The 72089-nt window shown below is 42.2% G+C and overlaps 3 protein-coding genes across 4 annotated transcripts; 2 read left to right on the top strand and 1 right to left on the bottom strand.

Moving 5' to 3' along the window:
- Window positions 1–7220: 7220 nt before the first annotated feature.
- On the bottom strand, window positions 7221–12761 carry LOC147856844 (thioredoxin reductase NTRC-like). The gene is made up of 10 exons (XM_087328491.1): window positions 12343–12761; window positions 10068–10281; window positions 9876–9981; window positions 9530–9795; window positions 9131–9410; window positions 8632–8739; window positions 8423–8509; window positions 8206–8310; window positions 7719–7849; window positions 7221–7561 (listed from the first exon to the last, which is right to left on the bottom strand). Exons 1-10 carry the CDS (start codon window positions 12641–12643, stop codon window positions 7501–7503), a joined length of 1659 nt encoding a protein of 552 aa, XP_087184617.1. The 5' UTR covers window positions 12644–12761; the 3' UTR covers window positions 7221–7500.
- A 5032-nt stretch (window positions 12762–17793) lies between these two features.
- LOC147856845 (SNARE-like superfamily protein) lies at window positions 17794–22009 on the top strand. 2 transcript variants are annotated; one of them, XM_087328880.1, is made up of 6 exons: window positions 17794–17943; window positions 18662–18775; window positions 18963–19042; window positions 19643–19767; window positions 19851–19924; window positions 21712–22009. In XM_087328880.1, exons 1-5 carry the CDS (start codon window positions 17891–17893, stop codon window positions 19920–19922), a joined length of 444 nt encoding a protein of 147 aa, XP_087185006.1. In that variant the 5' UTR covers window positions 17794–17890; the 3' UTR covers window positions 19923–19924; window positions 21712–22009. The 2 variants fall into 2 exon arrangements, with proteins under 2 accessions (XP_087185006.1, XP_087185008.1); XM_087328882.1 differs by lacking the exon at window positions 21712–22009 and adding an exon at window positions 20227–20581.
- Window positions 22010–25687: 3678 nt separating this feature from the next.
- On the top strand, window positions 25688–29564 carry LOC147856846 (uncharacterized). The gene is made up of 5 exons (XM_087328630.1): window positions 25688–26054; window positions 26775–27047; window positions 27362–27596; window positions 27781–28596; window positions 29147–29564. Exons 1-5 carry the CDS (start codon window positions 25739–25741, stop codon window positions 29223–29225), a joined length of 1719 nt encoding a protein of 572 aa, XP_087184756.1. The 5' UTR covers window positions 25688–25738; the 3' UTR covers window positions 29226–29564.
- Window positions 29565–72089: the final 42525 nt, after the last annotated feature.

Genomic DNA, 72089 nt, shown 5'->3' on the forward strand with positions numbered 1-72089 from the left:
TATTCGATGGGACGTTGGGCAGTCCCATAGAGTGTGTCATATTGATTCTACTGCATTTGGGCACTCTACACAATTAGGAGAGCTTAGGTTCCCACATTGCCATGCTCCCACCGGTAGTGACTTATGTATTAATAGCCATTGGAACGTGGTAATTCGCCTCACATGTTTTTGTTTCCAGATTTTCTGCCAAAACTTGGTGATAATTGTGTGAGAAACTTGAAATGTGTGCCAGACCTTTGCAGTAGCCGGCTCTCAGGCAGTTTGAGCTACTAGAATGTGGCGACCCAATCTAGTTGTGAATTGAAAGAAAGGGATGGGTTTGCTTCCTTGCCCCGCGTAAGGATCACGCCATGTCCATTGCAAAGGGTCCCAACTAACCTTACGTAGCCATGTGTTTTCATGAGTACATATGTGCCAATCGGGTTGTACTTTGATCGGATTAGGATCTACAATCCATTTATGACCAATATACGCGAGTACTCGAATTGTGTTATTTTGTGTTGGTGTCTCAGTGTCTCGAAATTCAGAGCCTTCAATCCTGTCTGGTGTTCCCCTACCTCTCGGGATCAAAGATCCCTCCTCCTCGTAGCCTATCCATTTCTCCATTGTCGTCCTTTGAGTAGCAACTTCCCTAATCAGTAGAGTGTTAATGATTTCCGATCTCATAGTCCATCCGCCCATGATTCCATGGAGTATGTTGGCTTGATCTTGTAGTGGTAGTGACATAAACCATCTCCAACATTCTATACTTTTTCCTAGACCTTTTGCAATGTATCCCCATGACAAAACCTTACGTGATCCTAGTAGTTGATTAGATTCATCCTTGATACATGGGTTCCATAGGATACGTTGACTGAGCCAGGCAGGTTCAGATCTCGGTTGATCGCATTTGAGCCCTCGTCTAATGTCACACCATGCCTTCCACATGGATGCACTAAATCTATCCTCCAATTGGCGGGAGAAATTAGGTTTGAGATCCATGTTTAGAATCCATCCCATTTGTGGGGCTCAATTGACCCCTTTTCGTGGCCTAAAGTAAGCGAAACGTAACCACAGTAGCATTTTCCAACAATCATTTCCTGGTTGGAGTCCTCGCACCTCAAATTTGTCAAGTAAGGCTTTTGATTGTGAAAGGGGATCAATAAGACTCAATCCCCCTCTCAACTTAGGTAATGTGAGTATAGGCCACGCCACCTTGGCACGAGTTACATGATCTTCCTTACCAGACTAAATGTAGTTGTGTACCAGTCGTTGAATCTGATGTATACTTTCCTTGGAGATTGTCCAACATGATAGACTGTACCATGTTGTTGCGAGTAGTACCTAGTTTGCCACTATGATGCGACCCGCTAGCGATAGTTTTTTCGAACTCCAATGTATCAATTTTTGTCGAATGGAATGGATAATGGGTGCAATCATAGTCTCCGACGGTATGTTGAAACCAATTTGGAAACCCAAATATTTGGTGCTCGCTCCTTGATTGATCCATTTGAAAGCGGGATGTGGGTGCCATGCAGGATATGTTTCATGAGAAAGCCATATTGCACAGGATTTGTGCCAATTGATCATGGCATTGGATCTCTTGCAAAATATGGCTAACCCACTTTCTAGCTTTTTGAGGTTTTCGAAGTCCCCTTGCAGATAGACCGTTGTGTCATCTACAAGTTCTATATCCATGATGCTTTGGTGAGAATGAGGTAGGGAAGACCACGTAGGTTGAGATGCCGCGAGTTGAGAAAGCAAGAGAGTTCTTCGGCGTATAATAGAAATAAGGATGGAGCTAGTGGGCATCCCTGTCGTACAGATCGGGATATTCGGAAAAAGGGGCCCCTTTCACCTACTAGTGAGATGCAACTACTGACGTTCCTATAAAGTCCTGCAATGCCTTTGATCCATGTCTCTTGAAAGAGAGTTTCCCCATCACACTTTCTAGAAAGTTCCAACATACCTGTCATATGCTTTCTCAAAATCTAGTAGCACCACCGCTATCTTGTTATTGGTACACTTGGCAAGGGGTATTGCTTCCCAGAATGAGAAGAGGTTGTCTAGGATGCTTCGATTTCTAACGAAACCTGTCTGGGACGGATGAATGAGTTGAGGGAGAAGTGGTGTTAAACGGCGTGCCACGATTTTTACGAGCAACTTATAGACAATATTGAGAAGAGTTATGGGCCGCCACTTGCTAATGTCGTTGGCACTCCCACCACTTTTAGGAATGAGATGTATCATCCCCTATCCAAATTCCTCCGGCATGTTTCCAGAGGTGATGATCTCCTCATATGCATGGAGGAGGTCTTCTTTAATAGTGTCCCAAAGGCATGTGAAAAAGTGAGGGGTGAGGCCGTCGATTCCAGGGCAACTATCTGCATCCAAATAAGAGAGGGCCTCCCATATCTCGATGATTGATAGGGGACGCACGAGCCATATATTCATTTTCGTTGTGACTTTCTCGGGTATGCTTTGGAGGATAATGTTTTCTCTTATGTCTTCCCTTGTGGCCATAGTATCTTCGGTAAGTAGGCGTTTATAGTAACTTGTGGCAATATTCCTCATTTCATTGCCATCCTCAGTGGTCGTTCCATCCTCTTGGTTGAGGTTGCGTATCATTATTCTAGCGTGCCTCGGGCCTTTGGAGCGGCAGAATTCCTTCGGGGTTTTGTCCCCTACTCGAATCCATCACGCCATGCTTCCATGAAACTCCATGTCATATATTTCCTTTTCCACCATGTTGAGTTCATGTTTGGCCATGGCAACTTGTCCTGCGATCCAACTGCATGACGGGTATCTCTGTTGGAGTCATTGTAAGGCTATTAGTCCTCGTTTTGTCCTCTATCTCTTTTCCTTAGGCTCCTTGCTTCTAGTCTTGACAATCTCATGTAGGAGAGTTGAGGCTCTTGTTAATTTAGTTAGAAGTTTGTTAGATGATGATGAGTCATTGACTGGTAATGACCATTGGTTGGAGAGTTGTTCCTTCACCTCTATAACTGTGTAAATAGTGTGTGGGACGTGAGGTTGGAATGGGCCTCATTTTTTGTGCAATTGAAAATGACCAACTACCGGGTAATGGCCAGAGAAAGTCGTGCCTAGAGTTATGCGACACCACCCTCCCTTCGCTTCTAGAGCCTCGCCCACATAAATGCGGTCAATGCGAGATAGGGTGGGTCCACTATTCCGCTCGTTTGATCAGGAGGATAAGAGAGAATCCCTTTTTCGTTGGAAGTTGTCAGAATGCCAGATGTCTCGTAGGTTAAGGTGTACACATAACTTCTCCCATTGTTTACGTTCCCTTCCTTGTAGAACTATGGGGTTGTTGTTGGAGCTATCGTGAATGGATTCGATCATATTAAAATCCCCTCCAATGCACCACTCTTCCGCACCCGCTACTTGTAGGCGGATGCGTTCCCAGAATGTTGCCCTTTCTGTTCTGCTATTTGGAGCATAAACATTCATGAAATTCTAGCATTGCCCTTGGATGGTCAACATGCAAAAATGTTCCCTACCAGGTATAAGTGATTCCTGGTGTATTAAGCCTTGGGCTAGATGTTCCCGAATCAAAGTGCAAATACCACCATGATTTCCATCCTCCCCTATTGTTGGCTCCCAAATTGCTCGTCATGATCCTGGTAGAAGGTCTCCGACTTCCTTTGATTGCGTGCTATCTAGTGGTGTTCCTGCAACATGATGATGTCAACAACACTCCCTAATAAATATTCCTCAAGATCCCTTCTCAAGATCCATTTGTTTTGCTGGTCTAGTCGACTTCTGAGCCCTTGCACGTTCCATGTTAAAATCTTCATACTCATGGAATGGGGTGGGAGATTGCCAGTTGTTCCTGGTACTTTGCACAACAGGTCGTGAGTGGGGAGCACTCACCATTTAGACATCAAGTCATTTCCAGGCATGGAATGCTGGTCCAAATCACCAAGAGTGGAGTTTGTGGGCCATCCGGTGAGCTTCAATCGTCTCTTCCTGCTTCTCATAGAAATAGAAGAAGCCTGGAGTTAGTTGGGTGTCTATGATAGTTCGCAGGTGGATGTGGCAGAGATGAGGTTCCTCTTCATCCATGGTGCACCAGAATTATGTGTTATTCCAATGCTTCTTTAGTTCATTCATGAGGGTTTCATCTCTTATTTTTGTGACAAAACAGGTTTCTTGACTGCATAGGGTATCTTTGATCTTCGACTTGGACCAGTCCTCTTGTGCCGCAAGCAAGAGTGGAAAAGAAATCGAGGTCGTCGATAATCCATTCTTGTGTATCGCTGATACATGTACCCTTATTTTGTCCACTGTTGTATGCCCTATACCTAGCCATTTCAGGGCATTTTGCGGGTGTGGTTCAAGGTCCTGGCTAGATGTATCACACTCATGTATGGCTAGGAAGGCTATGATCTGAGGCGTGATATTCAAACTATTGCCTTGGTTTGTTGTTTCTCCATTGGGTGTAGTTCCGTTTAAAGCTCCGCATTAGGGTCTTAACATGACTTATCCTTCGCCACTCCCCTGTTTTGTAAGCGTTAACGAGGATTTTCTCTTGTGTCTTTGGAGTCACCTTGGGCCTTTCCTTGGGGCTTAAGAAAGCACTAGGGGAGTGTTCATATGTGGGGGGGAGCTCTTGTAGTAGATCAAAACGATTGGAGCTCACTGGCGATGAAGGATTTTGTGACTGTGGAGTTTTACGTAGGACATGGGATTTCCCCACCACTCGACATTCCATCACAACCTTATCGGGGCGTGGTGGGGGAAGTTTCTGATTTCCTATGGTGTCCCGACCTTCCAAGGTCTCCATGGTGGGATCCTTAATGCGTACCGTGGGGTAGTTCTTTTTTAAATGACCAAGCTTTTTGCATGCAAAACATTGTCCCAGTGCGCCGATCACTTAATATCAATCTCTTTTAGTCGCTAAATTTTGTGTTTGTCATGGGCCCACCTAAAACCACTACCATGCTCTCTTCTTATGTTTTCTCGAAAACACTTCATACATTTTTACTTGATTTTGGCTAGGCATTCCTTCACATCCTTATTTAAATTGTGTCATGTATCCGAACGTTCTTCGTTATACCAACTTTTTTAATTGTTATGCATGACTTTTTATTATGGAAAGTATATGTGTTGGAGTGTGTATTGCCTTGCTACATTCATCTATTAGCATATCCATTTGTATATCTACTAATTCATCACATAGTATAGTCTCATTTTTGTCTCAACTCTACTCCACACAATCAAACATGGCTATAAGGGTACGCTCAAGCGTGCGTCATTCATTGTCACAAATGTTATTATGAACCACTGGAAGGCAAAGTGAGCTACTACTTGATCCTCTCATAAGATATCATACCAATTCTAGCCGTTGAGCTAGTTTGTGAAGCCATGTACACATCCAAGCATAAACAAAACTACACGGCCAAGCATCCAAGCCATTGCGACTCTAAATCAAGGGTTGACCTTGTGGACCCCATGTCATGTATTAATTATTCGCAAACTAGTTCAATGTTAATTTCATGGAATGTTGATTGTTTAAATAGAGAGATGTTATGAATATGATATGAGTTAAACAATCTTATAATGTTTGTAGAAAATTCCATATTCAAGTCTACACAAAAATTATTGTTAAGCATCCATTGAACATCTAATATTTGACATTATGGATGTCTTATAGTTTAAATAATTTTATCATGTTAAATAGAAGATTCCATATTCAAGACTATGGTAACTGGTTATGTTGATTCAAGGTGTACACACTAAGCTTACGTATTTGTATTGGCAAAGTTATGCCTCCATGCTAATATCGTTAGTTGGAGAGTCTGGACCCTACACATATATGACGCAAATGGGACTAGTTGTAGAGACCCTAGATTACCTTTGTCACCATTCCACCACCTTGCTTGAACCACTACCTAGGTAGTTTACCTTTGGTTCCTTAGGCCAAATTTGGCCTACTCGTGAATGATAAAAATTCTATTATACGAGGACAAAGCTAATGACCAATTGCTCTTTTCCCAACTCGTACCACAAACGCTCGCAATCTACACTCTCCCAACCTTTTCCTTGTTCCCCAAATTTGGCCCGGCTTGACTTCTAGAAAACTTGAGAGAAGTGTGCCTTACTTCTATTTAATTGGTTGGCCTTCCAAACAACCTCACCTCCATTATTTACTTTGGTACAAGTATCAATCGTTCACATTATCTTATGTACATCTCATCTCTAATGCCACGGTCTAGGGAACATGCTAAAGATTCCTTGTAGAAGTAGGGTAATAGAGAGAGGAACATTGTGATGGGTTGTAAAGTTAATATATATGAGCCTTTATGCAGATGTAACATAGTTAAATCAAGGAGAACTATAAAGTTGAAACTATAAGGGTTCTTCCTCATTTAACATTCCCTAGAGCAAAAATTTAAGCATTTTGCTCTCATTAATCACTTTCTTAATCTCAAACCATAAGTATAATTATTGTATCTAACTTCAAGTTTTACTTAGTAGTAGGCACACTAATGAAAGCTTGATCATGTTGGTAATTTCTTTCACTTTGCCTTTTTTCTATTGAGCACATGGAAACGTGGCAAAGTCTCTTTATGATTTAATGGTGATCTGATCCTTGTGAATGGTGCTTAGGTCGTATAGTAGAGTAGAGTTTGTCTTAGTAGTTAACCTATGTATTAGTGGCTTGGGAGATGATTAAGACACATTTTCCCCATGAAAGGGTAGATTATGGCATGTTCTCGCACACCACAAAAAACCCTAATGTGTATACACTCTTGTGTTTGCCTACCTCAAGGTTGGTTGTACATGAAAAATGTACATATAAGTAATTACCCCAATTTTTTATCAAGGTTCAATTCTAAGTATCTGCTTAAATAAATACTTCAATGTAGAGTAAAACCACTCCACTTTGTCAAAAATCTGGCTATAAAATAGTCCTTTGCCCAAAATGGCATGAAAATCCAATCAATGCTCGTTGCGTATTACCTTTCACATTATCCAGAGAACCTCAGATTATGCACAATCTTTATCCAAAACGCAGTACTTACTTTCCTACATCGCTACTTCTAGACCAGCACATTACCCATGCAAGTAATGCTACAAAGCAATAAATTGGAAACTCGAACGAAAACCCATTCAGAAGACTGTGCTAACACATCATTGTGAAAGTCCACAATCCTATAGACAATGATAAGCTCCAATAGTGGGAAAAATGAGAGCATAAGAGGTGCCTGAATGAATGCCTTATAAATTTGTGGATTCAAATTTCCCAATGATTAATGTAGTACATATATATATATATGTCTTTATAAATAAAGAGATAGATTGCCTTTCTGAGGTTTACAAACTGGTTATTGATGATGAGTAAATCCTTGGGAGTCAAAGGGATATGCTGAAAAAACCCCTACTAAGTCTCAAATTTTGCAACTCAAAGCAAAGTGGATGTTATGAAGCAGCTCATACACCAGGGCTTCTTTTATGAGAACAATTTAATAGAAAGGCAAGAAAAAAAATAGAGAATCACTTGTGGGATTCAATGATTTCACGATATTCCTTCTTCATCTTCACTCCAGATATCGACCTAGCCCAAAATCAATTTTCAAAAATAAATGTTTTGAACTGTTTGAACACTTGAAAATAGTGGTTGACAAGTATAAAAATAAAAAAAGGGAATTCACAACTGCACTCTTCATGGTTTCTCACCACATAAGGGTTAAAAGTAAATCAACATAACTTACTTGATCTGTTCTTTCATCTTGAAAAATTGGACACAAGGTGTGCCCATTATGCCTGCAGCTTCAGCTATCTCAGGGTCTTCTTCAATGTCTATCTCGACAAAGTGCAAATCCGTTTCATATTCGTCTATAACCTGCCAGTTAGTTTTGTTATAAATAAGAAAACATTACGTTCAAAACTTTGATATGTCCTATCTCCATGACAAGGCTTCATGGAGAGCACTTGAATCACAGAGAGAAAGAGACAAAGTTCAACAAGAAAAAATCCACAAGTAGAGATAAAGCTGATATAATCTCTACTGAGAGATCGACTGAGAGCTAACAAGATGAAGCTGATAAACAATGTGATTCATATGATGAGTTATTACAGTGACAAATCATAATATTGTGATAATAATGACTAGTATACAAGAAATGTCGCCTAAGAAGATGATTTCTATGATTGGGAAACGATGTTTTTTAAGTTTTTAAGTGTTATGTTACTCCTCACCTTGGCAAGCATAGGTTTCAGCGTTCGGCATGGCCCACATGTTGGCGATGTATACAACACAATTATCAAACGAGGGCTTTCATGATAAAGCTTCCGAAGAGCATACTACAACCATAAAAAACCAAGCAAAACAAAGGGATTAAACCAAATATACCTAGATAGTGGAATAGGTATCTGAGGATAAATTCACATTTTTCATGGATAACTAAACACTTACTTGTCCTTTGTGCTTTGTCAAGGTTATGTCAAAGCCCATTGATAGATCTTGAGGGGTGAGTTCCTTCTTTACAACCTCTGCCTTAGGCTTAAAACAAGAAGAGGCAAAAAAAACATTGAGCCAAGGACTTTACATACAGGCAAACAAAAACAAAAAAGTGAGCCCTGACAAATCTTTTTTTTCTTTGATTCAATTACTTATCTTCTTACCTGGTGATATTCCACAATAAGGTTGTTTTTTGCAAGGTAGCGCTCAGCCGACAACGCAGCCATACAACCTGATCCAGCTGCTGTCACAGCCTGTCTCCATTCTGAATCCTACAGATTGAAAAATAGTCATTGACATAACAATGTGCAAATAAAATTAGAGCTATGAGCTTCTTGAGACCTATATGACAATGAATGATGGGCGAGCTCTCAACTAATTGAATAGCTTTTAAAAAATTTATGGAGCTAAATAAATATGGATTTTAAAGCAAAAATCACCATCAATATTCCTATATATTTACCATGACTCAATCCTCTGAGTTCACATACAATTTTTTCAGTCTTTCCATACAGACAGACACATTCATTCATGCATGACTTCAGCATCTTGATATCAGTGCAATCTACATTGAGTGACCAACATTCTTATAAAGAAAAACTAGAGACTATTATTCATCCTGGCAAAAAAAAGAAAATATATATATATATATTACTCACATACCTGAAGGTCCCCAGCAGCAAAAACGCCCTCTACAGATGTCTCTGCTCCACCATCCCGCACAAGCACATAACCAGCACGATCTAGATCAACTTGTCCTTGAATAAGCTGACTGTTGGGTTTGTGTCCAATTCCGTAGAAAAGGCCTTTCAGGTCCAAGGTTCTTTCCTCCTTGGATATGGTATCAGTCAGAATGACACCAGTCATCTGACCTTTTTCATTGCTGACAACATCAGCTACCTGTGTGTTAAAATGAACAGTTACATTTGGGTTATCCAATACCCTGCATGAGAACAAATAAATGTATGAATAACTCTATAAGGCAACAGACCCTCCCCACAAATAATAATATTTCAACAATTTTGGGTATTCTCCTAACAAAATCAAGAGTCTCCTGGTTACCTATCTTGCATAGCTTTTGATGCACGCATTTGATCCTTGCGAACTAGCAAATGTACATGAGATGCATATTTAGTTAAATAAAGGGCTTCCTCGGTCGCTGTATCACCACCACCCACAACAGCAAGCACTTGCCCTTTGAAGAGCGGAGATGCACCATCACATATAGCACATGCGCTAATTCCTCTACTCCAAAACTCATGTTCCCGTGGCAATCCTAACCGCTTTGCAGTTGCACCAGTTGCCACAATCAGGCTATGGCACTTCACCTGATATTAACAATCAACTGCCCAAGTTAAAAATTCGAAACACATACGTGCATTGATGAAGTTCAACTTGTACAACTTACCTCACTATCAGTGCTTCTTACAGTAAACGGTCTATTTGTAACATCGACAAATTCCACATCTTCAGTTCGAAGCTGAGCACCCCATCTCTCCGCTTGTTTTCTCATCCTATCGTTCAAAACATTTTCAATATTGATCATGATTCTTTTTAAGTTTCTGGTAAAAATTTGAAATAAAGCTACAAAAGAACTAACCTGTCCATCAAGTCAGGACCTGCTATACCATCAGGAAACCCCGGGAAATTCTCCACTTCAGTTGTGGTCATCAATTGGCCACCCCGGACACCACCAACTTGATAGCCTTCAAAGACAACAGGTTTAAGGTTCGCCCGAGCTGCATAGATTGCAGCTGTGTATCCTGCAGGGCCCGATCCTATGATGACAAGATTCTCAACCCCTAATTTTGGCACTGAAAAGCAAAGACAATAATACGCATAAGACCACCTAGTGCCAAAACCTTTTGAAGATGTTTTCACATGAGTATGTAAAGAGAAAGATGTGGTGACAAGGGACTATTCAAAAGATTTATTTGCAAACAACCTTTGCTGCAACTAAATTGATCATTATTTAACAAGTTACAAATTCAGTTAGACATGCACTGAGCAAGAGTGCAAATCCTGATACAAAAGTGAAAAAAACATGCAGGTCACAAGGTTCCTCAATGTGGCTGGATTTTTACACCTTATGGATAAAATATTCCCAACATATGAAAAGGCCATTGCTCCCCACTTTGAGAAGATGAAAGGAAACTTAAACATGAGAGGTCAGGGCATCATCCTCTGCATTAAAATTCTAAACATCCTTATGCAGTCTTCAACAATCACCAAAAGTCACCAAATTTTAGATGCCTATGCACATCACTTGGGTTTCTTGCTGGTTTATCTCTGTTTGTTATTATTGTATATGCAGATGATCTTATGTTTACAAAGTCGTGAAGGAGAAGATACAGCACATTAGGCAGTCTATGGAAACCTACTTCAGCTGGCCAACATCAGGCTCTCCTTTTCTTTGTAGGTATTGAAAATCTACCCTGATATCATTTAAGAGATTTCTTTGCTCATTTTCTGATTTAGCTTGTCTTGTTAATTTTCTCTTTAGCTTTCCCTATCCATCCTGCTTTTGCATTCCCCTCCCCACCTGTTGTCAGCTAACTATAGCCTTGTACATTTCTCCTTGCTTATTACGAGGTTCTTTCTTGTTTTCTGCTTTTTTGTCTCCTCTCTTTCTGCTGGCACCTCTATTATCTTTGTCATCATGTGAATAACAGGCTTTGCTAATTAGAAAATTAAAAACTTTGGCTGCAGCTATTATTAAAAGAATTTCTAAGATAATACCCAAAAAAACGATGTTTCTCATCATTTTAAAGAATTATATAAATAGAAAACGGGTAAATGCAAGGGAATCAGATATTACGCTAACAGACAATCAAATACCATCAAGCATATATGCCTAGAGTTTATCAACGTCTGCTAGGTATTGCAACAGATCAAGAAAAAACACATAGCCTGATTCGAGATTTGCCCAATCACTAGGCATAAGCACTTGCTTAGAAAACATTAGATTTTTTCATCTCCTTCCAGGTACCACATGGGCCATTGCATTCCCCTACATTGGTACTCGGTTATTCTCTAGCATTACCCAGTGAGATATTAACAAACTCAAAAACAGTGTCCAGTCATGCAAGGGATTCATAGCGTGATCCATGGGGAGATAGGGCACCAATAGCTATCCATAACATTGCCACCACGCGAGATGGCAGATCCATTCACAGTGTATGGACTATGTCTGTATCCAGAGCATAGAGATCCAGACCATAAGTGACCATATGACTGCCATATGCTGATTGGTTTGGTTCTCTTCTCGACTTGATTTGACTCCTAAATGCATCATCACATATATGCTCATAACATGTAAAACTCCTCACCTACAGGACACACAGGAACCACATATCATAGTATTACAAGAACCATGAGATCATGGCATACCACATGTGGGTAGTTTTTGTTCATTCGAAACAAGAATTTAAATAGGACCAATCATGTAGGGTTATTTTAAAAAAGATCAATGCACTATGTATGGGTGGTTATTCATTACAAACAAGATCTGATATGGTTTTGATAACCAAGGGCAGGTGATCAACGAAAAAAGATCAGCACATTTGTACTTCTTGATCAAAGGCCAGACTATCTACTACTTTTACGCAACCAAAAAGCTTCAAACACTCGGTAGAATTCCTAATGTTTCGAGAGAAAAGATAACCTGGACCAATTATGGGGCTTGAATAATAAAATATGACCTTTTACCAGTGGCCATATATATATAGATATAGATATAGATATAGATATAGATATAGATAGATAGATATAGATAGATAGATAGATAGATAGATAGATAGATATATCCAGTCGATATGCATTAAACTTGGTAATAATTTAAACAAATTTCAAATTTTCAGAATGAGAATTCTAACCTGAAGCAGGAGTTGGGTTTTCGACGACCACGACATTGGCAGCGACAACAGTGAATGAAGCTCGAGGGAAGAAGGATCGTCTCCGCCGTCTCGAGACGAACCAAGAAGAGGAAGAAGAGAAGAGGAAATGGTGTTGGCTGCTCCTACCACTGCTGTTGGTGCCACTGCAGAATCTGGAGGAGCAAGTGATAGAAGAAGGTCCACGAGCATTGCTGAGGAGTTCATAAGTGCACAAAGAAGAGGGGGAAGGATCGAAAGGGTGAGAGAGAGCCCAACAAGCAGAAGTGGCAGAAATCGCCATAATCTGCGAGGTGGGTCACTCTCTGTCGTGCCACTCCACTTCAATTCACCTCCCCTGCCTCTTCTTCTTCTTCTTCTTCTTCTTCTTCTTCTTCTTCTTCTTCTTCTTCTCTGTGTAGGACTGACTGCCTAGCGATGACAAGTCCCACTACCCACACACATCATCTGTTTGTGTGTATGAGGAGAGTAGTAGTCTCATGTATGTCTTTTTTGTTTTGTTCTGTTCCTTTTGAGACCAGAATTTTTATTCTTTCTTTCTTTGCTTTTCTTTTCTTTTTTGTGTGGCTCTGGAGGCCACTCTTTTTATTACACTTCAAACTTTGGCCTTACCGATTGCGCGATCGAGCGAGCTAAAAGAACCCTCTAGATACCACCATTCCTCAAAACACCGATACCCCATTCCTTCCTTCCTTCCTTCTATCGTTCGTTCGTTCATTCATTCATTTGCTTGTTCGTTCATTCATTTGTTTGTTTGTTCGTTCATTCATTCGTTTGTTTGTTCATTCGTTCATTCGTTCGTTTGTTCGTTCGTTCATTCATTCATTTGTTCATTTGTTTGTTCCTTCATTCATTCATTTGCTTGTTTCTTTGTTCATCCGTTCGTTAATTCCTTCATTTGTTTGTTCTATTCGTTCATTACCCTGCCCCTCACGCTCCACTCTATAGATATTGCACCACTTCTTTGTCCGTCCATCACTTCCTTTTGTCCGCCCCCCTTCCATGCCATTTGTAGCTCGCAGGGGAGCAATGAGTGAGGCGACTCCTCAACCACGCGTGTTTCTCCATCGACAAGTTTGAGTATTTGAGTAAGATAGCACGTCGTGCTTTCCTCGGTTGCCTTTGACCACATTCGATTCTACCTGCCCCATCATCTCCATCCAGTCCACTCCTTCTCCATGTTCCTCTTTGTGTGCACTCTCGATCGCAACATTCGTTAGGAAAATGCTTCAATATTGAGAGTCTCGAAAGAAATCCACATACATTGTGTCAACATGTTGTCACGTTTACTCCTAAAGCTCGTGTTTCATCTTCGAGAACTGTCATAAAATCTATCCATCTTTCGGCATTCATATTGGCATCCTAGAAAGTGTTTTTATCATCCAATGCTTGTGTGTGTTTGGTGTGCGCATGCATGGGGTGGGTGCATGTGTGTCCAATGCCACACATACACACACAATGAGATACGTGTGTATGTGTGACTCCCCATTGGTCTCCCATTGTATACCATAATCACTTTTCATTAATGAAAATGAAGCACATGGGTGCATAATACCATGTTGAAGCTTGCTTAAGGCATAACCTAGGGTTAACTTACGGTTTGGGAGTTTCTAGTTTTGTTTTCCTTTACTCTTCTAAATCTTATGACCCCTACCCATATAATGCAACAAATCACCCTCATCATCACATGCTACAATTAATTTTCTTAAACTAAAGGATTTCTTATTTTCAACTTTTGTTTCGTTTCTAGTTTTACTAGCATTTGACTAATAAACAAGAAGACTCCATTACAACTATCTAGTGTGGTTATATTTTCATAAGATAAATAATAGGAATTTCGTGATTCGTTTTCCTTCTATTATTGAATCTTTAAATATCTACATACTAAAGTTCCAAATCCACATCTTTTTTGGAAAAAAGAAAAGAAAAAGTTCCAAAATCCACTCATTTTGTATGGTTCTTTCTCGTATGAAAACTATGAATTTCAATTCTCGTTTTTCTTCTATCTTTGAAAACTTTTAACATATACATTGATTCTCATGTAGTGTTATTTATTCCTTCACACAATTTTGGGAAGTTTTAGTTTCATTTTCCTTTTTAACTCAATTTTGCAGCCTTCATGAAGGCCACTTCTATGCTCCACTGACCCAATGTGGTATATGTATCAATAATTGCTAGTTCTGTCGAATTTAAATATCAACATTGTGCTTTAAAATATGTGCTCCCATTGTCTTGGCCTTAGAGATTCCTTTGTCATGCCTCAAAACTTATTTTGTATTAAGAAAATATTGTTATCTTAACAACTAAATGGAATATACTATATATACCTTCCATTTTAGAGGCATTTTGATTTTTCACTTCATCCTTGGTATGTAATGAACCTTGTGTGGTTTATTGGAGTGTATAAAACCTTTAAACTAAAATGTAAATGGTAAAGTTATTAATTTGTTCCCTCTCTGAGCTCTCTAACAACTTCGATTGTTGATTCATTCTTCTTCTTCTTTTGGCTCTAGTAATTCTCAATGGACCTAACTCTATCATTTGTTATGTGTTTGTTTTTCTCTCCTTTTCCATAGAATTCATTTTTCTTCCTCTTCCTCTTCTCTATCTTATTAATACCTCGTAACCCATGAAAACAAAATGTTAGCCATCATTGACATTTCACCTTCTTCTAGTGACAACTTATATTACTAATTATGAGAGAATGTCTTGACTCTCCTCTCCCCCCCCCCTGTTCGTTATGATTAGAAAATATCTTCAATCTATTCCGCACATCTCTGTAATGAAACCAATAGAAAATGCTATTATGTGTCTCTAGTATTCAATAACTCATCATGCCTTTAAATTCTTTGAAGTATATTGTGTATATAATTTGCTTCTCTCGATCTAGATATTTGAATCTTATTGTAGAAATCTTATTACAAGCACGACTAATGATGGAAATATTGACACCTAGAGATCAATTTGATAAGGGATATACTAATATACAATTTGTAATGGTGACATTTAATGTTGTTATCTATGCGTCCTTGCACATCTCAACAACGTGGTCATGGTTCAATTTCTAGATTTGAGTGTTAACTATTTTCTACCCGACCATATTCCAAAAGATTGGATTGTTAAGTCATTGAGTTGAATAATGTATTAGTTGTGTGGCCTAGAACATCTATGATCATCGTATACATTTCATTTGAAAGATGGTGGTGGCAACAATAATGAGCAATTGTTGTTGTAATCATGCTCGATGAATCATGTGAGAAACCATACTGCTACCAATGAAGATGATTAAAGAAAATGTCTCAAAGCACTAAAAGCATACTACAAAACATGTTTGACTAAGAGACTTCATCACGTGGAGTTTTTAAATATCTTAACTTTGTCCCATCTTCCCACCAAAGGGTCATTTTGAGATGATACCATTTCATGTTTACCTAAATCACCCATAGGCCACGACATAGTACGAATCATACGTACCATACGGTCATCCCGCATTCGAGAATGTTTTAACCATTAGAGTATGGTAAACACCCTCAAAGTATGGTAGATACCATACTTTAGTATTCATTATTTATTATAAGGTAAAAAAAATTTTAAGGTAAGAAAGTGTAAAAGAAAAACATAAAAATATTTTGACAACATACCCATTCGTTTGCATTCGTATGAAAAAGAATGTTTGCCAATGCATTCGAGTATATTACGTACTATGGGCATAACATACTCTTCACTAAAATACTACAAACTTTGTGTAGTTTTGTACACAATAAAGTCACATGATTACAAAAATAACTAAAAACTCAATTGCCAAATAATTTACATAATCTAATGGTTAAATAAAACACGATTGTATGGACACCATCAAAATCTAGCAAAACTTTTATCATTTAATAACTATAGGATTATGTTTTTTCTTTATCGAGCACAAAGTAAAAGAAATTTGTTCTTCCTAAAACAAACGTGTTTTTTTGGTTTTCCATACACCTAAATGCTCACAAGGGAAGCATCGTCCTTTTTGAAATTGTTCCCGAAACCAAAAATCCATCCGTCTTGGTTCAACTCCCCCTTTCAAGGTGTGTATAGGCAATCACGATAAAAAAACGACTTTAGTGTGATTAGTCAACGTTGTACACTCATTTCACAAAGCATCGAACGTCTTGATGTCAAAGGGGATCAGAGACTAATAATTATGGGTACACTAATTTACCCTTTTCTTTTTATCAATTTTGCATACTCAACATATTATTGGACATGTGGTACTAATGACCTTACAATGGTCGCTACCACGGTCACCATCTCTAACTAAACTTGCCCAATTCTACTTTGTTGTCTGTCTGTCTGTCTCTATATAGAGAGAGAGATAGGTATAGATATCACAATGAAAACACATAGTCATATTGATAAACGTGTGCGAAAAACACTATAATGACCGAATTGTGCAAGTTGAATTGCCATATAGCCAAGACAAACACCCCATTGGGCCTCGATGATATTTGTTGTGTAGGAAGAAGGATAAGATGGGAATCACATGGGTTGCGGGGAACCATCCAACAACTCGTAAGCTATCAAAGGGAGTTACAATATTGGACTTATCTACACATGTGATGGGCTTGTAGATTTTCCCCATTGCAAGACATGTGTTCACACTCACTGATGTGAATACCTATGCATACGTTGAAAAGAGAAATTAGAAGGAAACGGGGATTGAATAATAAAAGAAGAAAGAGCAAAAACCTAAACATAGAGAAATGACCACATATACACACACACACACACACATATATATACATACATATATATACATACATATACACACACATACACACACACATATATATACATACATATACACACACATACACACACACACACACACACACACACACACATAGAGAGAGAGAGTATTGACATTCTATGGATCTCGATGAGAGAGAGAGAGAGAGAGAGAGAGAGAGAGAGAGAGAGAGAGAGAGAGAGAGAGAGTACTGACCTTCTATGGATCTTGATGATGAAGAGGATTGATCAACCCAATGAAGAAGAAGGAAAAGAAAGACTACACTGTTAGGTACAAAGGACCCAAAGAATCGCTTAAGTAAAGAAATTTGTGTTTGAAGGGTATTCTGGTAAATAGGGCTTTGTAGATCTGAGTGTATAATTACTTTATAAAGTGTAATTTTTTGAACATATAGGGGTAGTTTGATAAATTGGGAACTTCCAGGGGCATTATGGTAAATAGACGAACTTCCAGGGGGGTGTTATATTGTTCATCTCTGAAGAAGACAATGATAAAATCTCTCTCTCTCTCTCTCTCTCTCGTTATGTTGGGAAGGGGCAGATTTTGTAATTTGATGAAACTCTGAGGGCTAGCTTTGTAAATTCGATAAACTCTGTCTCTGCCTCTGAGGCTCTGCCCCTGCTCCTCCGCCCATCGACCCGTCCATCGATTCGCAGAAGTTTTCTTCTGTGATTCTGTTTTTCTCCCCCTTCCCGAGCTTCTGCTTCTTCTTCTGCTTCGTCTTCTTCTTCTTCTGGAACCATGTTGATGTGTTCGCTCTTCACAAACACAGCAGGAAACATTCTTCTTGAAAGGTATGGATTCCATTCTTCCCTCTCTCATCTGTTTGTTTTCGTTTCTTGCACGCTTAAGTATCCATTTTCATACGCAAGCTTCCATGGTAACTCGATCCGAACACCAAAACTATATATATTTTTTGCTTTGTTTTACGTGGCTTTTTAATATCATATTTTTTCCTTTCTGTTCATATCTATCAATCGTGGTAGATGCCATAAGATCTATTTTAACGTGCACCTATTCCTTCATTCTCTGATATATCGCCACTCTTCCATACATCTCTGTATTCTTTCCACATAAACGTAGGAGAACGCTTACCTGTATATTCATCATTCACAGAGTCCATAAATATGTCTCATTGTACCCAGATGGATCAAATAGGGATTCTATACGAGGGAAAGCTGCCAAAGGAAGAGATGTAATTCTCATTGCACAGATGATGTCACCCACAGCTACTCGGAAACTATCAAAATAGAATGAAAGAGAGATGTATTTATTGTCTATTTATTGCATTGAAGAGGCACTGTTGGTTTCAATTATGAAATATCAAAGATTTAGATCTAGATTTGCTCATGATAAGAAGAGGGTCTTTAACAAGCAAGAAATCAAACCAATTGATTGTTGTATCAATGATTGAAGTCTTTTCATTTATGCTATTTGGCTGCGATTGTTAATGCTGAATGCAGAGTTATTTATTTGGTTGGTAATACTCACACTTATATTCATGGCATTCAGGTTCTATGGTGTACCGGCTGAGGAACGTTTACATTGGCGATCTTTTCTAGTAAAACTCGGAACAGATAACCTCAGTGGTGCTCACAATGAGGAACTCTTTGTTGCATCTCATAAGTGAGTAAAACAAAATGTTATAATCTTCCAAGTACATCCTAGTTCTTTGTTTACCTTGGATTTTAAAGTAAAATTTTCTTCATTTGTTGAATCTACATAATTGTAAAATTATAACTTCTTGCTGATGTAATTGGAGTTCGACATGAAGTATTGTAGCTATTTCTTATATAATCAAGTGTTTTTGTAGGTCTGTCTTTGTAGTTTATACTGCTATTGGAGACATTTCTATTTTCGTAGTCGGGAAAGATGAATATGACGAGCTTGCCTGTAAGTATTGTGATTTGGTTCATCAAACAGAAAAAAACAACATTTTGTATTATTTTGGAAAAGTTACATTTTATCTTATACTGCAATAGCAAACATTTCTAATTTTTGTTGTTTCCTTTCACACTGAGGGCAACTTGCTGTGCACTCTCTATTTCACAGTAGTGTGTAATGAGTTCGACGATGGAGACTATGTAAGGACCATAGCTAAGTAACAAAATTGGAATTGAATGCATATATTATCATATTACGGCATACATAGCAACATCAAATAGAGTGTGATCTGGGAGGTTTATTGTTGCTATCGTCTATGCTTCCCAAGCTTCAAGTAATTTGAGGATAAAGAAATGTTGATAGTATTAAAACTTTGGTTCTTGCCATCTTTGACCTACTATTAGTGAGTAAGTTGGAAATCCTTTACTTGGGATTCCGCTAATATTGAAGATGCCATTCTTGTGCAAACTTCACCTTATGTTCAAGGGTGTTAACTTGTCTAGTTCAAAAGCAATTTATGAGGACATAATTTACAAATACCTAAAGAACTGCCCCACTGAAGAAAAGTAAAACTATTATGCTGCTTATTTACTTTGTGCTTCCATACAGTGGCTGAGGTGCTGGTTGCAATCACATCATCTGTAAAGGATATCTGTAAGAAAGCTCCCACTGAACGTGCTTTTCTTGATAAATATGGGAGAGTATGCTTGTGTGTTGATGAAATTATTCTTCAGGTAATTTTATATCCAAAATCTAAATTGCATGGTCTCTTTTTAAGGTTCCTATTTTAAAGGTTGGAACTATTAACTTTTAACAGGGTACTTTGGAGCAGACTGATAAGGATCGCATCAAGAGAATGAGTCGGCTCAAACCTCTTGTTGATGCATAAAGGTATGGCTAGAGAAAACATACAACACACTTGGTAGAATGTTCCTTACATCTGTCCAAGTTTGTATTGCAATTGTAGTAATTTGTTTGCTTACGCTTAATGGAGCTCGTATTCAATGATATGGAAAGCTACTTCATCATTAGAGTAGTAATCCCATCTCTCTGATGTCTTTTTTGTGTGTAATCTGTTAAAATAAATATGTTTGAACAAGAAGCTTTTGTATGTCTTTATTTCTCAATGTACATGGCATTTAGACTGGTCATTTTCCCTGCTAATACAGTATTAATTGCTAACTTCCCATCAGAAAGCAGGATCCTAAAAATCAAGGACGTCGTGAACTTCCTATTCAAAATCAGGATCCTATGAGAATAGTTCTGAAACTAAACATACAATACCATGAACTATGTTGACTCTTTGTGATGCAAATAAATTATAAATACAGCTGAGGTGTCAACCATGTTTCCCTACCTTGGACAATTGACTCGTCCACCTCCTTGTCACCATCCTATGGTGTTATAAATCTCATCTGAATACATAATCACATGGCATGTGAAATAGGGCAATGGTGTACAGTGTGGTTTGGTAACACCTTGTAAGATTGTAATGGAACAAGAATTGTGCTCAAACTTCACCTTCATATCTTTGTGCTGTTTTACTTCTCTTTGGGCTATAGCTCTAGTTAGTAATCGGCAACGGCTCAGTTTGAACTGAACCAAACCGTAAAACCATGGCTTAATGGTTTAAATGGTTCAGTTCAGCTTCACGTTTTAGTAAATGGTTTGATTTGGGGGTTTAAAGGTTTGGTTCGAGCCTTTATTGATTTAATGATTTTCGGTTTAAACGGTTTGATGGTTTAGGATTTACACTTGATAATTTTTTTAAATATGTTTTTGAACATTTTAAGCCTAGTTTTGATATTTAAGAAAAATCTTTAAATTTTGAAAAATTTAAATTTGTAATAATAAAAATTATTAAAAAAAAAAATTAAAACGTGAAAATTTGAATTTTGACCTAACTTGAAAACCAAAGCCGAATCGTGAAACCTTGGTTTTAACGGTTTAAAGGTTTGAAAGTCTCTATAACCATTTGGTTTGAGCTTGAATTTTTTGTAACGAATCGGTTTGGTTTGGTTGAAGTTTAAATTTTTTTTAAACAGTTTGAGTTTGACACTCTTGAACCGAACCATTGCCAATTGCTAGCTCTAATGGTGGGTTGGCTCATCATTGTTAATCTTCTGCCCGGTTTCTACCACATGCAGAAAATACTCAATAGACTCATAAAGGCTTTATTGTAGCACTTTCGTGAGTGAATGCCCATTGCAAGGTTGTGTATCTCAGTGGAGCACCATTAACCCCAACAGTCTTGACAATGGATTAACCTTGTTTCCCTACCTCAGGCAATGTTTTCCACCTCGTCACTGACACCATGCTATAGTGCTAGAAATCTCATTTGAATGCATAGTTGTATGTCACATGGAGAAATGACAAGGATGATATGCTTGAGATGGTCATACCAAGCAAAAAAATTCAAGCCTTTTTTTAGGGAAAAGGATTTCTTTTAACTTCATGCTCAATAGACTAGAAGCTTCTTATTAGAGTTAATGATACAACTTTTGATATAATGAATGGTAAAAGTTTTGTTACATTTCTAGAATGTCTGAGATGATTATGTTTTATTTATCCATTGAATTATGTAAATTATTTAGCAAACTAGTTTTAAGTGATTGTGCTTCAATTATGTCACTTTACTGTAGTATTTGATCAAAGAGTAAGTTGTGCCCTTGTAACAGCAAGTTGGAGTTATGTCATGGCTTAAGGGTGATCTAGGCTGATAATCCAACTCCAGCTGTAAACATGAAAGGGTATCGGATCAAAACAACTCTCTGGTAGGAGAATGGAACAAAGTTAAGATATTTAAGAACTCCATGTGATTAGGTCTTTCGATCGGCCATATTTCGTTGACCACATAATTGTACACATAGAAATGTTTGGGAAGTTTTAAAATGATAACATTTATGTCGGTTGATTCATTGACGATATACTTTGATGGGACATTTTTTAATAAAAGTTTGCTATTTATTTTTCTAACCATCTGTCTATAACATAATGTAAATGTTCTCAAATATGAACTATTTTGACATTCGAAGTAGGTTGTGCTGAACATTATGTAGAGAATACAGTGTTTCACTAGCCTTCATACATATTTCAAAACACGGTACTCAACAACCACTCAACAAAATCACCTTTGTACATCCTATGTGGTGCTAGTTTCAATGGAGCATACACTTGTTCACATGCAATGCAACAATTGCATGCAACCTTTGTTTCTGTGTGTAGTTTGATTAATGCTTCAAGACATTGTCTTTTTTCTTCATTGGTAACCCCTTGGTTTCCCTCTTGATTTGTTAATGGTCATTATAGCCTTTGCACAATATTATTGCCATTGAAGTCTTTCAAACAAGTGCATGTGATGATCATAAATGTTCTATGTTCTATGGGTGTGGAATTTGTTGAAGATTGAAAACATTCTTTAATCATAATGAGAGTGAGGAAGGAGAGGCTTTCTCTCATAATTAGTAATATATGTCGCAATTAGAGGAATGTAAATAATTGAGAGTGCTTAATTTTTGTAATCATTGCTAGTGAAGTAGTAATAAGATAGAACATGGGAAGAGGGGGAACTGCAAATTCTACGGAGACAAGCACATAAGAGATGATAGAGGTAGGTCCACTAGAAAGAGTAGACCTAAATCAAAGAAAAATGAATCAATGATAGAAGTTGTTGGAGAGAGGGAGCAAATCAATAACCTTACTATTTACATTTTGATTTGAAGGTTTGATACATTCAATAAATCAAGATCGCAACATGTAAGGTTCATCACATACTAAGGATGAAGTTTAAATAAAAAACTTCTAATATGGAAGGTATATAGAGTATTCTATCTTTAATGGTTAAAACCATATCATTTTCTTGGTACAAAATGACTGTTGAGGCATGAAAAAGGCATCTCTAAGACCCAAACAATGGAAACACATCTTTTAAATCATAATGACGATATTCAAAGGCATTGAAATTAGAAGTTCACAACACATATACGTTAGTCAATGCAATATATAGCGTTGCCCTTTGCGGAGATTGATAAATCAAGTTAAAAAACAATGAAACTAAAGAATACCCAAATTTCATGAAGAAATAACCACATTACATGGAAACCGATGGAGCTTAAATGTTTCAAAGGGGCAAGCAAAAAGAAGTCTTGAAACTCCTAATTTTCATACAAAGGAACCACACAACACCTGTGGAGATTGGACCAAACTCTTAAGACTAAAAGATTCAATGACAAAAGGGAAATGAAACTCATACTTCCTAACTAATATTTAAGAAAACATAACCACAACATTTGATATTAGAAGTGGAGTCTTGGCATTTGTCCATGGAGCCTCAAGTCGACCACCCTAGCCTACGCCTACAATGGGCTTCAATTCCGTATTATGCACCCATGTGCTCCATTTTCAGTTATGAAAGGTGACAACACTACATGATAGCACACACATAGACAAATATTTCTCTCCCATACATGCTAAAACCCACACTTTTCTGTTGGCATCAAAACAATTGCTTCCTTATGATTTACCTCACATTCTCTTTGTTGTGAGTTTGGGTGTAAGGGCACAAGCAAGGAGTTTCGTTCACTCAACATTTTTACTTTTGATGAGTTCGTGTGTTTTAAGTATTACACTTATTTACCATATTCCACTTTCAACTACATTAGAGTTGAACAATGTTTGCTAATAAAGTTACCATCCATCAAGAGTTTTTCTTTGACTTTGCGCATACATGTGTGAAAATGCTTCACTTTTGATCTCGCGAGTCATATTTGATATGTGAGGATGATAATAAAATCTATAGTACACCACATGCACAAAGTGTGTATGAATGTGGCATTGGACACACATGTGCCCACCTCGCGCACACATGCATAAAAACACACAATGCAGTGGACGATGCATGCCATTTCTAGGATGCATCATGCCAAACAAATGCTAGTAGATAGATAGACATATTTTATGATCGTCCTTGAAGATCAAACTTGAGCTCTAGGGCTGAAAGTGGAACATTTTCACTCAACATATGTGGAATGCATATGAGACTCATGATAGTCAAGAATATTGTTGATAAATGTTGCAATCGACACTATACATTATGACTAAGAGAGAGGAATGTGTGTAGGGAGTGGACTAGATTGAAAAAAACTTGCAAAATAGGCTTGAATGTGGTCAAAGTCATAGAGGATTCTTGTCAATAGTGCAATATACCCAGGAGGTGGAACATGTCTAAGGGTAACAATCGGCAACGATTCGACAGTGTCGAACTCAAACTGTTTAAAACCGAACCATTTAAAAAAATTGAAATTAAAACCAAACCGAACTAAACCACAAAACTGTTACAGAAAATTGAAGCTCAAACCAAAACTGTTTAGAGACTTTCAAACTGTTAAACCATTAAATCGTTAAAAAGTGGGCTTTCGCGGTTCGGTTTTGGTTTTCACGTTTGGTCAAAATTCAAAATTTCACATTTCAATTTTTAGAAATTAAAAATTTTCAATATTTCAATATTTAGTTTTTTAAATCGTACTGTTCAAACCGAAAACAGTTAAACTGATAAAGGCTCGAACCGAACTGAAACTGAAAATTGAACCAAACACTAAAATTGCCCTACCTCCCCCCCAAACACTAATGTGTTATCTCATTGTCAAAGAGGATGTGAGCTAAACTCGTATAGAAGCAATAGTAGGTGCAAATGGTGGACAAAGAAAGGGATGGACGCAGTATCTATGGAGTGTGAGTGGGTAGCGAATGAATGAGGTGTCAGTGTTTCGAGAAACGATGGTCTCTAGTGAGTTCTTTTGCGCTACCACGATCATGATTGTTACGCGATGGGGATGGTATCTATAGATTGTAGGCAGGTAATGAATGAATGAATGGGATTTCGGTGTTCCGAGAAATGGTGGTGGTCTCTAGTGGGTTCTTTCTTTTGCGCGCTATTAGTAAGGCCAAAGTTGTCTACAATAAAAGATGTGGCCTCCATAGCCACACACAAAAGAAAAATGGTCTCACAGGAAACAAACATAATATGAGCCATAGTACGTAAAATTCGTGTTCGTCTTGCATAACATTCGTTTTTGGAAAACGAATGCGAATGTTATGAAAACATTCATGTGGTTCTTTTTTTGTTTTTTTCCCAATTTTTTTATTGTTTTTTTTTTCATTTTTTAGGCTTATTTACCTCATGATAAATAGTTAATCTATAAGTATGGTATTTATCATTCTTTGAGGGTGTTTTTCTTACGCGAATGATTGAAACACTCGCGAATACGAATGCACGTATGGGTCATACTATGGTACTATGAGCCATACGTAACATACGTGCATACGCGAATGGTTCAACCATTCCAATATGGTAAACACCCTCGAAGTATGGTAGATACCATACTTTTGTATTCATTATTTTATTCTAAGGTAATAGTTTTTTTAAAGGTAAGAAAGTTAAGGTAAAAAAAAACAAAAAACATAAGAATGTTTTGACAACAATAAACATTCGTTTTCATTCGTATGAAACGAATGTTTGCCAATACATTCGAGTATATTACGTACACTATGGAAAAACAAACAGAACACAGACACAGACACACACAAAAGAGATAAAGAGAAGAAAGAACAGAAGAGAAGCACATGTAAAGGATGAACAGAAGAAGGGAATGGAAGGGATGGATGGGTAGGGAAGTAAGATCGAGTTGAAAGGAAGAGAAAGACAAAATGACCCACCTCGCAGATTTCGCGATTCCTGCTACTTCTGCTTGTTGGCCTCTCTCTCATCCTTTCGATTCTTCTTCTTCTTCTTCTTCTTCCTCCTCCTCCTCCTCTTTCTCTACTCATGAGCAGCAGCACTTCAGTTATGCTCCTGGACCCACTATCTCTTGCTCTGCCAGATTCTGCAGTGCCAACAACAATCACGGGAGCAGTCCATACAATGTCCTGTCTTCTTCTTCTTCTTCTTCTTCTGTGTTCGTCTCTAGAAGGACCGCCAAAGGTGCTAGTCCTGTGCTTGTTGAAAACCCAACTCTTGCTTCAGGTTAGACTTTTCTTTCTAAAATTTGGAAAATGATCCCAAGTATTTTACCAAGCTTGTTGCATAGTGACTGGATATATGTTGTCGTTGTTAAAAGGCATATATGTATTGATTTAAGCCTCATAATTGGTTCAGGTTGGTTTCTCCTTCTAGAAATATTAGGAATTCTACCAAGCATTTGAAACATCTTGATTGGGTAAAAGTAGTATGTATTATGGGCATTGATCATGAGGTCGTTAAATTTAATGTTAAATTCTACCAAGTGTATGAAGCATCTTGATTGAGTAAAAGTAGAATGTAGTGTGGCCATTGATCATGAAGTCTTTAAATTTAAGTTAAATTCTACAATGCAGCATAATTAGATCAAGTATTGACAAGAAAGTATAATTGAGAGTGTTAAGCAAACCCATTAATGTAATTAGATTGCCAAATGTTGGAAAAAAACGAAGAATTAACTATACTTGCAATAAAAACAATCCATAACCTCAGTGAATTTTGGCTATTTATAAAATAAAAAAATTACACCCCTCCCCCCAAAAAAAACAGCACACACACACACATGTGAGTGAGAGAGAACAAGAACAAATAAGAGTAATAATTTTGGCAAAAGTAAAAATAAAGAATGATAGAAATAATTACATAATTTAAAACAATTTAACCTGCAAATTTCATTTCAAGCCACAGAAATCATGTGCGGATCCTTATTCTTTTGTCCTAGTTTAGGTGGAAATGTTATTATGGGATCAGTTTCTGCCAGAAAAAGAGATAGTGTGATCGAAGCAGATGATATCGATTCGAGACCCTACAAAGAGGAGGAACTCCCCCCTAAGCCATTGGGTTTTGGTCAAGGAAAGAGGTATGATACATCATTAGAAGAAAAGATTCTTGAGGAAATCGAACGTGACAGAATAGCTCAGACTGCTGCCAGCTCATCAAATCGAAAGAAATTAGAAGGATCTAAGAAGCAAGATCCCGCAAAGAAAAATAATTCAGCAAGTAAGAAAAACAACCAACTTGGTCATGACATTATTTATTTATTTTAAGATTGTACGATGGTTATATTCTTCAGACGCATGCAAAGTATTGAGTGCAGAGTGTCAAGGAAAGAAATTTTATTTTGGACTTCATTTTGTTTAAATTCGCTAAACCATATATATACAACTATGTATTAATCCATTATACATATATCCATCTGGTTGATGTGCGTCAATAGGCATTTTTTAGTAATTAGATCTTGATGCCCCTTTGCTTGTTTTACTCTTTTCTTTTGTAATGAATTTATATTGCTTTACCATATCTTGAATTAAAAGAAAATTTCTTGTTTCTATTAACTTTGCCTACTCAATCAACAGCTACTGGGGTGAAGGTAATGATGAATGATTTGCCGAAGAAAAAGAATATAAAGAGAGACTTGTTATCAGCTTTCAAGCATGTCCCAGGACTTCTGGAAATAAGTCCTAGTGTGCTTGGTAATGAAAAGACACGTGATCCAATATGCAAAGGATTTGGAATCTTGATTTTCGATAACATTGATCATGCTAGAAGGTGTGTATGGAACCATGAATTTTATATAAGTTTGGCAATAAGGAATGTTTTTAAAGTTTCTTATGTGATGTATAAGGCAATGCTTTTACTTTGTTCTTTTAGCATCTAATATCTTGTTTTTTGAACATTTGTTCGTGGAGTTTTTGATATGTAATTCCAACTTTGTCTTTTTCTTTTTTTGTAGCTTTGTCTCATCATTTGAGGGTGAGCCGATTCAATTCGGTAAAGTAACAAAGCAACCATCTTACAGAATGTTGAATGAAGGTGTTGCAGACACAATGACTATCAACTCAAAATTCATGAATGAAGTGCCTAGATTGAGAATAAGGGAGAAATCTAGTAATTTGATTGTAAAGTCTCTTGTTTCTGATGTGCCTTCCTCTGATACGGAATATGGAAATCTAGTTAGCAATGTTGTATCAGCTGAGAAAGCACCAACGTTTCAATTGCAAAAGAATGGAACTTTACATACTGAAATTTTACAGAAAGAAAAGGCTGCATTATCAGGAGAAGTTGAATTATATGAAGAATATGATATATCTGGAGAAGAGGATGATGATGATGACATTAACGATGAAATTGAACTTGGTGATGATGATGAAGATGAAGATGAAGATGAAAATGAAGATGAAGATGAAGATGAAGATGAAGATGAAGATGAAGATGATGAAGACTATGAATATTTCGATGATGATGTACAAGTGGAATTCTTTGCCAGTGGAGAAAATCAAAATCTGGTGGTTATTGACAACAGTCTGAAAGATAATCAGGATGAATCCAGAGATATTGATGCTCATATGAGTGAATCTGAAAGGAGAATCGAAGAATTAGAAAACAATCTAAGAAAGAAACTAGGGGTAGGAGAGATTGCCGATAAACAAATAAGGTCTGAAGAACAAGTAAGTATGGCAAATTCGAGGGCTTTTAAGGTGAGGAAAACTCGAGGATCAAAGAAGATAAAACCAAAAAAAGGAAATAATGTGGCAGCGGTTACAACCGGGTAAAACTTTACTTCAGTAATCTCTATCATCTTATATATAGTTATCTATGTATGAAGTAAAACAGAATGATACATGAATGTTGATGCAAGCAGAATGTGTGTGTGTGTTTTGGGGGGGGGGGGGGGGCGGGGGTTTGATCAACATTAATTTCTAAGAATTTTGAATTTTTTTGGCTATTTGTATGGCCAGGGTTTTTGAAAGATTTGCTCAATCATTTACATGCAAATAATTGCAAGTAATAGTCTCCAGAATGAGCTAAATATTAGGAGACCTTGAACAATGAGACAAATCATAGCTACCCATGATGTGCCAAGGCAACGAGATGTTTGCATTAATTTTAGACATTTTTCTTTGTTCCTAGGAAACGTTATAGTTTTTGACCCACTAGTTGTTCACTATATTTTTTATGACAATTCAAATATCCCTTTTCTGACCTTTGTTTATTTTCTTTTCAAGCTTCTCTTTATTTGTTATGTTTGTGTAAGTTCAACTCTTGGTTAGTTGCCTTGTGAAGGTATATGGTTCTAAAACTTTTCCTGTAATGTGTAGGCTGAAGAAAAATGACAGAGCAATCATGATGGGCGTCTTGGAAAAGTATGGAAAGCATCCAAAGAATACATTGTCTTGATCTGAAAACTGGCGTTTGAGATACCAAAGTTCCCAAAAATGATTTGATGCAGCTTGTATGGCATTGAGCTAGTATGTGTATGGGATTTGACTTGTACCATTGTTTAATTTATCGGCAGAGACTTAGAGATTTGAATATAGAGTTATTTTTGGAAAAAAATTTAATTGCATTAAAAAAGTTTGAAAAGACAATTTTGTGATACTATCAATGACTCTGAAATGTTGTTGATATAAGAGAAGGATTTTTATCATACATGCATTGACTCACAGTCATTGATGCCACTAAGGTATAAAATCAAGAAAGTGACAAACTCAAGAATAAAGTTGCAACATTGTTGGAGAGTAGGATTAGAATGCATGCTTGAAAGTCAATGGTTCTCAATAAATGAGGTTGATAAGATAAAATATCGAGAAAATTACCAATTCAATATTTTAGGATTATGAATGAAATGCTATATCAATGTCTTCAAAAAGCAAAAATTAGCTGTGAGACCAATTAACATTGCCTTTGTAATATTTTGTTTCAATATCACAGTAGAATGGCATTTAATTGTCGTACATTATTATTACATGCATAGCACAGAAATAATTATATTATTAGACATTGATATAATTGACAAAGGAGGTAATTAGCGGGTTACTTGTGTCATGTAGGTGTGGATGTATATTTGCTATGAGCTAGTATTGATAGAAATAGTTGATTATGTGAGACTTGATTTAATCCTAGCAGTTCGCAATGGTTCATTTTGGGATTCTCAAATTTGAAACTTACATTTAACTTGATTTAATCAATAAATTGTTTCAAAGGATTTATAAATGGTTAAGTCATTTAGATGTGGCTTTTTGCAAACCAATATTGTGTTAATTTTTGCACAATTCTTTTACCTATAGATTTAGCAAGAAGAAAATATTGGCTCTCAAATGTTGTGGTGTGTATGTGTTCCTTTGTGCCACCCTTTTAGCACACCCCTTTTAGCACACATGTAGCTAAGACAACCAAAATGGGTACCTTTGTATCGACTATAAATTGAGCAAGAAGTAAGAAGTTAAGTAGGTTGGTCTTGATCTCTTTATGTGCATTTCACAATATTATAATTTATTATGTTAATAGACTATAGCTCTTAATTTCATGGAGTTAATTCATATTTAATACAAATTTTGAAAATGTCATTTCCCTAATTCATTATGTCATTTAAACGACAAATTGTTTAGTTGTTTTAGAAGCAAATCATTAAGGTGTTTAAGTCATAGTTTGAAGCCATTTAAACTATATGGCATAAACCATGAAGCCATGGAAAAACCCAACTGAACATTGAATTCCTAGGCCAAACTAAACCGAAATCTAGCTATTTGCAAGTTTTCGAATTGGAATTGAATTAATTTGTGCTTTTTGTGCTTTTGTTTGACCCAAACCAAACCATTAATCTCTTTACAATTAGTTACATTATGTTAGTCTATTAAAAATTACATGAGCAACCATGATAGTTGATTTCTCATCAATAATCCCTCTATTACTTCAAAGAAAATCCAAATATCTTGTCTACATTTGTTCCACGATTATTCATCTCCATTACTATCTTGAAAACTTCATGTAAAAAGTTGATCATTTTTTCGTGATTAACTCCTCTTAATTACCCTCACTAAAGGATATTGGTTTTCACCATTTGTATATCTTATTCACCCTAACTCAATGCTCAAGTTGTCCATTCACTAGAGCGCCTTAATTAATCCGTAATTACTTGTGTTCTTCTCAACTTCTCAAATGGAACTCTTGCATGAATGCCCCAATTTTTTTAAAGAATGGATCTATTTATTATTAAGTCTTTGAGCAACCTTATGTTAGATAATATACTTGGAAGTCAAAATATGACCTATAGGACCAAAAGCCAATATGAACTTTCCTTGAACAAAAATATAAGCAAATGCAATTCATCCCATTTTCCAAACCTTTTGTTCATATCTTGTGTCCATCTTAGACCCAAACTTTTGTTTTTACGCATCTTGTGAGTATTTTTACTTGCTCCCCATGCAATTCTAGGAATAACATATTAGAGGATAAAAAAACGTACTCTTGGACAAAAATATAAATACATGGTGAAGCAAAAGTAATTCATCCCATTGTCCAAAACATTTCTTCATATCTTGTGTCCATCTTAGACCTAAACTTTTGCTTTTAAGCGTCTTTTGAATATTTTTACTTGCCCCCCATGCAATTCTAGGAATAAAATATTAGAGGATCAAGAAACCTTTGCATTCCATTTTGCAACCTTTTTCAGTATTTGCTGTGGAGAAAGAGGGATAAGACGGGGACACATGGGTTCCATGGAAACATCTAACAACCCCTAAGCCCTTGGGGGAACAAAAATATTGAATTTATCCATGCATATGATGGCGTGTAGATTTTTGATATTGCAAGATATGTGTTGCAGACGTATGGGATCCATTAAAACATCTAACAACCCCAAAGCCCTTGGAGGAACATTAATATTGAATTTATCCATGCATATGATGGCTCGTATATTTATGATATTAAAAAACATGTGTTTCAACCCACAATTGTGGATATATATTGTTTACTATTTCATTGAGAATAAGGGCGTAGCACATGAGAGGACAATAATTAAGGTATCACGTTCACAATTACTTAATGGAAGTATTATAGCTAAAATTCCTCGTCCTTCATATGCCTAACATTTGGTTGTCTTACAACATGAAGCACACTCTATATTTGTATGGGAATTGTAAAGAATCGGGAGTGATTTTGTGCAGTGGAAGAGAGAGAGAGAGAGAGAGAAGGGGGGGGGGGGGGGGGGGTGCAGATGGATGTAGCTCAGTTGGTAAGGTTGCCCAATGGAGACCAGGTGGTCATGGGTTCAACCCCTACATTCCATAGTGACATCTAGAGAATTAAGAGTATATGAAGTATATAATAGAGAGGCGAGGAAATTGGGTCTCGAACCCATGACACAATGCTTGTAGCGTCAGCAACTTACCACTAGGGTAAAGTAATTACGAGAAAAAAACAAAAAGAGAGAGAGAGAACACAATGTATATAGAAAAAACAAGAAAATTGTAATAACATGACCCAACAATTACAAAGAGAAGGAGAAGGTGCTTATGTAGTCACCTTCTCTCTAAGTTCTCTCACTAGGACCGCCTCTTGGGAAAGAGGTGGAGTCTTAACCACTTAGGAAATATGTGTCATAGGACTTAAAGTTCTATGACACACTAGTTGCTATATACTAGGAGGTGGGGTGTTCACACGCTTGAGTATACTGAGGTGTGTTCCCACACTAGGGAAGTTGAGTTTGATTCTCAAAATGGCCTCTTAGACATAACTTCCGGCCTCCGGATAGTTGGTTCGAATTGATCTTCAGATCAACTTTGATAGTCGGCTTCGGCTATGAGTGATTGGTTCACTCATGTGTTTGTTCTGCTCTGTTCGACTTCGTGTCGAACGACTCCTTATCCATACTCCCTCTCAAGCTCGGCTGGTCGGCAATAGAAAGACCTAGGTTCGTAGTGAACTACCGCAACTTGTCGGCTCCCAGGACCTTCATGAAGATTCGTGTTGATTGTTTGTAGATTCATACCGCTGTGTTGCAAGTCAACATCTCCGGCCAGGACACGTTCTCAGATGAAATGATAGTGCACCTCGATGTGTTTGGTCCAAGCGTGAAAAACATGGTTTCAAGCCAGATGAATATTGCTCATGTTGTCGTAGTAGAGGAGAATTGGATACATGATGGGAACACCCATATCCTTCGACAAGATTCTTTTCAGCCAAAAGGCTTCATATGCGTCGATGGCCGCGCCCCAATATTCGGCACTAGAATAGATTATCTACGAAAAAACCTAACATGACCATGTACTTGGATGTGTTGGTTACAATGTAACGCTTGATTATAATACAAGAGGTCAAGAGTTCGAATCTTGACATAGCTGTTGTCATGTTTGTGACAACATCTATGCTCGATAGTGCGACTGTCAGCTGTTTTTTACTGCTCCACGATATGGCTTCGTTGCCGAGGGAAAAGACGAAGCTTGATGTGGATTGTATGTCAGTTTCGTAGCCGGCCCAGTCAGCATCGGTGTACACTTCGAGTCGAATCGGTGTGGCCAATTTGTAGAGGACGTCGTAATCAATGGTTCCACTCACATAGTGTAACACTCGCTTAGCACAGTCCAAGTGAATGTTCCGTGGTGCCTGCATAAATTGGCTAAGGAGGTAGATTGGGTAACTGAGGTCGGGTCGAGTAATGGTGAGGTAGATTAGGCTTCCGACTACCTGGCGATAAAAAGTCGGCTCACACTCTTCTATGCAGGAATCAACATCTAGTTTTAGATCTCTTGATCGAGAAGGTGGCGACAGGTGTACACTCTGTCATCCCAAACTTGAACAAAAGATTGAGGATATAGTGTCGTTTGGAGATCATGGTGCCATCAGGAGTTCGAATGACTTCTATGCCTAGAAAGTAATGGAACTCCTTCATGTCTTTCCTTTCGAATCGGCTGGAGAGAAGAATTTTGATGTTCTCAGTATCTACTACGTGCTCTCCTCCAATAACCAAGTTGTCCACATATATGATGATGAATAACTGTCATTTGGAGTCACTCCGGATGAACAAGGAATTGTTGGACTTGGACATTTTGAAGCCTATTTGATGAAGATACTAGGGTATCTTTGAATGTCATGCTCTAGGTGCCTGCTTGAGACCATAGAGAGACTTTTTGAGTCAGCAGACAACAATCGAATGCGTACTCGACTTGAATCCGGGTGGTTGTACCATGTACACCTCCTCATCTAATTCGCCTTGGCGAATGGCGTTCTTGACATCCATTTGGTGGGGGTGCCACCCTTTGACGGCCACGAGCGCAATCATGGTTCAAACGGTAATCATCTTTGCCACCAGGGCAAAAGTCTCTTCATAATAATTTGGCATTGTGTGTTTGCACATAGCCCTTTGGCACGAGCCGAGCCTTATACCAATTGACGGTGCCGTTGGCGTTGTGCTTCAACTTAAATATCCATTGGCATCCGATTGCTTTTTGGTGGGGTGAAGAGGGGATGAGATCCCATGTCTCATTCTTGGAGAGTGCGTGCATCTCCTCATTCATCGCTTCGACCCATTGCAGGTCCTTCGCGGCTTTGTAAAAATTTTCCCCCTCTCGGATTGTCACCACCTTCATCATGAATGCATGATGCAAGGCAATTCAATAAGCGACTCACCGCTTGCCCCCAAGCTGGGTGGTCGGCATGTGCCGGATTGGGTTGATTTTCTTGTGCTCCTTCGACATAACTCCAATAGCCTTGGTTGACAAGGTATTGGTGCATCTTGTATTCCTATGATGTGAAGTTGTTTCTGTCGAGTTTCTCTGTAGGAAGAGTGCTTCCCATTTGAGTGTTCATGTTGAAATGACTTGTTTGGAGCTAGTTTTCTTCTTCTGTTTCTCTTTTGTACGAATTGTGTGGGTTGCTGCTACAACGATCGGCTGGTTCTTTGTGAACATCAACGTATACACAACACGTGAGGATGGGCTTGGATCAAGCTACCAATCGCTCTGATACCATGTAAAGAATCGGGAGTGATTCTGTGCAGCTGAATAGATGTGTGTGTGTGTGTGTGAGAGAGAGAGAGAGAGAGAGAGAGAGAGAGAGAGAGAGAGAGAGAGAGAGAGAGAGAGAGAGAGAGAGAGAGAGAGAGAGAACACAATGTATACAGAAAACAAGAAAACAGTATTAACAAGAAGCAAGAATGAACCAACAGTTACAAAGAGAAGGAGAAGGACAAAGAAAAGGAGAAGGTGCTTATGTTGTCACCTTCTCTCTAAGTTCTCTCACTTGGACTGGCTATTGGGAAAGAGGTGGAGTCTTAACTACTTATGAAATATGTGTCATTGGGCTTTTAAACGTTATATGACACACTAGTTACTATATACCAGGAGGTGGGGTGTTCACACGTTTGAGTGTACTGAGGTTTGTTCCCGCACAAGAGAACTTGAGTTTGATTCTCAACAAGAACCATAACCTAATAGAGCACATAATTTGTGATTTTCGCAAAAAAGAACTACTCAAGTTTTCTTGATGAATTGTTTTTGAGAAAAAATTGTTTCCCATTAGTTTGGTGAATTGTATATACAAATCAGTCTATGTACAATCTAAGCATCCATAGATACTCGATTTGAAAGGGGCTGGAAGTACCATTTTGGATGTCCTAAAGTGAAGCTCACCAAAGGTGTGGTTTCCAAGAGTGAGATAAATTGTGCTCTTGCCAACTCTTGAGACTCTAGATCTCCCTGTAGATTTTCAAATTGTGCATGCAAGGATAGCAATAGATCAGTCCATACAACTGTGATGGCATCTGAATTTGTGTGTGTTTCCCTAGAGTACCATTTGAGACATCTATATTTCCAAATGTTCCACATACCGATTGATGCCACAATTGACCATACTTTCTGCAGATTTCGTGATCCCAAATTTGCATACATGCAATCGTTGTCCATGTCTAGTGAGTTTTGTGCATTATGAGGGCTAAGGAGGAGTCTTGTGCACCACACATCCACACATTCTTTTGTAGACACCACCATATATTATAACTAAATGAAATCGAGCCTTCCATGTCGCAAGCTGCCAGAATGCGTATAATTCTTTTTGTTGTGTATATGCAAAACCAAGAGCAATGTTCAATCAATTTTGAATCATAGTTGTAGCTCTTACAGTGCTCCTCTGTTGTAGCCATGTATCAACCGGGAGAGCTTTATGGCTAATAAGCTAGAGAAAGGATTTGCATTTTTCAAGCAAGTCACTTGCCCACAACTTTTTCCAGTAAGCCTACATACAAGTGTCATTGAAGCCCTCCTCCCTCCATTTACTACCAAGTGCATCTTTATGAATTCCTTGTAGCTACAAAATGATATTTCAACCAATTTTTGTTGTATATTGAAACAATTGTTCTTTTTTACCTTTTTTGCAAAGTAACTTTCTCTAGTTCAACCCCCTCTTGGATCCACACCCAAGACGCATCATGCAGGTTATGGGCCTCTGGGTTGATTTCCTAGTTTTTCCTACTAGTAGTAAATGTTGGCATGGAAAAAGACTGATAAACCTCAAATATGGAAATTGGTAAGTAGTATTACAATTTGGCATATTTGGAAGGCTCGATGTTTGAAGGTATTTCAAAATGTGACTGTAAGACCTATCGAATTAATTTATGGGATTTGGACAGAGATTGTGCATAATCTCAAAGGTGCTTTGGATAGTATAAAAGGTAATGCGCAACGAGGTAGCTCAAGTGATTGGAGTTTCATGTCACTTGGGACAGAGGCACATTTTATGGATGGATTTCTGATAAGGTGGTGTGGTTCTACTCTACACCGAAGTATTTATTTAAGCCGACAGTTAGATTTTAGAAAAAAGGGGTTCTTTGGTACATCTTGTATGTATAGCCTTAGGGCAGTTTTTTAATACTAATGTTGTATCTTTTTTGGAAAAAAGAAAAAGGAAAGAGTGATTGAGTTCTCACTTTAACTACTCGTTTCAATTGGGGTCAAAGAGTTGGGAGACATTGTTGAGGTTCAGTCTTAGAGATTTTTTATTCTTTATTTGAACAAAATATCCTTCCATTAGTTTAAAAAAAAGGCATATCAGCTACAACCTACAAAATAGGTGGAAAGGAAGTGACTATCCTTCCCAAGCCCATCTTGTGTAAGACAATGGCTAGCCATCAAATGCCCTTGTTGGATGGCAATGTGTTAAGTATGAGAGGTTTTGAAAGATTGACAAACACAGAAAACAAGAGCATAGAGCATGGCTGAGAAAATGACAAAGGCAGCTATGACAGTGGGAGAATCCTGTGAATCACTTCCCGATTTTCACCCTGTTGCGGGGCTGATGGTCGAGCTTCAGCTATCAGAGCAAGAACAAGTACAGATGAGAGAAGAGATCCCTCGATTGCAACAAAATTCTCTAATTATACAAGTTTTAGGTCTCAGCCAAATCGTCAAGAGTTGAGGCATTTGCTACAGGGTCGATTGCAGGCTGAAATTGGCCAGATTGAAGATGTGCAATTTCTAGGAAGAGGCTATTATCAGGTCGAGTTTCAAGATGAGGCATCTGTCTAGGTATTACTTGCTATGAAATTTGTTGATATACGAGGAGCATGGGTTAAATTTCAGGAATGGAAACATGGTTTTGACCCTATGAGAGAGACCCAACATGATTTTTTAGTTTTAACTGCGAGTTTTCCAGGATTGCCTAAGGAATGTCATAATCTATTGCATCAATTAGGGCCCAGGGGGTTTAATTGGAGTTGTATAAGATGCCTATATACATAACAAAGACGGATAAATATTTGGAATACTAATAGTTAAATTACTATGTACTAGTGGAAAACCGTTGCCGGAATATGTGAAATTACCTTGTTTGCAAAATGGGGGATGTGGAAAGAAACAATTTTTTTTATATGTTGGGTTACCAAATCAATGTTTTTTATGTAAAAGAATGGGACATTTAGCTAAGGAATGTTCCTTGTCAAGGAAAGGGCCGATACATGATGTAAATGATGAGCCGCAAACAAGTGTTGGTGGCTCTTGGGTTCATGTTGCAAAAAAACACATGATAAAAAAAACAAGTCATGATAAATTCAATGGCAACCTAAGGATAATATATACAATTTGTTAACCAACGTAGAAGATGGACAAACTCAAATGATTATAGATTTGGGAAATATGGGTGTACCTAGCAATAGGTGTCCTGGCAAGAAGATTGTGGATGGAATACAATGAAGACCAAATGATCATAAACTTGACGTTCAAGTATATAATAAAGAACATCAGGAAGGATGTAGTTGTGAAATGGTTTTATATGTTGAGAATGCTATCATTCTGATTAATGTATCGGAAACAATGAATGGACAAGAGATTGTAGGGGCACTACAAACTAAAAATCGGGTAGTTGACATTGGACCCTTGCCTTCGTTTGACGGGAGGTGGACAAGATCCGTGTCCAAGAATTTGCCGAAGGATCATAATCCTTTCATGAAGGATGCTAATGATTGGAGAACTTCCACGAAATCATTAGTTGAACATTTTTAAGTAAGTGATAGTAAGATTTCCATTTAGAGAGTATATAAGCAGACTAATGCATTTAGTAAAGATCACATCTCTTTTAGAAGAATGATTAAGTCTCAAGATATGTCTCAAGAAGATAGGAATCGATGTTTGAAAGAAAAAATATTAGTGTCCAAATTTGTGTAAATATGAAGATTATTTCTTGGAATGTTCAGGGTCTTGGGGGATCCTTATGTAAACAATATAAATGGAGATTTTGGCAAGAGTTGCATAAATGTATAATTGGGCAAGTGGACATAGTAATGTTACAAGAACATCATTTAAATAAAAGGCGTACTAAAGTCTATGGTTCATTATTGCTTGGAAACTGGGAAATGTTGTGGGTTCCAACATATGGATCAACACAACTTCAAGGTGGATTATGTATGGCTATTCGTGATATATGGCAAGTAAATATGTCGGATGTAGGAAATTTGTTGTTAGGAAGAGCACAATATGTTATCATGAAATTTCATAATAAAAAGGTTGGCTTTCTATATTTGTATGCTCCTAATTATTCTAGAGAACGATTAAAGATGTGGATTGAATTTGATAGTTCATTGCCAGTTGTAGATCATTGGTGTATAACGGGAGACTTTAATATGATTGAGGATCCCGAGGATAGGAGTGGTGACGGTGGAGCAACAATGCATGGTTTTGAATTATCCGCATGGGAAAAATTTACTATAAGTAGAAGGTTGTCGGATGTTTGGCATTTAACATCCTTTGGAAACTTGCATCATTCTTTAATGTTTTCTAGGTCTGATAGAAGATTAAATGGGGCAAATCTGTCAAGAATTGATAGGATTTATGTTGATGATTTATTTGCGGAGATAGGAGGGAGTGTTGTATGACTTTCTCTAATCATGGTCCAGTTGTATTACAACTTAATGATGGGAAAAAACGTAAGCGACAAGGGAGATTAAGGATTCCATCGGAATTGTTTACAGAATCCATAATTATTGAACAAGTTATGTCTATATGGAGACAAACTTTATTGCAAATTGGAAATGTGGAAGTTAATGTGGCCTTGGCAATATCACATATTAGTAGTTTCGTAATCTCTTGGGTACAGGGGAAAAGGGAAAGATATACACAAAAAATTATCAGTATGCATCGTGCCTTGACATCGTTGCAACATTTTCAAGAAAGGGATCCATTATGTGAATGGATGACAAATGCTTTCATAATGCAAAATGGGAATTAAGAAATATTGAGGACAACATTTTACAATTTCAATATCAAGCTTTTGCTTCAAAATGGACACAAGAAGGTGACATAGTAAACAAGACATTTTTCCCCAAGTTGCACCGAAATGGTCGGCAGTAGGGATTAAACAACTAAGGAGAGAAGATGGCTCTTTAACAGAAGATGAGTCAGAAATTGTACAAATTGCTACTACTTATTATGCTAAATTGTTGTCCGATGGAGTTGCTACCGAATCTGTTCACACAAGTGGGAAATGTGCGTGGGACAAAATTAAGCCTAAAGTCACAAATGAAATGAAGGTTGCATTACTTAAGCCCTTTGACATTATGGAAATACATACGCACTTAGAGCTTTAAGTCTTATGTCTTGTCCAAGGGAGGATGGAATTACTGCACATTTTTTCCTCAAATATTGGGAATATGTTGGGGAAGACAACACAAAATCTTATCAAAGAATTTTTGACACTGGGTACATGCCTCCTAGTATGATAGTTGGCTTGATTTATTTAATACCTAAGGTTGAAGGTATATATCAGATGACATTAGAAAATGGAGACCAATAACTTTGCTAAATACAATATATAAAATCTTCGCAAAAACATTGTCATTGAGAGTGCAACCTTTCTTACATGATTTGATTCATATCACCCAAACTGGTTTTATTCAGGAAAGAAGTATACCGGATGATTTGTTCTTTTTTTGGGAAGCCATTGCCTTGGCTCGTAAGAAAAAAGAGGATTTAGTGAGTTTGCTACTAGACTTTGAAAAAGCATATGATCGAGTTGATTGGGAATTCCTTCAGGATACTCTTGTAAGACTGGGTTTTTCGAAGAAATGGGTGATAGGAGTGTCTTCTTTGTATAACTCAATGTGCAGTTCAGTTTTGGCAGGAGGGATTAACGGTGATGACTTTCTGTAACCCGACCGACAAAGGAGTTAAAGACCAGCATGTGAAAGGGATTGTTTATTCGGAATAGATTATAATTAAGTAGTTTATGAGAGGTGAACGGACGGACCGGTTCCGAACAGGTGCCGGTTGGCACCGTTTTGTACTCAACACCGGTGACCTATATAAAGGCCCGGTGTGTTAGGCCATTTTCCGGCCCTAAGGATTAACACAGTTTTTGGCGACCACGATTCCTACACAATTGCAACGAACAACGGCGGTAATGGATGACTAGACCAATGAACGACCCGGTTACGGAGCGAGCAAGGAGACTTGCTGAACGATTGAGGAAGCGAGAGGCTTTCTAGCAAGCGGCAGAAGAAATCAGAGCGGATTGCTCATTTTCCAAGGTGATTCGGAGAGTGGCCAAGGATTCACTTCGTTCATAACAAAACGACTACCCACACAAAGGAAGCAGCCTAAGCAGCCTTCGAGAAGCAGAATCCCCTCTCCAGGCATTGGCAGAGGGCGAAGGCGAATCCGAAGCATTTTCGGCTTTTGAATCGGATTCGGAAGGGGAATACAACGCGCATACGAACTACCGCAGCAGTAATGACACCCCAAACAGACCGGAGGATGAGGAGTCGGTTACCTTGCCGACACCGGAACCAGAATTGACAAGGCTGGAACCTCCGGCACTGGAAGTCGAGCACACTCCGGAACCAGAAGTCAAGGAAGAGAGACCTTCAACACCGGAAGTTGAGGAGGAGAGGCCTCCAACACCAAAAGAGGAGCAGGAAAGACCTCCGACGCCGACAGAGGAGGAGGAAAGACCACCGACACCACCAGCCCGCATACCGACACCGGACGACGATATGCCGTTCCAATATCCCAGATACTGGGATGATCTGGACGCGGAAGCCCATGTTCATGCGTTTCAGCAGACCTAGGAGGCAAACCATGTGTCCCAACGCTTAAATGCGGACGAAGAGGAACACTAAAAAATGGCAGAGTTCGGCATGACCCTGGAGGGACCGGGTGCCAGATGGCACCGAACACAAGATCCCAGCACCATCCCCACGTTTGAAGCATTAAAGACCAAATTCTTGCATTTCTTTCACAAGGAGATGAACCAACGGGAAATGGTAGGCCTATTTTACATTATCCAACAGGAACCAACGGAGAACATTCAACAGTTTGTCATTCGGTTCCAGCGGATCCATAGTCAGCTCAGCCGGGCACCACCGAAGGAAGAAACAAAGGCCATATTCTTAGCAGCACTCCGGGAACCCTTACGAACGGTGTGCACCGTCATTGATTTTCGCACAGCAGCATAGATCAAGTGATCGACCGAGTTCGGGAAATGGAAAAATCAAGTTCATGGCTAACCATGGGCGCACTTCAACGTGCACTATCGACAGATGAAGACCTTAGCTTCCGGCAAGCAATTCAATGTAGGACATGCCTGAATGCTAGACATTTGGCGCTGGAATGCACCATGCATTCCCAATGCTTGCTCTGCCACTCTAGAAGTCACACAATGGAATGGTGCGAGTATAACTTGTTAAATCGGCAAGCACCACCGGTCCAGCAAATTGAACCACGAAGCAACCAGGAGGAAGAAGAAGAATGTTGGCAGCGAGAGGAGAGCTACCGGCCGATACAACGATCGAAAAGACGCTTATGACCGGTATGACATACAGGATAGATACCGAGACTATAATGGATGGTACGAGAGATACATCCGGGATCACTCCCTTGGTTACAACCAATGACGGGACGACTATGGCAAGTATGACGACCAACCCTGTCATGGTTACCGGAACAAAAAGAATTTCAACAAGAAACGACATTTCAACAAAAAGGGGGGTCATCCATGGGAACCGGAAAAGGGCGCTCCAAGCAGCCAACCGGACCAAAACCAAGCACTTACCACAGGACCTCAACCCGGTGCGGGCACAAACGCCGAATCCAGCAACACCCGGAAGGTGTATTGCTATTATTGCCGGCAAGAAGGCCACTATAGTAACCAATGTCCGGGGAAGAGCTACGACAAGAGACCATCGGTGAACATGGTAGACGCGGAAGTCGCGGACTTACAACAAGTCACTACAAGATCAAAAGGCAAAGCCATTGAGTGGGAAACTCAAGAAGCCATCCGGAAGTAGGCAACCGAATGGGTGAAGACGGCAAACGAGCGGAATGCGGAAGAGCTCGAACAACAAAAGGAGAATGCCGAAGAGCTCACTGGCTTAGGGCAACCCAAAAACCCAACATGGCAGGCATTACAAAAATGCCAAATAACGCTGTCGTTAGGCCGGCTATTGCAACTGGTACCACGCTTCATGGAAGGACTGAAGATAGGAAGGACGGCAACCGACACACCACCGGCTCCGGCTTTCTTTTCAAATCCGGAGGAAGGACCAACAGTAGTAGATACGAGCAGTTCGGCAATCACAACCATCGTGAAAGGAAAAGAGCTACCTGACACGATTATCGATGGAGGATCCGACGTGAATGTGATCAGCCTCCGAACGTGTAACACTCTAGGAATCCATGACTAGGAACCATGCCCGTTTTGGCTTCGGATGGCGGACACAAGCTCAGTACGGCCGACCAGATTAATACGTGATCTGAAGTGACCATCGGGGGTCACACATTTCGCATTTCGACAGTAGTTCTCCAGGTAGAGGCTCAGGGAGCTTACCCACTATTGTTGGGACGCCCTTGGTTAAAAACAACACACATCAAGCAAAACTGGAGGAAGAATATAATTACGTTCCGGCGTGGAAAAGCGAAAGTGCGAGTACCGACTCAACCACGATTGGGTACCGGCAAGGAATTGACGCTGCTATATGCAGAATGTGTCAACATGCTGGAAGGATTGGCGGACGAAGAGGTCGATCAATACTTACAGGAAAATCCGAAGATCGTACCTCTGTTCGAAATTGATGTAGTCGAAGCAGTATCACCGTACATACTGCAACCGGACGGGACCGACGAGGAACCGGATAAAGAAGCGATCCGGGAGTCACGGCAAGCACAGGAGGCACTGGAAAGAGAAATGGCAGTGTCGCAACGCATAAAAGCAACCCAACTAGAAGAGGTAAACCTAGGTACCAAAGAGGACGCAAAACCGGTTCACATGGCCAAGGAAATGACCCCGGAGAACAAAATGGCTATGATCACACTCCTAAAAGAATTTCGCGATGTGTTCGCATGGTCCTATGAGGACATGCGGGGACCCGATCCTCAGTTGTATCAACACCAGATACATCTGAGTAAAGACGCCAAACCGGTAGCGCAACGACATTACCGGATGAACCTGAATTACGCAGCAAAAGTCAAAGAAGAAATCGACAAGTTGCTAAGGGTTGGCTTCATCCGACCGGTAAAGAAAGCCACATGACTCAGTCTGATAGTCATAGTACCAAAAAAGAACGGTAAGATAAGAGTTTGCGTCGACTACCGGAAATTGAATGCGGCTATGGTAACAGACGCCTTGCCACTTCCATTCACGGATGGAGTCCTGGATGCGGTCGCCGGTCATGAGGTGTATAGTTTTCTGGATGGTTTCAGTGGCTATAATCAGATCCGGATGCACCCCGATGACCAAGAGAAAACCGCTTTTGTCACCGAATGGGGAGTCTTTGTTGCCGTAGTTATGATGTTCGGATTGAAAACGGCGCCGACAACCTTCTAGCGGAGCATCATGGAAATTTTCGGAGAATTCATTCCGGCATTCATGCATGTGTTCTTGGACGACTTCGCTGTTTATAGCCAGGAAGGGGATCACCTTCAGCACCTCCGACTATGTCTGGAAAAATGTAGGGTTTACCAACTAAGTCTTAACCCGACAAAATGCGTGTTCGGAGTGCGGAGCGTTACTTGGCCACATCGTGAGCAAGGAGGGTATTGTAGTGGATCCAGATAAGGTCAAAGCTATTTTGGAGGCACTGACACCAACCACGGCAAAGGCATTAAGCCGGTTCTTAGGAAAAATTCGGTGGCATAACCGAATGCTCCGGTGTCGTGAAGATTTTCGTCCATAGGCGGAAACCGGGGTGGAATAGGCAAATCGGTGGTGTGCACCATGTGCACATGTATACTAGGAAAGGGTGTATAGAAATAAGAGGGGAAATTTTATCCCACATTGTAAGGTCCCTCCCTCCTTGGGCTATAAAAGGAAGGGAGGGGTCACTTATGAAGGGGTTGCCTATTTTGAGGGAGAGAGGCATACCACTTAGGTCGAGGGTTTCCTATCCGCTTTTAGGGTTTGGGTTAGGGTTTTCTTCTTGGGTTTCCTTTAGTGTTTTACTATACTTCGCTACTTGCTTATTCTTCTAGGGTTTTTCTCATAGTCGTTTGGTGCGGCCATGGCGGCCACCATTGTTGTAATCATTCGCTTGTTTTCAATATATCTTGTTGTGGATCTTGCTTCCATCTATTTTGGTCTATGCTTATGTGCTACTCTTCATCTTCTCATCCGGTGTTAAGTTTCCATTCCTCATCTCTTATTTTTTCTCTACTCCCTAGTCCCAGACCCCCATGGTCCTGCCCCTTCTACACGCACGCGCGTAACAACGCAACATCTTTGGTGAACCCAACGTGAAGGGCGGCAAGGGAGCATGGAGATGGAAGAAGACAATGTCCCGAGATTCTTAGAAGCATACAATGCCAAGATGACGAAGGAGGGCGTGGATGAAGCGACAAGGCTAGAGTATTTTCCTCGAGTGGTGGCCGTATCGGTGCACAAAGAGGTCAAGGAGCTACGAGAGGCTCACGAGTCGTGGGTGTCCTTGGAGGGAGCCCTATTGGAAGCGTACGGGTATGCGAAAACGGAGGGGCGAGGTCGGCATGAGTTGGACCGATGTGTGGCGTCGATGGAACGGCATCGGAGCGCGATGGATGCATTCCGAGAGTTCGAGCACCGTTTCTCTCAACTCTCGGAGCGAGATCGGAGATCGGTGGGGGCGGACAAAGTCCTCCTATTTTTGAAGACGATCCATCAAGAGGAGAGGATGGACATCTTATTCGAGCTTCAAGATGATTATGGAACGCATGGTCTCACCGAGGAGTGGTTTGAGGTGGAATGGGTGTGCTGGCAACATGACGCGAGGCGGTCGGCCACAACACGGCCCGCGAGTGGCGGAGAAGAGAGAGCGGTGAGTGACTACGCACTACCGTCGGAAGAGAGCTCAACGCAAACGGTTCGGAGGAGCTCGACCTAGAAGCACTAATACGGGAGGCATGCGAGCTTGTGAAGGGGAAAATCGAAGCCGAAGAAGGGCTTATTATGGAGTCGGGCTGGAGGCGATCGGAGGATGCGGAGGAAGAAGCCTCCCTAAGCGTGGAAGACAGGGCCTATACGGAGGCCGGAAGAGCGTACGATGACGACATGGGAGAGGATGCGGAGCAAGCGACCCTCTTGCCTTGCGGTGAAGGGACGACCATGGAGGCTGGTAACTACGGATTCGGGGCATGGCGGCCCGAAACATCGAGTGGGGAGGAGACAAGCGGCGGTGCCAGGTCCTTACCCACACCGATTCTAGAGACTCCGGCATCCGGCCCGAGAGCCGGTGTGAGACCTAGAGTGATGAACAGTGGCGGCGGCAAGGCGGGCAACCAAGACGACGGCAAGGAGATCGAGGAAGAGGAGGCGGCAAGCGTAATCGAGGCTTCCGCGATCGGGGACGGGGTAGCCACGGACAACGACTTCCGGATAGAGGTGGCTACGGACATAACGAGTGGCGGTGCCGCGACCTTACACACACTGGTCCTAGAGGCTCCGATGGTCGGCCTGTGTGCCGGCGTGAGACCTAGAGCGACGGGCAGTGGTGGCGGCAAGACGGGCAATCGAAACGATGACGAGGAAGGTCATAGCGGACGGAGGAGAGACTCCTCGACACCGAAATCGGAGACTGTGGCGGTTGTGCTCGAATGCCAACATAAGACCGGAGAGAAGGACGGTGGCCGTGAGGAGGCATGGCCTGGAGCGGACACGTGCGAAGATGAGGATGCAAGGCTCGGAACGGGCATATACAAGAGGACCGATGGAGAGGTCGGGAGCGGCAAGGAGGAGAGAGTCAGGAACCAACCCGATCGGAAGATGAACCGGTCGATAATCCGACATGACTGGAAGACGAGGCAGAAGAAGATTGGAGTGGGTTCCGGTCAACTGGGCCCTAACCGAAGAAGAGCCGGCAAGGCCAGATTTGTGCGGACAAACATGTACCGGCTGGTTACGGTTAGGAAAGGGAGCCGACCAAACCGGAACTCGATCGGCCGAGACCGATTCGGGCGAAGGCTATGTCGGCATGATTGGAGGCCGAGGCGTACGAGCCACAACACGCGGTGGGAGCCGGTGAGCACGAGAAGGAGGCTAACCGAGCACAGTGATTACGGCTTGGCGGAAGACCGAGAGCAAGGGGAACCCTCCACACCTATTCTTGAGACTTCGGCGGTTGCGGATCAACATAAGACCAAAGAGACGGCGGGTGGCGGCGAGGAGTTAGAGGCCGATGCGGAGTTGGAGACCGGTGTAGATATCCGGTATGAAATAATGGACGAGCGGGGCCAAGACAGCAAGCCCGAGTCGAAATGGGCTATGGCAACGAAGGACGAAGAGACCAACGCGGAGGTCGGGTCTACGATGGATGAGGCACGTAATACGAAGTATGCACTATGGCGTAAAACAGAGCATGCACTACGGATGGCGAAGGGCCAAGAAGCAAGCGTGCATTCGGAGGAGCCGCAACGAGTGACCGACGATGACGGTCGGAGGAAGCCTTCGAGAGGCAAGCGCGGGACGACAGACGGTGCGACAAGACGCCAAGATCGACGGAACGAGACGAGCGTGATCGGCATGAACAAAGGATTGTGTCTGGGAAAACAGAGGGGATGCGTGGAGAACGGAGGGTCACGTACCGTGAAGAGCAAACGGGGCATCCCTTAGGATGTGTGCGGCCGAGAGGGCCAGGCGGGCCAAGAGGGCGCAAGTCGAGGCGAGGTGGTAACGAGAGCCTCGAGGGACACTGACACGGAGGTCGGGATGACAATACGCTCTACTATGAGAGAGCACGGAGAGCAAGGGAGAATGGAGGTGCGCGTAATGGGGTCACCTAAGGGCCAAAGAATGAGCGCATATTCGGGGGACAACATTGGCGCAGGGGAAGAGCCTACGGAAGGCAAGCACGGAGCGGGAAGAGTTGACAGACCGAGGTGTTCGGCATGCGGAGACGATAAAACCAAAGGAGGAACATATGCGGCATGAAAAGGGCGGAATCCGGAGTGCGATCGGAGAGATCGGGAGCGCACCCGGAGGACATACAAGCCTTTGCGAGGAATGCATGCGGCGAGAGACGGAGCGGTGAGGTGCCGGTATCAATGGATGATCGGCGAGCATGGAAGGCTATGTCTTGAGAACCGGGGGGGGGGGGGGGGGGGGGTGCGTGGAGAGCAATTCTATGCGGTGGTGCACAAACGGAGCACTCCCTATTATCTGCAAGCCAACGGATTAGCCGAGTCAACAAATAAAACACTATAGAACATGCTTTGAAAAACCGTCAATGAGAACCGGACGGATTGGGATACAAAGCTACATAGTGCACTCTGGGCCTATCGAATGACATATAAGACAAGTATCCGCACAACATCGTTTCGCCTAGCATTCGGATTGGAAGCAGTGATGCCGATCGAGTTCCAGGTACTGAGTTTACGAATACAGATTCGAGAACGCCTAAATGAGAAGGAATCGGAAGCGATCCGGTTAGCCGCGCTGTGCGAATTGGAAGAACACCGGCTAGCCAACATCATGCACCTAGAACTTGAGCAACGGCAAAGGAAAGCGTTCGTGGATCGTCACCGAAAAGGGAACGAAAAGATGTTCGGAATCGGTAAGTCGGTACTAGTATTCCAGACCCGGATGGGTAAGATGCCGAGGAAGCTACGGTTTCGGTGGACCGAACCATACTGGATCACGCGTGAGTTCAACGGTTCCTACCAGTTAGGGACACTCGCCGGCGAGGTTCTAGGTAAATGGGTCAATGGGTTCCGACTCAAACCATACAATGGACCCATGCCAAGAAACCCATTTGAACGAGTCGACACAGAACCAGACACTGATAAGTCAGAAGAGACGACAACACATTTAGCAATCGGCAAGCGCGAAACCGGTAAGAGGGAGCACGATCCGGCAAACGGCAAGAACGATGCGACGACAAGCAGTCTAGCGGCCAGCAAGTCCCACAATTCGGATAGGGATCCGGTGGGACCAGATGCGAATTAACCAAACAGTTTAGGACTAAAAAATTTAAAAAAAATAAAATAAAAAATAAAATAAAATAAAAGTAAATCATGCAAGGGCGAGGTGTGAATGGACGCATGCAAGAACAAGGAGTGAACAAGCACTATGAAAAGGTACGTAGTGGGCTATTAATAGGGTATTAAACCACCGCCACATGGCACGACATTCTATTTTAGTACACGACGTGCACACACGCGAGGAAGAAAAAAAGGCGCCAACATGTAGCACGAAAACTCCCATCGCATGGAGGTCTTCACATTTCGCGAACAGAGGAGCACAACCGCACACAAACGATTGAAGATCATCAGACGCGAGCCCACACACAGAGAGCCTCCTCAAACACATCCCTCACCAGCGCTCACCGACCTCGAAGAAGCCATGGACTGCCAAGCACTCTCTGAAGCAGCCAAGAAGTGGCTCAGGCAACACGGGCTAGAAGGTTTCCTCACGATCATGGCGGCACCACCGCAACGGGAGGTAGAGAAGATAGTAAAGGAAATTGACACAGAACTGATCACGGAGGAGGCTATCCATGCTTTGATTGGCCTTCCGGAGGGGGGCATCTTCACTATCGACAACCCTACCCCGGAGTAGCTCCGAAAATACAGCAAGGCCTACAGGAGACAGGGCGGCGAAGATACATTATTTTGGGAGATTGCCCGTGTGCTCCATGAATTTGGACATGTATACCCTCGACCCCCGTGCATGCCTCAGAACCAAGCCAACTTAATCATAACAACGTATGAAGGCGTGAAGGTGGACTGGCCGGTACTGATTGCGGACGACCTCTGTGTGGCCATCGACTCTGTAAGAGGCAAGGAGGGTCGGAACATATGGACTGTCGTGGCGCAATGGCTCACCCTATTGGTGCCACCTATCGAGCCCGCCAAAACCACGAAGTGGGGGAGAACGACCGAAGGCACCCCGAAAACGGCTTCGAAATGGCAGCAGTTGTTGGCCTCTAAGGCACCTAAATGGTGTCGAATACAAATGTATAATGGACATATTCACACTATCCTCTTAGAGAGCCCAAGTTCAGGCTATTTCTGCAAATAACATAAAGGGCAGTTGCCCTAAGTGAGTCACTATATAAAGTGACTTTGTAACCTTTTGTAAAGGTTGGTTGTTCATTGTTGTAACGGTTGCCCCTTTATGAATATAGATATATTCTTTGTGCCTTCCTCTCTCTCTCTCTGTACGTATTTGGTTCTTGCCTCTCTCATACGCAAGTATATCTTCCTCACAGATTCATACTGTGTGATCTCTTCCGCACTGACGGCCTTGTTCAATCCCTACATTTGGTATCAGAGCTTGGATGTCCTTCATCCCGCTGCCGGCCGCCATTCGAATCTTTGGATCACAACATTTTGTTTTTTTTTGTTTTGTATTTGAAGAAATAGAGAAGAGAGAAGAAGAAGAAAAACGAGGCTTGCATCTCATCGCGTTAGATCATCTTCGCTTGGAGTAAGCCAGCCAGGTGTACTCTGTTCCTCGTGATCGTAACCGCTCGAGGTGAAATCCCCTTGTGCAACATTGACACGATCGTGCTCCACTCGGTTAAACAACATCCGAACAGGTCACCGAACGCTGCTCGCCGCCTGTTGTAACCACTCGGTGCAGATCGGTCTCAAGACAACAACCCCAATTCGTGCTTCATCCGGTTGATCGACATTCGGGAGGATCAATTGGATCCGTCTCTCTCGTCGCTGCAGTCACCCGAAGCAGAATCGGTTCAGATAATCGGTTTCAATAATCGGCATTTGGCATATATATTCGGAAGCGAACCGGGCTCACTCCGACTCGGTAACATTCGGGAAGACCAATCGGTTCTGTCCCTCGAGTTACCGGAGTCAACTCAAGCAAGTTCAACAATACATATATCCGAAACCGAACCGACTCAGGTTCAAATCCAACTAGAACGATATCTGGTGAGCCGACCGGCTGCACTCCAACAAGGTTCGTAGTCAACTCCGAATCGAGCTTCGTCAACCGAAACCGAATCTGATGGCATCAACATCCGGCTCATCGGAAATGAGTCTAAGGAGGTTCGACGGTTCGAACTTCAATTTTTGGAAGGAGGAAATGCAGGACTATCTTATAGTCAAGGGTCAGATCGATCCAATTGAGAATGAAACTGCTCTAGAAATATACAAGGCAAATGAGTGGCAGAAACTGGACAGAATCGTCTGCGCCACGATTCGGATGCACCTATCGGAGTCAGTGTACTTCACAGTGCAATTGTGCACGAAAGCCTTCGAACTTTGGAAGAAGCTGTTGGAAACCTACGAAAAGAAGGTCGCCTCAACGAAGATGTATTTGATCCGACGCCTCTACAACCTGCGGATGAAAGACTCCGATTCGGTTCAGGCACACCTTAACGAGTACGAAAGTTTGAGCTCCCAAATCTCGTCACAGGGTACAACAATCGAGGATGAACTCAGAGCAATGATACTCATGAGCAGTCTCCCCTCCTCTTGGGAAACCTTCGTTACAACTGTGTGCAACGTTTCTACGACTACCATCAAGTACTCTGAAGTCACAAGTGCAATCCTGACTAAAGCAGCTTGGAGAAAGTCTTTCACCAAAGACTCGATAGAAGAAGCCTATGTAGTACAAGGTTCGACCGACCGATCGAACAACCGGGGAAGAAGTTCTTCCCGACTGCCGACAAATCAGCGAAGCCGCAGCAAGTCCCGGGAAACCCAAATCTGCAACTACTGCAAGAAACCGGGACACATCAAGGTCGACTGTCGGGTACTCAAGTCAAAGATAGACAAAGCTCAGAGAGCTGATCAGAGGAGTAACCGACATGAGGAAGTCAACTACGTCGGCTCTTCAGCCGAGATATTGACGACCGACCTGAACATATTGTCCATAGAGAATCCAGTCGAATCAGAAGTTCTGCTTACGATTGAGGAATCGAGCACATGGCTTCTAGACTCGGGCGCGTCGTATCACGTGACACCTCACCGATCACAGTTTCGGCAATATTCGGACCGACACTCCGACTCAGTTCGAGTTGGAAGTTCGCAGCACTGTGCTATCATCGGAATCGGCACCGTAGAGCTCAACCTTCCGGGTGGCTCTACACTTGTACTACACAACGTCCGACACGTTCCTGAGCTCTCACGAACCTTGATCTCAGTCGGACAACTTGATGAAGCTGGCATCCATGCTGGTTTCTCATTAGGAGGGTGGACACTCCACAGAGGGAACCTCCTGCTTGCAAGAGGACCAAAGGTACACTCATTGTACCCTTTGTATGTCACACTCAGAGAGGGTGACTTATTTCTGGTAGATATCCCTGTGTCATCCTTATGGCATGGACGACTTGGACACCTCAGCAAGACCGGCATCACGCACCTATCTAGAATCAGAGCCGGATACATCCCAAAACTCTCCTTCTCGGACCATCAGTTCTGCGAGCATTGCCAGTACGACAAACAGGTAGCCGCATCACACCTGACATCAGCACCAAGAGAGTCGAGCCCGCTCGATTTGGTCCACTCGGACATCTGTGGCCCGATGCCACATCAGTCACTCGGTGGTGCCTCGTACTTCGTCAGTTTCATTGACAACTCGACTCAGAAGGTGTGGGCTTACCCCATCAGAACCAAAGATTGGGTGTTCTCGATCTTCTCAAATTGGCTCGCAATGGTCGAAAACCAGACCGGTTGGAAACTGAAGTGTCTCTGAACCGACAATGGAGGTGAGTTCAAATCTGATGAATTCGTCAAATTTTGCCGAGAACGCGGCATTAGACGTGAATATACGGCACCATATAGTCCGGAGCAGAATCGAATCGCAGAACGCATGAATCGGACGATTGAAGAACGCGTTGTATCCATGGTCCAACACTCCGGACTGTCGGATGGCTTCTTGGCAGAGGCTTTACTCACGGTAGTACACATAATCAATATGTCACCAAGTAGACCTCTAGGACTTAAGATACCTCAGGAAATATGGACCGGCAGAAAGCCGAATTATGATAAGCTGAGGATTTTCGGTTGCGAGGCATACGCCCTCATACCGAAAGACAACCGCCGAAAGCTCGAACCGAGATCAAGGAAATTCGTTTTCCTCGGGTACAGACCCAACGGCGAGATCAGATACAGACTCTGGGACCCCGAGCACAGGCAAATCGTCCGAAGTTCGGACGTCGTGTTCAACGAGTTGACTATGCACAAAACGGCCAAAAGGCCTATTGAAGTCCGAAGGGTAATATTTTCCAAAGTGCCAACCCTTCATGACGGCCCAACACACAACACGAGACTGGTTTCACGGGTAACCGACTTCTCTTGCACCGAATCCACAGATTCGGCACAACCGAATGGCTCGGCTTCCGACTATCCGACATCAACACCCGGTGCGACCAATCTAGTCATACCTCGAAGATCTGAGAGATTGTCGCAACCTCCGGAGAGGTACTCTCCCGGAATTTTCTTCACTAACGCCGGCGAACCGACGTCCTACAAAGGAGCATCGGCAGCTGCCGATTCAGCCACCTGGCATCTGGCAATGGAGTCGGAAATGCACTCCATCTGCGTCAACAAGACTTGGGATTTGGTCGACTTACCGAAGAATCGACGTGCTCTTCCTTGCAAGTGGGTCTATAGACTAAAGGAGACGTCCGACTCGACCACCCCAAATTACAAGGCCAGATTAGTTGCGAAGGGCTTTCGACAGGAATATGGCGTCGACTTCGACGAAATCTTTTCACCAGTGGTGAAAATGACAACCCTTCGTTTCATGCTCGGTGTTGTGGCCGCCGACAATTTGGAGCTGATTCAGCTAGATGTGAAAACGGCATTCCTCCACGGTGATCTAAAGGAGGAAATCTACATGGAGCAGCCGAACGGCTTTGTGGCCACCGGTCAGGAACATCTAGTCTGCCGACTCAGGAAGAGTCTTTACGGCCTGAAACAGGCACCCCAACAGTGGTACAAGAAGTTTGACGATTTCATCCAGTCGGTCGGCTTCTCCAAGAGCGATGAGGACCACTGCCTCTTCACCAAAACAGCTCAAGACGGTTCTCCCTTCTTCCTCATCATCTACGTGGACGACATGCTACTCTCCGGTTGGCATACCGGAGAGCTCACCAAACTCGTTCGGAAACTGCGATTGAAGTTTCCCATGAAGGACCTCGGTCCGGCAAGACACATACTCGGAATGAAGATTAGTCGGAATCACCGCAAAAGACAACTTTTTCTGTCTCAAACCGACTACATCGGACGTGTCTTGGAACGCTTCAACATGCAATCGGCCAAGTCTGCCTCGACCCCGCTCCCCATTCATCTTCGGCTTTCTCAGCGAGACTGCCCGACATCCGGTCTAGAGGGGGAAGACATGAAGTCGGTACCGTATGCATCGGTAGTAGGCTCTCTGATGTACGCAATGGTCGCGACACGACCTGATATTTCTCACGCCGTAGGAGTCATCAGCAGATTTATGCACAATCCTGGCCGATCTCACTAGAACGCAGTCAAGCATGTGTTCAGATATTTAGCTGGCACAAAAGACCACAACATCCTTTTCGGTCCGAACTCAACTTCAGGTGTAGCTGGTTACACCGACTCGGACTTCGCCGGCTGTGTGGATAGTCGCAAGTCAACAACTGGATATTGCTTTAAATTCGGCAATGGAGCAATCTCGTGGAAGTCGAAACTTCAAGAGTGCACAGCCACCTGAACGACCGAAGCAGAATATGTAGCTGCCTCCGACGCAACGAAAGAAGCTTTATGGCTCGGTCGGCTGGCGCACACGTTTCGGCAAGTCGACTCCGACTCGGCTCCAGTTGTCTACAGCGACAGTCAGAGTGTTGTTGCTTTGTCGAAAAATCCGGTTCATCACAACGCCTCCAAGCATATCGAAGTTCGATATCACTTCGTTCGGGACTGCGTCATTTCCGAGAAAATCGGTTTAGAAGATATCCACAACCGATAATGTCGCAGATGGAATGACCAAGTGTCTTTCGGCAAACCGGTTCCGGTCTCTTCGGCAACAGATGGGCGTAACAACATATCGGTCCGGTTGAAGCCGGACATAGTGCAGGATGGTTTTGGACAACAGACATCGGTTCCCTGACGATCGGCTTCAGCCTTTCTGACTCGACCAGTTCGGTCTTCTGTCTACGGATCATGCCGATTCGAACAAAACCGACCTGTCCGAGAACCTATGCCTATACCTGTATTTTTTAGATAACCCATGTATACGCCCATTACGGGGGAGTGTCGAATACAAATGTATAATGGACGTATTCACACTAACCTCCTAGAGAGCCCAAGTTCGGGCTATTTCTGTAAATAACATAAAGGGCAGTTGCCCTAAGTGAGTCACTATATAAAGTGACTTTGTAACCTTTTGTAAAGGTTGGTTGTTCATTGTTGTAACGGTTGCCCCTTTATGAATATAGATATATTCTTTGTGCCCCTCTCTCTCTCTCTCTGTACGTATTTGGTTCTTGCCTCTCTCATATGTAGGTATATCTTCCTCACAGATTCATACTGTGTGATCTCTTCCGCACTGACGGCCTTGTTCAATCCCTACAAAGGGAAGGCGGCCGACACGGACAAGGCAGCAAAGGAGCGTGCCAGTAGGAAGCGGCATGCGGAAACACAGGAGGAGACTCCGGCACGGCCAATCAAGATCATATTTCACCGACCGGTTCAACAAAAGTCGAACCCCCTGGCAACGAAAATCAACATCGGGACTCAGGAGGAGGTGGAGGAGGAACCGTTAGAGCACCTCTAGCGGCACCAGAAGGCAAGCACCGTAGAACAGGCTGGGGAGTGTTCGGACCCAAAGAAGGATGGAACGCCTCTACCCCGCACTTAGCACCCCGCACCAAGGGTGGAACCGGAACCGGTTTGGACGGAAATAGTCACAGAACTCCCTGCACAAAAAGCTATACTGGTGGGTCAGGATACGGCAAGACCTGAAATGCAAGCGCCGACAGTACAGTTGCCTCCCACACCGGCAGGTCAAGAGCAATCAGAGGCGGGGCGGCCAACGGAGGTGAACCCGGAACCAGAACGGCAAAGTGGTCACCAACCAGAGACAAAGTTGCAGCTCGATGCAACCGGACAAGACCGACCACTGTTTAGCGGAACCAACATCCAACCCTCCATGCAGACGCAACAATAGGGTACCAACAGCCAATGGCTCAGGTGGATTGGAGAATAGATTTCCAGAGTGGTGCACTACATAGAGGAGGAAGAGAAAGCGCAGATGGACCGGTTGCTAGTCACAACCGGAGAACTAAAGACGGCCCGATCGAGGATCCGGAGCCTAGAACAAGACTTGAACCTAGCCACAAAAGAATTGGCCAAAATGGCCTTACCCGGACCACAAATCCAAGCACTGGTGACTCTGATAGATGTACAGAATAAAGACACACCAGCACTTGTACATAGTAATAAGACCCCTGAGACGGAACCAGTCCCAGAGACAGTGGCGGCGCAAGCAAAAGAGCTTGTTGATTTGAAAGATGAACTGGCCGCACAAGAAGCATTATGCACCCGAGAAAGGGACTTGAAGAGAGCGGTAGAAGAAGAACAAAGAAAGACTGTTGAGAACCTCCATCGGGCAGAAGAGAATCTGCGGAAAGGACATCAGGCATATGACTGGCTTAAGGAGGAGAAAGAGAAAGTGCTGCAAGAAAAGGATAAGCTGCAACGGATGGCGGAAACGGAGATTGAAAGACTTAAAGAAGAACTCCGTCAACAGAAAGATCGGGAAGATCGTGCTCACCGGCAACTCAACCAGAAACTGAAGTAGAAGACCGATGATTTTGAGCACCTGCACCGGGACTATAAGCACTTGGATACGGAGCATATGAAGCAGCAGGAGAAATGGCAGAGCTCCAGTAGGAAGTTCATCAAGCCGAGACAGCGCTAGCTGAAGAACGGGCTGAAAGAACAACACTACTAGAGGAAGCTGCGCAGGAACGTGTAGAGCTCCATAAGCAGCATTATGAAGAAAAGGAAAGAGTGACAATGGTATTGCAGAGGTTGCAGACCACCTACCAAAACCAATTGTCGCATTACTGGGAGCAGGAGGCGAACACGGTGACGCTGATCAAGCAATTGAAGGAAGAACGACAAACCGTAGAGGACAAATCGAAGATGGGACTTGAGCGGATCCAGTTCATTGTCCAGGCATGGAGGAACAAGACAAAACGCTTGATTGACGAAAGCTCCACGCAATGGTGGGACAAATGGGCGAAGCACACAACCGAGCTCCAATTGCTAAGGGCGGACACGGAAAACCGGCAGAAGGATGGCGACGACTGCTACATGCTAACAAAGGAGAACTTCACCGCCATAAGGGATGAGTTAGTAGAAGACTTTGTAACTCTGGCGGAGGAACAGTCAACCGTGGTCCGACAACTGGTAGCACAGCTGGACGATGATCGACTGGATGCTCAAATCTAGTTTGAAAGCTATGAGCGGACCAGGCTACGGCAAGAAGGAGCAAAGCATGCGGCGACCGTCAATCTTAGCGATGAGGAGCCATTGTCGGGGCAAGGACTGGACGAAGACAAGGCCGGGGCGAGTCAACCGGAGTCAAATCCGGCAGAGCAGGTGACGGAGGAATCACCGCCACAACCGCCGGTACCAGGCCGAACAGATGCCATCCAAGGAGCAACAATCAGAGGAGCCGGAGCCGGAGCAACAACAACCACGGCCACAACAGAAAAACAAAAACAACAACCACAACAGCAGCAACAATAGATTTCCGAAGAACCATTGGATACCCTGGAGCAGAGTATTTTGGATATCTTGGATGAAGGTTAAGTAAGGGCCGGATAGTGGGATTCGACGTACAAGGTACTGTCCCACGAGCGTGCCATGTGTTACCCGACCGACAAAGGAGTTAAAGACCAGAATGTGAAAGGGATTGTTTATTCAGAATAGATTATAATTAAGTAGTTTATGAGACGTGAATGGACAGACCAGAATTGGTATGCGGATCCGGATCCGGATCTGGACCGGTTCCGAACAGGTGCCGGTTGGCACCGTTTTGTACTCAGCACCGGTGACCTATATAAAGGCCCGGTTACAATGTAAAACTTTGAGGGATAATTAATAGAGCTTCTTGTTTTATCTTTAAGTGTTGATTACCATTCTATGCTAATTGTTCTATCATACGCGTGTATCAAGTCTAATGCCATATTGCTAAGTAACCAATTAAAGTCTGATTAATCATTGAGTCTTAAGTTATCTCGCCGTAGCACCCTTTGGTGAAGTGTCTTCCATAGACACCCTGTGTTAGGCCATTGTCCGGCCCTAAGGATTAACACTTTCAAATTTCCCGAAGTGTATGACAAGGCTGTCCATATGCACCATATGTATTTTTGTTTTTTGCTGAAGCGGTGAGTTTGTTTTTGACTGTTGAAGAGGTTGGATTGAAAGGAATAGCAATGCCCATTGATGGGACAAATGTGGTCAGAATAATAATCTACAGAAAATGTACACAATAGTGCAAACATTTTGTATGGCTTCAGGTGCATCAATTAATTGGAATAAATCAATGGGTTTTTTGGTGTCGTCCAATTCCACAACTCCAGAATGGAGTCCTCATCCAGATTTCCTATGGATTCCCGAGGGCACTTCAGTTAGATATTTGGGATGTCAAGTAGGTTTGAATATTTCTTCAGAAATTTAGGTTGCTTTTTTTATATTGAAAATCAGGGAAAAAACTATTGATTTGGGGTCAAGCTAAACTATCATTTGCAGGTAGGGTGATAGTCGTTAATCAAGTTTTGTTGTCTAGTCTCTAGTATATTATGTCATGTTGGAGTTTTTCAAGATCATGTATGGGACAATTACAAAGATTGATCCCAAATTATTTGTGGTCTGGTAATGATGGAAGCCATGCCAGAGCCAAAGTCTCTTGGTCCACAATTGTTAAGTCATTGGATCAAGGAGGATTAGGGATTGTAGATCCATTACAACAGTCCAAAGCTTTGATTGCAAAATTGGCGATTCGAGGACTGTTGCCATGATCGGAACCTTGGAAACAATTGTTGTCCTATGAATTACAAAAGTTTTGTCCCAAAACTAGTGGAGATTGGAGGCCTAGTTTTAGATGGGCTTTTATGGAACATAACAAATTGGTTATGGCCACAAATTGGGAAGAGAGATTTGCTCGATGTGTTCTTAATGCATGGAAAGATATTTCTCTTGATTTAGTTAAGACATTGCCAAAAACAGAATCTGAATTCTGTAGACAAGCTCTGATTTGGAATTCATGGTTGACTAACCAGAGAGGGCAGATATTGGGAATGCGTACTAGATGTGCATGGGCAGAATTAGATCGTGGGCCAACATAGTCTATACGTGCATGGACAACATTTCTGTCTAAACTTATAGATCAACAAATGATACTAATTAGTAATATAAGGGGTGGGAGGATAATGTATTTGCAATACAAAATGCCATTTTTAATACTCAGGCTACACAGAAGTGGATGGGTTTATTTACTCCATTGGATATTTTAATTGGAGTTAAAGCCTATATTGGGGAACAAGAGTGTATGAGTTTTGATGTACAAGAAGATGGTAGGCTAATCTTTACACCCGAGGAAAATGATTTGTTTAGGTTTTGTTTGCATAAAGAAGTGAGGGTGATTGCAAATGATGGATCAAATTGGGTCTTAGACCCGGATCCTCAAAAGGTGAATTATTTTTGGAGGATTTGGATTATGGAAAGGAGACCAATATCTAGATTAACTTGGGATCCTGGAGAACTGTATTGGAAGGTGTGGGTGCCATATCACATCAAATGCATGTCGTTCTTTCAGTATTCTGTGAAGATTGGTAGGAAAATATTAGGTGCTAGATCATGGAAACAACCAACTGCAAATGCTATTTGGAGACGAAATGGACTCTCCACAACATCTCAAACAATTTTGGAAATGGCTATGGGGTATAAAGATGAGTAGGAAAATTGTTTGTTTTCGATGGTTGTTAGTTCATAATGCTTTTCAAGTAAATGGGTGGCGAAAAGGAAATGTAGACAAGATGTGCCCTTTCTATACATATGTAATAGAGACTGCTAAACATTGTTTGTGGAGTTGTGGTTTTCCTCTGGACATATGGAAACGAATCATAAAATTTAACTCCAGTATATCCTACAACAGTGTATACATGGGGTGCAGTATTATGGGTGGTGGTACATGATAAACCTATGGTATATGAACAGGAGGAGGTTGCAGATGTTATTGTGATGAGACATGGTTTGATGGAAAAAAATTTGATCACTGTGAATCCACAAATACAAACTGATAAACCTCAAATATGGCAATTGGTAAGTAGTATTACTGTTTGGTATATTTGGAAGGCTCGATGTTTGAAGGTATTTCAAAATGTGATCGAAAGATCTGTCCAAATAATTTCGGGAATTTGGATAGAAATTGTGCATAATCTCAGAGGGTTTTTGGATAGTATAAAAGGTAATACGCATCAAGCGGAGCTTAAGCGGTTGGAGTTTCATGCCATTTGGGACATAGGTATATTCTATAGACGACGTTTTGATAAGGTGGAGTGGTTCTACTCTGGTTAGAATTTAGAAAAACATTGGGGATTAGTGGTATATCTTGTATGTTTAGCCTTATGGTGTTTTCTAATACTAATGTAGTATCTTTTTTGGGAAAAGAAAAAGATGTTAAGTATGAGAATAGCTAGTACTTATGTTATTCCAATGTATATACCCATTGCTTGCATATAACATTACACAATAGATCTATATAAAGTGTCCCCCCCATTTTTTTTGTTGAAATGGCATTGTCTCTAACTTGCAATGGCTTCATCAAGTTGCCCAGAACGAGCCAATAGGTCAATCACACAGTTGTAATGCTCTAGTGTTGGAGAGAGACAATATTTTTTTTCATAGCTTTAAAGCACCTCTCTTCGATGCTGACAAGAGGTTCGGTCTTAGAGATTTTTGGACTTTGTTTAGTCACATCAATTATTTATTACATTTCTTGCCCAATTGTGGGTTTATTTAACAACTACAAATTATAACATGTTGCAAGATCCTTTACTTATACAAACTGAAAAGTAACCATAGGTTGATAGGCATTTACAATGTCGAAGTCAGATTTTACAATTGAATATTGGTAATCTCGTGTTCCATTGCTCCGTTGAGTCTTTTTTATCGATATCATCTAAGGTTGGTCAAGAGTTGAAGGTATATAGCACCAAATTAGGGATGGTGGGATATTCTGAAACATAGGTGGTATTCTAAATTGTGACTTCTAACAAATGTTTTCATTTCGAGAGAATTGATTGAGGGTTTACCTTTGGGATTAGCCCCTACAGAGAGTCGAGACACTAACTAGCAATAAGAAATTGTTTGTTTTACATCCCTCAAATGGAATATAGTACTCATCATTTCATATTATAAAGAATCAAGAGATGGATTCTTGTGAAGCGGAAGAGATGTGATTTATGTGTGTGTGTAAGAGAGAGAGAGAGTGTGTGTGTGTGAGAGAGAGAGTGAGAGTGAAACACAGAGAATACGCAAGGTAAAAGTATATTGACAAAGGAGAAAGACTCAACATTATACAAGGTGGGAGGACACCCGCTTTATGTAGTCACCCTCTCTCTTCATTAACTACAAGGCTTATGGAGCATGGGGAATGTGAAAGCTCATAAGTTATGTGTCATAGAATATGATTCTATGACTCATACTAAATGCTAGAATACAAAGAGGTGACTTAATGGTGACTCTTGACCATTGGAGTGTCTATTCACTCTCAGGGTGAGTTCACACACTAGACCAAGTTGAGCTTGATTCTCAACACGCCCCCTCAAGCTCAAGTCGGGTCGGTTTCAGACGGTATTCGAAATCCGCTTCGACTTGCGTTCCGGAGTACGCGTTGTCGTAGTGTAATTCGTACACTACGTGAAAAATTACATTTTTGGTCTCTCCGGATAGGACATGGGGTACCTGGTGAGAACCGGAAGAAGGAACCGGTAAGGACCGAAACCGACAAGGAGACCCGGCAAGAGCCGGATGAAGAAGGCCGGTGAGAGTTGATGAGAAACGGACGAAGAGATCGGTAAGGAGGTCCCGGTAAGAACCGAACAAAGAAAACTATCAAGCACCGGATGAAGCAAAACCGGAAAGAGCCGGATGAAGAAGGCTAGTGAGAGTCTCTCACCGGATGAAGAGACGTATTTGTAAATAGAAGAAAGTATAAAAATATATATATAACATGCATAGGGCAAGATTTGAACCTTGCACCTCCATGTTAATAATGTTAAGCCTTATCATTATAGTAGGGTATTATGAATTTTAAAGTTATACTAAACTTTATTCCATTTAAAATTTCTAGACATGCATGGTACAAAAGTTATTCATACACTTGAGTTAAAAAGAAAAGATGAGATAGAAAACTAATCATGCACATGCAGTGTGCATGAAAACTAAAGATAGAAAAAGCATGATGCTTGCATGTGATAAACTTAGACTCTTCCAACACTATATAAGGAAGAGAGAAAGATGTATAGAGGTTGTTGATTATTTTACAAGGGTTGATTAATATAAGATAATCGTGGGATTCACGAATTTGCTAACTATTCTCTCTTATTGATTACTCACTAATACACTATACTCGTGGGATTCACGAGGTTTTCATATCTTTCTTTCTTACAATATATTTCATATTCTTAATTGCCTTAGAATTTTCTTTCCTCCTAGTCCAAAACCCCAACGGTTCTCACCCAACTCACGCAACGATCTGGAGCCGAAAGGCACGACAACGTCGACTTGTGTCAACTCGCTTTATGCAGAGTTGTGGAATCCATGCTCCAACTTGCATTATGCATAGTTGTGAAGTCTGTGATTCGGCTTGCGTCTTTCTTCGCGGCTTCGTTGCGTGGTTGCGTAATCCACGTGTTCTTGCGGAATCCACGCGTTATGGCGTAATGTCTTTAGTACTCCCCATCAAGCTTGGCAGGTCAGGGAGCGTCAATCCGAGATCGGTCATGAATTGCCACAGCTTGTCGGCTCCTAAGACTTTAGTGACGATGTTGGCCGTTTGAAGATTTGTGCTAATGTGTTGTAGGTCGACATCGCCAGCTATAACGCGCTCTCGGTTGAAGTGATAGTGTACTTGAATGTGCTTTGTTAGCGCATGGAACACCGGGTTCAGAGCCAGATAGATACTGCTCATGTTGTCGCAGTAAAGGGAAGTCGGATCCTTGATGGGTACGCCCAGATCCTTCAAAATCCTCTTGAGTCATGCGGCTTCACACGTAGCTATGGCTGCGCCCCTGTATTCCGCCTCCGTACTCGAAAGAGCGACGACAGGCTGCTTCTTGCTACTCCAGGATATTGCTCCGTTGCCGAGGGAGAAAACAAATCCGGAGGTTGATCTTCTATCAGCTTTGTAGCCGGCCCAATCGGCGTCTGTGTACCCCTCGAGTCGTATTGGTATCGCGGTCTTATAGAGGATGCCGCAATCCATCGTGCCGCTCACGTAGCGTAGAACTCACTTAGCGCAATCCAAGTGAGTATCACGCGGTGTTTGCATGAATTGGCTAAGGAGACCGAACGGATAACTGAGATCAGGTCGTGTGATCGTGAGGTAGATGAGACTCCCGATGAGTTGCCGATACTGAGTCGGCTCACAAGCTTTGGTGCCGGAGTTTGCATCCAATTTAAGATTGCGATCGAGCGGGGTTGCCGCGGATTTGCACTCAGCCATACCGAACTTGTATAACAAGTTGAGGATATAGTGCCGTTGAGAACTCATGATTCTGGCCGGAGTCCAAATTACCTCCATGCCGAGGAAGTAGTGGAGCTCCTTCATGTCTGTCATCTCGAACTTGTCGGAAAGGAGGGATTTGACCTTATTTATTTCGATGAGATGCTCACCTCCAATGACTAGGTCATCCACATATAAGATGATGACGATCGGACTTGCGGAATCGCTTCGGATGTAGAGGGAGTTGTCCGATTTTGACATACGAAAGCCGATTTGATGAAGATATTGCGTTATCTTCGAATGCCAAGCACGCGGTGCTTGCTTGAGGCCGTAGAGTGGCTTCTTGAGTTGGCATACGGCTTTTGGATGAATGCTCGAGTTCAGGCCGGGTGGTTGTATCATGTAGACCTCCTCTTCTAATTCGCCTTGTAGAGATCCATTTGGTGGAGGTGCCACCCTTTCGCCGTAGCAATCGCAATTATTGTTCGCACCGTCGTCATCTTTGCCACCAGGGCAAAGGTCTCTTCGTAATCGACGCCATGCGTCTGAGCGTATCCTTTCGCTACAAGTCGAGCTTTGTAGCGGTTTACGGAGCCATCGACGTTATACTTCACCTTGTAGATCCATCTGCATCCGATCGCCTTTTTGTGTGGTGAGGTGGGAACGAGATCCCACGTCTCGTTCTTCCATAGTGCCCGCATCTCCTCGTTCATTGCTTCGATCCATCACAGGTCCTTCGCGGCTTCCGAAAAGGTTTCCGGCTCCCGTATTGTCGCTACCTTCATCATAAAGGTGAAATGGTACGCCATATAATCGTTGTAGCCGAATTGGCTTACGGGGTTCTTTTCACGGGTGGATCGGCGGAGTTTTTCATTTGCAGAGATGAGGGCTTTCTTAGCTCCGATTGGTACCTCGAAACCGTCAAACTCACTATCGAGTGAGTGAGTCGACTCATCGTCGTTGAAGCGATCATCTTCGTATTCCGACATTTTCGTCGTGCCTTTGTCCATCCTCGGGCTAGGCCGTGATATGCTTTGATCGCTCAAAGGCTCTTGTTGTCTGCTCAATCGGGTCATGATCAGACTTTCTTCGAATATATGCATAAGGAGATCTTCATCCTCTATCTCTTGTTTGGCAAATTCTGGGTCGAGTAAAGGCGAAGTTGTCTCTAGTGCGCACCAGGATGCGAACTCGTCAAAAACGACGTCTCGACTTACTCGAGATTTTCGAGTTGAGGGGTTGTAGCACTTGTACCCCTTTTGCTCCATTGAATATCCTACGAGGATACATTTCTCCGACTTCGGGTCAAGCTTTTGCCGCTTCTCGTCGGGGATGTGCACGTACGCTATCGCGCCGAATATCCGTATGTGCGATAAATCCGGCTTCCTTCCGAAGTATTTTTTGTGTGGAGTGACCTCGTGCACGCCGGATTTTGTGCACCAGTTCATTAGGTAGACGGCCATATTTGCAGCTTCGGCCCAATATGACTTGGGCATATGCTTCTCGTTCATCATGGCCCGCGCTACTTCGAGGATGTGCCAATTTTTGCGCTCGGCTACTCCGTTTTGTTGCGGAGTGTGTCGGCAAGTGAATTCTCGCCGAATTCCTTCCATTCGGAGGTACGTCGTGAAATCATCCGAGAAGTACTCCTTGCCGCCATCCGATCGAAGGCATCGTACATGTCGGCCCGTGGGTTTCTCGACTTCATTCTTGAAATTTTGGAAGTGTCTAAACACTTTGCTCTTTTGCCGCATCGGGTAGATCCAAGTGTGCCTAGATAAAGTCGTCGATGAAGAGCACATAATATCGGCATCCGCCGAATGTAGCCGTCTGCACCGGTCCCCATACGTCGGAAAGGACTACGTCGAGTAGACCTTTGCTCACGTTCCGCTCTTTCGGGGATGGGTGTCGGTGTTGCTTGCCGAATTGGCACGCTTCGCATACACCTTCAATTTCCTTCTTTTTGAATGTCGGGAGTCCAATGACAACTCCTTTCGATTTCATTGCTTTGAGTTTGTTGAGATTGATGTGGCCGATTCGCTTGTGCCATAGCTCTATGTCGGAGTCGGCTTTTGTGCTTTTCGTGAACATGGCGGATTTCATCTCGCGTGAATCGAGAATGACCATCCGGCCCTCTCTTTGTCCGCGTATGATGAGTCAGCCTTCTTTTTCGATGAAGCAACCGCCTTGATTAAATCGAACTTGCATCCCTTGCTCTACAATTTGGCCGACGGAGACCAAATTCTTCGTAATGGTCGATACATGCAATACATTTTTAATGTAATTTTGCTTACCTTCTTTTTCCGAACGGAACATTGCCAATGTGCCTAATCGGGTGCATAGTGTCATCTCCGGTTTCGACATAGCCAGGTCGGTCCGACTCTCAAAGTTCTCGGAACCATTCTTCATGCGATGTCATATGGTTCAAGGCACCGGAATCGACGAACCATACGTCTTCCGAACCGGAGGCACTAGCTGAGGTAGCGGCCGACATAGAGTTTGCTCTATGTTTCATCATGAACATTCCTCCATGGTCGGAGTTGTGCGCATACATTCCACCACGATCTTCATAGTCGGAGTTGTGTGCGTAATTCGTGAGTTGTCGGCTTGTGGAAGCCGATTCACGCATCTTCTTTTGGCACTCTTCTTCGTGGTGGCCGAGCTTTCCACAATATCTGCATTTGGTTGCGTTTTGACGGCTCAGGCCGGAGTGGAAACTCCCCCTTCTTGTGAAGGTTCCTCGTTGGCCTCCGTTTTGTGGCCGAAATTGGGAGTTGTTGTCGTAGGTCGGACCTCGTCCGCCTTGTCCTTGGCCGAATCGGCCTCTCGCTCGTCCGCGTGCTCTTCCTCCATTAGAGTGCATGTAGAGCATGTGGCCTTCCGACTCATTGCTCCTTGTACGCACGTGGTTTTCTTCGACCAATAGCATTGATTGGAGCTCGAAGAAGGAGGGAGATTTCTCCCATGCTAGAACGGCGGTTCACATCGCGCCGAACCGTGGTGCAAGGTTACCGAGGCATAATTGCACCATCTCATCATCATCTATACTTACTCTTATTGAGCGGAGCGAGTCGCAAAGCTCCTTGATCTTCAAGGTGTATGTCGTGATGGACATGTCCCTTTGTTGAATGTTGTTCAACTCTTGGCGAAGTTGAAGCTTCCTCGCGGTCGTGTTGGCGGCGAAAATCTTTCATAGATTTTCCCACACTTCCTTCGACGTCTTGGCTTCTAGAATGTAACCAAGCATGTGGTCGTGAACACATGTCGCCAAACAATACATCGCGTGGCTTGCAGCTTGCTCCCATGTCGCGTATCTGGGAGCCGCTTAGGCGGGTCGGTCTTCATGCGCTCCTTTGATGTAGCTCCAATAGCCTTGTCTGACAAGGTATTGGTGCATCTTGTACTCTCAAGATGGGAAGTTGTTTCAATCCAACTTCTCGGTAGGGAGAGCGCTCCCCATTTGAGTATTCATTATGTCGATTCTTCTTCTTCTTCTTCTCTCTTCGAATGCAAGCTATGTAGCAAAGCTACGGTAGCTATGAGCCGGTTCTTGGTCGTCGGCATAGAGCACAACACACGATCACGATGAGGCAAATGGGTTAGATCGAGCTACCAAATCACTCTGATACCATGTAAAGAATCAAGACATGGATTCTTGTGAAGCAAAAGAGATGTGAGTTATGTGTGTGTGTAAGAGAGAGTGTGTGTGTGTGTGAAACACAGAGAATACGCAAGGTAAAAGTATATTGACAAAGGAGAAAGACTCAACATTATACAAGGTGGGAGGACACCCGCTTTATGTAGTCACCCTCTCTCTTCATTAACTACAAGGCTTATGGAACATGGGGAATGTGAAAGCTCATAAGTTATGTGTCATAGAATATGATTCTATGACTCATACTAAATGCTAGAATACAAAGAGGTGACTTAATGGTGACTCTTGACCATTGGAGTGTCTATTCACTCTCAGGGTGAGTTCACACACTAGACCAAGTTGAGCTTGATTCTCAACACATACGGTGTCTAATTGCTCATCAAATTTAGGATTACATTTCTCAAATTTGACAAGTTTTGTCACATCACTATTTAACACTCATACACAGGTGTTTCTATAATTTATCCATCTCATTCCAAGACGACATATGGAGATAATATGCTCTTTCTAAAATATTGGGGATTGCCTCATGATGGGATATGCGCGATGCTTATGTGGTTGATGATATGCATGTGGTTAGCATATATCTACAAGATCTGAATGGACTATTGTTGAGACCATTTTAATGTCGGTGCAAATTGAAATTCTTTCTTTAATGAAATGTTTTATCTTGCATATTGGCAATTAAACATGTCCCACTACCCATGTAGAGTTAATACCACTCAAATTGTGGTGCCATTGTATTATGTACTTTTCATGCATGCAAATTTATTAATATAATTCTGCGTTATCATTTAGAAGAGAGAATAAAATAGATTATTTATCATCCATGTGGAGGCCAAGTTTGACCTAGAGATGATGACATTAATTTCAACATAGGACCCACGGCAACAACAATCTTTGCAATAACAGTCTTCCTAGTTGTAAAGCAACTCATCGGAGAATTTAAAAATGATTGAACAAACACAAAAATTGAAAGTTTAAATTAGAAAACTAAGCTCATTTTCAAAATTCATTAATTTGACATTCCATGAGTTTGGCTTTGTGGTTGAGTGCACAATCAAAAAGCATGCCTAGTGTACTTATGAGTCCTTGAATACAAGTACAACCTTGGCAGAATTCCAAGATCATGCCTTATCTTTGAGGCATATTTCAAAGTGAAACATTATTCCCTGTCACTTTTGAGAGACAAAGAGAGAGAGCCGTTTAGCTCTTGAGTTGGTAAAGGTTGGTTCGATGGAGACCTGAAGGTCATGTAGTGAACCCCTATACATACTTCAAAGTCCACAATGGCATTTAGTAAATTAAGAATAAATAAATATGATGTAATTTGGAGGCATGAATGTGAAGCCTTGAACCCAAGGCTTTCCTATTCTATTCTTTTAACAACTAAGTACTAGGGTAAGAGATTAATTGACTCATTATAAAAAAAGAAATTGTTACTTGACATTAATGAAGTTCATAAACTAATTCTCAATGTCCAAGAATCTTATCAATGGACATTCCAATTGAGAGGGCACATTGTACCTATGAAACAAACACGTTGTCGTGAAGGATTCCGACCATTGAGAGAAACAGAGCCAAGTGCATGCGAACGGGTGTGTGCACCGATGCACACAAATCAAGTATTATGTACAAACATAATGTAAATAGCATAGGATTAGTAAGTACTAGGTAGTAGGGTTTAATGGCGTACTTTAAAGTCCCACATGCACAGGAAGAAATTAAGGGGGGGAGAAAATCTCTGACATTGATCACGATGTAACGGTCTCCCCTTGTGCTATAAAAGGGGAGGCTTGAGCCTGCTTCAAGGATCCAGGGGACCAGGGAGCCACATGAATCATATTTTGAACTCTTGGAGGAGCATCGATGTGTTCCTCCCCTTTCTAGGGCTCTCGACCCACTCCATCTGCTCCTTTGATAAGCGGAGTGAGTCATCGAAACCGTATCTTTTGAGGAGCCGCTCCTTGAACTCCTGCCAACTTCGACAGTCGGCCTGCATCTCGAGCACCTCTATGTGGATGCTCGGCGTAACTAACCGTGGGAACGCAAACAACAGTCTATCGTCTGGAACATCTCTCACCAGCATCTCGACCTTGAAAGCCTCCAGGTAGTTCATGATGTCTTTTCCGTTGAATCGGCCTACCATGCCAACTACCATTTCCACGACCCTGTCGAGGCCACTGGTGCTCTCTCGAACATTAACCATGCGGTCGACAACCACCGCCATCGCTTCAACAAGTTCGCTTCCCATCATTTTCGGACTCCTCTGCTGTCGCTTTCACGTTGGGTTCACCAAAGATGTCGCAGGTTTCCACGAGTACATGTTGAAACGGGTAGGACCACAGGGGGTTTCGAAGCAAGGAGTCTGAGGGAGTAGGAAGAGCAACCGCGACGGGGTTCCTGTTCAATTACTGGAACTCAGACAACGTATGTATAGGTTCGCAGAAGAAACCGTGTCACGTAGTTCACAGGTAGAGCGAGGAGACAGACACGAAGAAACAGAAATAGAGGTAAAACCCGAAACGAGAAGAGATCCCTGCGGCGCTAGAACGAACCGTACTTGACACGAGCAAGGTCCTATTGTTTATCAAGTCGGTCGATCCACTCGACCGAGAAAAGGTGGGTCTCCTGTTGAAGACGGATGAAGGCCTCACGGCCGATTGGGCCGCGGTAAAGAGGGTTTGTAGCTGTTTCAACAAACGGCGAGAATGGAACAATGTGGGGTCGTCGACGACTGGCCTGGGTGCCGGGAAGAAGCTAGAGGGACCGATTCCGGCGTGGATGAAAGAGACACGAAGGTGGCTGGAGTCGAGCACGGTTCCGACCGACGTGGTCGAGGGCCCATCCGAGGGCACAACTCTAGAGGAGCTAACGAAGATGGTGCGCAATCTCCAGATCGCGCAAGCTCGGAGAGATGGCGGGGGACAGTCGGGTCACCGAAGGCCTCCGATAGACCAACGATGCATGTGGTGTGATGCCGTCGGCCACGTCCGAAGGGAGTGCGCCGATTTCATGTTCGTCTGGAACGGGCGGGTACATGCGTGACATATGCGAAGGACCCTCGAAGTGAACATCGGGCGAGGCGGCATGAAGAGGATAATGGAGGAAGCCGCGGCTCAGAATGCCGAGGCCATCCATTATTAAATGTCGGCAGGGATCCGGGTAGCCGGAGAGAAGGGTGCCGCATCCAAAAGCAGTACAGGATTTTGGCCGCTCGTACTAGAAGGCCTCTCGGGAGTGAGGCTAATGAAGGACAAGGCGGACCGCGCGGAGAGACAGGTCCAAGAGGGCACCGGGTGGAGTGATCTTTTAGAAGAGAAAACCGGCTTTGTGGAGGTCGCATGCCAGAACTACGAGGTTCTAGTTGAAGACGAGTGGGCCGGATGTTTGAACTGATACGAGAAATGATGGGGGCCCGACTGGCCCACAGGAGAGGACGAAGTTGTCGGGCTTCTGGTTGAGCTCGGAGATCGAAAGGGCGACGGACCTACGAAAGTTCTTGGAGGAGTGAATCCTCGATAGTCGCATGGAACTCACCCTGCGAGAAGTGCTAAGGATAGCAAAGAAGGAGTTCCATGATTCTATCATGGACCGGTAAAAAGGAAACGGCTCTTGACAGAGCCAGAGCCGGAGAAGCCAGTCGAAGTAAAGGCGGCCCACATCAAAGAGGTGGCGATGGAAGAGGAGTTCCCAGAGAGCCACTATATGAACCCGCACCAGGCCAGAGCGACGACGGAAACCCCTATCCGAATTGGGGACATGAAAGAGCCGGTGGTAGCGCTACGTCGACGGGATATAGTCCTTTTCTAAAGAATCAAGAGATGGATTCTTGTGAAGCGGAATAGGTGTGAACTGTGTGTGTGTGTGTATGAGATAGAGAGAGAGAGAGGGAGAGAGAGAGAGACACAGAGTATACGCAAGGTTACATATGTTAACAAAGGAGGAAGACTCAACATAATCCAAGGTGGGAGGAGGGTGCTTTATGTAGTCACCCTCTCTCTTCATTAACTACAAGACTCATGGAGCATGGGGAATGTGAAAGCTCATAAGTTATGTGTCATAGAATATGATTCTATGACTCATACTAAATGATAGAATACAAAGTGGTGACATAATGGTGACTCTTGACCGTTGGAGTGTCTCTTCACTCTCAAGGTGAGTTCACACACTAGACCAAGTTGAGCTTGATTCTCAACACGCCCCCTCAAGCTCAAGTCGGGTAGGTTTCAGACGGTATCCGAAATCCGCTTCAACTCGCGTTCTGGAGTCCGCGTTGACTCGCGTTGACTCGCTTTATGCGGAGTTGCGGAATCTGTGCTCCAGCTTGCGTTGTGCGTAGTTACGAAGTTTGTGCTTCGGCTTGCGTGCGTAGTTGCGAAATCTACGCGTTATTGCGTAGTGTCTTCAGTACTCCCACTCAAGCTTGGTAGGTCAGGGATCGTCTATCCGAGATCGGTCATGAATTGCCACAACTTGTTGGCTCCTAAGGCTTTAGTGAAGATGTCGGCCGTTTGAAGATTGGTGCTAATGTGTTGTAGGTCGACATTGCCAGCCAGAACGCGCTCTCAGATGAAGTGATACTGCACTTCGATGTGCTTTGTCTGCGCGTGGAACACCGGGTTCTGAGCCAGATAGATATTGCTCATGTTGTCGCAATAAAGGGAAGTCAGATCCTTGATGGGTACGCCCAGATCCTTCAAAATCCTCTTAAGCCATACGGCTTCACATGCAGCTACGGCTGCGCCCCTATATTCCGCCTCCGTACTCGAAAGAGCGATGATAGGCTGCTTCTTGCTACTCCAGGATATTGCTCCGTTGCCGAGGGAGAAAACAAATCCGGAGGTTGATCTTCTATCGGCTTTGTAGCCAGCCCAATCGGCATTTGTGTACCCCTCGAGTCGTATTGGCATCGCGGTCATGTAGAGGATGCCGCAATCCATTGTGCCGCTCACGTATCGTAGAACTCGCTTAGCGCAATCCAAGTG

This window comes from Azolla caroliniana, unplaced genomic scaffold, assembly GCF_043228905.1.
Source record: "Azolla caroliniana isolate FFs.n. ecotype wild unplaced genomic scaffold, voAzoCaro1.0.p SCAF_12, whole genome shotgun sequence".
NCBI lineage: Eukaryota > Viridiplantae > Streptophyta > Polypodiopsida > Salviniales > Salviniaceae > Azolla > Azolla caroliniana.

What these genes read in the sequence shown, in the direction of transcription:
- LOC147856846 (XM_087328630.1), top strand. Translation starts at nt 25,739, where the DNA reads ATGACCCACCTCGCAGATTTCGCGATTCCTGCTACTTCTGCTTGTTGG. An exon ending in AACATTGATCATGCTAGAAG is followed by an intron (nt 27,597 to 27,780) that starts GTGTGTATGGAA and finishes CTTTTTTTGTAG; the next exon opens with CTTTGTCTCATCATTTGAGG. An exon ending in GTGGCAGCGGTTACAACCGG is followed by an intron (nt 28,597 to 29,146) that starts GTAAAACTTTAC and finishes TGTAATGTGTAG; the next exon opens with GCTGAAGAAAAATGACAGAG.
- LOC147856845 (XM_087328880.1), top strand. Translation starts at nt 17,891, where the DNA reads ATGTTGATGTGTTCGCTCTTCACAAACACAGCAGGAAACATTCTTCTT. An exon ending in CTCTTTGTTGCATCTCATAA is followed by an intron (nt 18,776 to 18,962) that starts GTGAGTAAAACA and finishes GTGTTTTTGTAG; the next exon opens with GTCTGTCTTTGTAGTTTATA. An exon ending in TTGATGAAATTATTCTTCAG is followed by an intron (nt 19,768 to 19,850) that starts GTAATTTTATAT and finishes AACTTTTAACAG; the next exon opens with GGTACTTTGGAGCAGACTGA.
- LOC147856844 (XM_087328491.1), bottom strand. Translation starts at nt 12,643, where the DNA reads ATGGCGATTTCTGCCACTTCTGCTTGTTGGGCTCTCTCTCACCCTTTC. An exon ending in TAAGAAGCACTGATAGTGAG is followed by an intron (nt 9,796 to 9,875) that starts GTAAGTTGTACA and finishes TGTTAATATCAG; the next exon opens with GTGAAGTGCCATAGCCTGAT. An exon ending in TTGCTGCTGGGGACCTTCAG is followed by an intron (nt 8,740 to 9,130) that starts GTATGTGAGTAA and finishes TTCAATCTGTAG; the next exon opens with GATTCAGAATGGAGACAGGC.